Source organism: Bidens hawaiensis, unplaced genomic scaffold (genome assembly GCF_021521415.1).
Source record: "Bidens hawaiensis isolate Kalapana, Puna unplaced genomic scaffold, B.hawaiensis_p1.1 tig00040431_1, whole genome shotgun sequence".
Taxonomy (NCBI): domain Eukaryota; kingdom Viridiplantae; phylum Streptophyta; class Magnoliopsida; order Asterales; family Asteraceae; genus Bidens; species Bidens hawaiensis.
In genome coordinates this window covers 1-64,249 of record NW_027497128.1, presented here as the reverse complement: position 1 = coordinate 64,249, position 64,249 = coordinate 1, and the positions used below count along the sequence as shown (strand labels likewise).

The window sequence follows — 64,249 nt, the reverse complement described above, 5'->3', positions numbered from 1 at the left end:
TTTAAGTGTTTTGCATTACCAGATAGTGTTATGTCAAATTATATATCGATAGGTAGCTAATCTATACAACAAGTATCGCTAAGTGGTTCGCGACCGAAGCTGACTGTTTATCAAGTGCCCGTCACCAGGTCCTCCAGACCATGGTAAGTGTTAGCCAAAATTTACACCCACTCAACCTCCAGTTGAGCTTAGCGTCGGGTGGGGTTTGTCAAACCCAGTATTACTACCCAAAAGTGACTCGCTATTCCAAATATTAACCGGTCCGATGTGTGGGACTTCAAATGTTACGTATGCCGCTTAGCCTTTACAAGTGATATATAATTTATAACAAAATCTTTCATATGCGTTTATCTCAGAAAATATGTTTATCGGAGTATGTTATCTCCCCCAAGTGAAAAACGTTTGAAAACAGTTTAAGAGTGGGGTAAGTGAACTCACTGTTTGCGAAGAATATCCGATCTAGATCACCGAGTGATGCGCGTCGTAGAAAACTCTCTAGCGTTCTAAAATAACAAAGAGATTTTCTAAGTATCGGAATGTTTAACGAGTCTCTAGACTCGGCACATAATACCTATGCACGTAACATGTTTCGTGTTTCGTTTGTGAATCGTGTGTGACTTAAACAAGTAAAATTGTGATACGATACATGAGTGAGCAATTACTTTCGTGTCACGTATTAATAACATACTTATTAGCAATTATTCCCGTAGGGGCATTTTGGTCAACAAACAAAGACTGACTAACCATTATTCCCCATAAGGGCAATTTGGTCAATTCATGGCAATCAACTAGCAACTATTCCCCGCAAGGGTATTTTGGTCAAAATACAACAATTATATAAAAACTATCATATTTCATGCATTCCTATACAACTCAGCAGCTAGTTTCGTTATGACAGAATTTCTACTTGAAAGATTGCACTAGTTTACCGATTATAACGTCTCAATTAATTTACCAAAAATTACCACAGGAGCATACATATCTTAGGTTTCCAGAACATCTTTTATCTTATTTTTATTCCATATAGATTGTTCATAATGATCAAAACATTACAGCTAACTTATATCAGTCAGATTCATGCACATCAGAATGTTATTTGCAATTCCCGTTAAACGAAAAATCCAATAAATGCAAGACCACTTGGGTTTGGTTCCTAACTCAGTGAGTCAACTTCCAGAAGTGGAACCAACCCAATTGGTCTCGTAGTTCATGAGATATAACATTTACAACATAACCTAACAGCAGGTCTAACAGCTCAGCTTTGCATCACGTTTTTGTAAAATCATAAAAGTATACTTCCACTTATCCAAAAATTACGAATTTATACTTTATAGAAACTAGACTCAACCTAGTTTACTGCAGTACCCACAATCTCAATCAATTTTCACGTTTACACTTCGTTACAGTCAGTTAAACATCGTATATACATTCTGTCCAGAATCTGTTCACATCAAAACTCAACAAAATAACAATCTATGAACTATCATGCATCCATATAACCCTCTAGACACTATAACTACTATCCATGCATATCAATTACACCATACACACATGGTTAGGGTTTTATTTGAACTCACAATCAAGGACACAACAATTAACATGCAATACTATCAAACTAGTTGTCAATTCATTATTCAAATAACAACAATCATATTAATCATATGCATGAACAAAATCGGCCAGCTAGGGTTTGTTATTAACCCAACAAACATCAAATTCAATCAACAAGGATGTGAAGGATGATCAAATATACCTTCCTAGCACTTTGTTCTTCAATCAAAGGCTTGAATTGATGGTGTATGTGTGTGTGTTTGTGGACGGCAGCCAAGAGAGAGCAAGGGGGAGGCCAATCGGGTTGTAGGTTAATAAAATAGGTTAGGGTTTGTAGTTAAGGTTATATTTATAGATATACAAGTTACACTCTAGCCCCTAATCTTTCAAGTGTTACATCTCTAGCCTAAACTAGTTGGTTCTTGTTTCTTGTTTAACGTTCCACATAACAATCAAGTAACACACATATATCTAACACATAATAATCACATAATTAGTGTTTTGACGTTTGTCGTTTATTTATCAATCGTTCGCGTCAACTCGTTTGCGTTTCGGTGCAAATCCCGAAAGACTACACATGTAGTAAGTGTTAAGCGTCATTTAAACCCTAGTTTAAATGTAATGAAGTGTGCGTTATAGATTCAACGATCTTAAAGTTTGAATTGACGGAGTTTAGTTAACGGGGTTAACCTGAAATTGACGATTGTCACATCCGCACTCCTAGACCTCGTGCGGATCTCGTATCGATCGGCGACGTCCCCGGGGGGAACCTACAAGTGGTATCAGAGCCTTAGGCTCTTATGCTATGGTTCGAGATCTGCGTTTTGGTGTTTCTGGCACGTTTCTGTGCGTTTCTGGTCCGAACAGCGCCGTAGGCGAAGTTATTGTTCATCAGGCGAAGTTGCCGTCACTGTTCGTAGGGTTTCAGCGAAGATATAAGGTCTGGCGAAGTTATGAACAGGCGAAGTTGACTTTAGGCGAAGTTGACTTCTCGGCGAAGTTATAGCCAGGCGAAGTTATGGACAGACGAAGTTAACTTTAGGCGAAGTTAACGAAAAAAAAAAGAAAAAAAAAAGAGTATTTTGGTGTTTTCGTCTGTATGGCCAGGTGTACACGATTATTGTGAGACCGGAGATGTTGTTCCGTCAACGAGTGAAACTTGTTATCTCTGGGTCTTACGTGTGAACAAATACGTGTCAACTCTGGATATGGAGTTGAGTTTGTGAATGGGATATTGATTGAAACTGGATATTGACACATATTTGGGTGTTTGTGGGCAATGAAATTGTTGTTGTTCGAGGTGACCAATTGAAGAAAGTCAAATTGAACTGAAGGTTTTTGTCATTACTGGATTGCGGTCAGAGCATATTATTTATGTTACTTTCAAGGCGTTCGAGAATTGGATCCTGAAACGTGATGCTTATTTATTAGAGTGAAAATTCTGGAACAAGTTGGATTTAATCGGGAACTAAAGTGTTGATGTTCTTGATCGTTATTCCTGGTGATTGAAGATGTTTCGGATTAATTAATGGTCATGTGTTAGATTCTGTCAAGGTGGTTTTGTGATGAAATTGATCACTTGATGTTGAGTAGTTGAAGATTAAACCTTATCGTATGCTGACGAGTTGGTGAAGTTGTGGAGGAAGCCCAACTTCACGTGTTGGTGAAGTCAGATGGACTCACGTGATTGGTTGAGATGATCTATTGGCACGAGGATGCTTGCATTTCAAAGACCTCAATCGTTATAGTCGGAGAAGCTTACACTGAAGGGGAGATCTGATATGGAAGACGCTGGGTGACTGGTAGATTTGTGAAGCTATAGGACAGTTTCAGACACGGCTGGTTGATGAGCAAACAGAAGATCATCAGTTAAGAGGGAGTCTGTTGGTGCATGTTTTGTAACAGATGATCTTTTGTGTTTGTTAGAATTGAGAGCAACGGTCAAAGGGGAGACTGTTGGTGCATTTTGTGACCGTCGCTATGCAATTCAGACCAGCGGAACGCCACAGGCGAAGTTAGCACAACTTCGCCTTAGGCGAAGTTAGAACAACTTCGCCATAGGCGAAGTTGTAACAACTTCTGCCTTAGGCGAAGTTATCACAACTTCGCCATAGGCGAAGTTATGAACAACTTCGCCTACTGGCCCAAGCCCAAGCCCGAGAAGATGTTTTGTCTATATATATGTGTGTCTTATTTAGGTTTTGTATCCAGAAATTAGAGTATTGTGTGTTACAGTTTATTTGTCTAAAGAGAGACCGAGAGTGAGAGTCGTGTGGGACGACCCGAGGTAGAGCTCACCTCGGGTCGGCCGTCATTTGTTTACGAGTTTGGTATGTAATTCGTTTTGATTATTATATAAGAATCTGCAGATTTGTTTATCCCGTTCTTGTATTTGTTCGTGTATTTGTTCGTGTACGTGTTTGTGTTCTTTATCTTTACACCAATAAACGAGTCTAGGAGGATTCCGCACTCCTAGACCTCGTGCGGATCTCGTATCGATCGGCGACGTCCCCGGGGGGAACCTACAGTAATCACGCACGATAAGAACATCTTTCATTTCTTTCGTCTCGGTCGTAGCGTTGACAACATACGCCAGGTAGGCACCGCATCCACGTCGTAATAAACCTTCGGCTTTTATCATTGAAATGACATTAAGCCCATAACTTTCCTTATCACCATAAACCATCACCTCACTACCATCCAATGACTTTAACCTTATTATCCTACTCTTACACACTATCTAAGCCTCATACTCAGACAACCAATCCATCCCCAAAACCACATCGAACCCTCCTAAGGTCATAACATACAAAGTAATAGGGAACTCGTGACCCTCTAACTCTATCTTACAGTCCTTAACCATTCTCGTTATTTTAACCGAGGTGTCACTAGCGGTTTCTACTATAAAAGTTTCAGACACTCGGCAACATTTCATTTTAGCTATTTTACTAAATGGTGTGGCTACGAAACTCTTGTTCGCACCCGAATCAAATAATACTGAAGCTGAAACACCGTTTACTAGAAACGTACCTGTCACGACATCTGGGATCTGTTTGGCTTGCTCTTGGGTCAGCATATAGGCTCTGGTCTTTGGCCTTGATGGTTCAGCATCTTTCTTTCCGTTCCCTCCAGCTTCGGTACACTCTCTGGCCGTGTGGCCTGTCTTACCACATCGGAAACATGTCGGTTTTTCACTGCACTCATGAGCATAGTGCCCCACCTTCCCGCACTTATAGCAAGTGTTTGACCCTACTCTGCACTCTCCCCCATGCGCCTTCCCACATTTATAACAAACATTAGATCCCTTACCCCACTTGCACTCACCACCGTGCATTTTACCACACGTCTTACACGACCTCTTCTCCCATACTTTCTGCTTCTTATCCTTGGAGTTCCATAACTGAGTACCGGGTCGTTTGACATTGACCCACTTCTTATCTTTCTTCTCTTCTTCCACCACAATATCATCCGCAGCCAGGTCTGCATAAACCATCTCTGCAAGCTCGACATCAGAGTCAAAGGTAGCAGGTTTACTCGTCCTGACTAGCGTGCGGACTTTCTGTGGCAATCCCCTCACATAGCACTTAATTCTCTTAGCTTCAGTATTAACCATATCGGGTACCAACCTAGACATTCGGTTGAACTCGGTGGTGTACTCACGGTGTGCCATCACTCCCGCTTTCAAGTTCAGAAACTTCATCTCTGCCCTCTCAACTTCGGCGTCAGCGCAAAACCTCTTCATCACCAACTCTTTCAGATCCTCCCACCTCAAAGCCTTGATCTCCTCTTGACTCTTCCTCTGCTCAACCGATTCCCATCAATACATCGCCTCTTCACCAAACGATTGAGTGGCATAACCGACAGCTTGGTCGGGACGGCACTCGCTAATGCGGATAATTTTATCCATGGCGATTATCCATTGAAGAGTAGCAATTGCGTCTCCTAAAACAGTCAGCTTCGGCGGGTCACACCCTTTGAAGGACTTATAGTTGCACCCACCTTGGCCTCTTTTCCTGTCACCGGCTTTCACATACTTAACCCTACTCGAGGCCTCCCTCTATTCTTCCGCATCTCTCCTACCATCACCCCTGCCCCTTCAGCAGTTCTTTCACGGCTTCCAGCAGACCCTCTAGGAGTCATATTCTTCACAGCAGTGGCTACAGCTTGAACAATAGCTGCTTGGATTGCGGGATCCAGTTGAACCCCTTCGTTGTTGTCCGGGTCTCTTCTAGCTGCACTTCCTTCATCTCCGATGTTGGAAGTTGTCTCAACAGAAGGTTGTTGGGCACGACGAGACCTGTCGCGACGTCCAATGCGACCTTCAGTTCTCACAATTCCTCCAGCTCCTACATTTCCTCCCGTTCCAGCCATCGTATTCTAAAAGGGAAGACACAAACGTCATCACTCAAGGAAATATTTAGTACAAGGATAGTAAGGCTAACAGGTAATAACATTGGCCAGCTGTTATTAGCTGATCATGTTACTTTCTGTGTCCTATACACTTCCCTTTATGAGTCTATTTGTGCTGCTCCTACTTTAAACAGTTAATCAATCAACGAATTCAATTAATCCTATATCTAATATTAACATATATTATTCAATCATACACTTTAACTTTACTGTGCTTGCTTGAGTGACACATAGCATTCTTGATCTGGCATCATCTTTCTTTTCTTACTTAAATCTCATTCTATGTTTGAGTCTAAGCATGTAGAATGCTTAAATCTCTCAAACTTTGCTCTGATACCAACATGTAAGGCCCCGATACCGGTGCCCTACTTGGGACGTTGGATTTACTCATAAACACAGTTCTAAATATCATAGTTAATTAAAACATTCGAGGAATAACATAAAACATCAACAATCATTACAAACATTCATAACTCGACTTTAAAACATAACTTAAAACATGTCTTTAGTTCAAACATTAACAATTAAATCTTCAGATGCCAGCTTCTTTATTCATCTGCCACGTGTCCCCGCTCAAGCCAGCTGTCTCATTCTACTCACCTGCGTGCATACTAAAAGTCAGCTACGCTGAGTGAGTTCTAGTTAATCGTACCACATACAACACATTCATAACTACATACTTTCGTACATACTTCATACTTTCATACTTGCATAACCATACCTTACATTTTAAAAAGCATTACGCCCTATAAAATTCGCATATATTATTAGGGTATGCAACCCTTTAACATTCGCATATATTATTAGGGTGTGCAACCCCTTAACCTTCGCATATATTATTAGGGTATGCAACCCCTTAACCTTCGCATATACTATTAGGGTATGCAACCCCTTAATCTTCGCATAAATTATTAGGGTATGCAACCCTTTAACCTTACCTTACCTTTCATTGTCATCTCCATTATCACATCCATACATTTAATATCATACATATCATAGTCATACATACTTCCTTATTCACATACACATATCATACATACTACACTATACTTGCCTTAACAATAAGTGCAGTACCCGAAGGTCGTTCACGTACTGTCAAGCATACATTCATAACTATCACATTCGTCATTAAGACATACACTTACCATTTAAGGTAAGTGTATTAACATTCACATCGAGTATGCACACAGCCTCAAAAACGTAACAAGGAAATGGGGCTAGAAACTCACCTGGACTTTGTTCCTTTCTCCGTTTAACGTAATTTCTTTCTTAAGATAGTGCACTATTAACTGTATATAGGGTACGTGTATCAATACTCGTCTGATCTAATCTAGTGATCTAGTACTAGCTTGCTTTTACTTAATATTTTTTAGGGCTTTAATGTAAGCGAACTTACTGATAAGCGAACTTAGATATATAAGCGAACTTATTGATAAGCGAACTTAGTTATGCAGGAGAACTTACCAATGAGCGAACTTATATATAAACGAACTTATACGTAAGCGATCTTGCTCGGCAAACTTATCAATGGCGAAGTTAAAAGTTAGCGAACTTATCCGCAAACGAATATATTAGGCGAACTTGCCTGCCGAACCTGCTTGCAAGCGAACTTGCTTGCAGGCGAAGTTGTTCAGTGACGGCCACGGGTTTGGTTTTAGCTCATAAACATCTCCATTTTAATGTGAAATCTCTAGATACGATGTTAATAATTCTCGTAAACGCTCCCATGGCCATTTTTGGATAAAACGCGACCCGGAAATTTATAAAGTTTGGACCTTTAACCTTAAACGTTCAAAACTAGATCTTAGGGTTCCATTTTAATCGAGCCGTTTATGTTCACGGGTTCATTAGGTTCGTTTTAACATTAAGTTTACAACTTTACGTTTCATTTACACCCGATCTATTATTGTTTCACGTTTCAAGACTAAACGCTTATAAAAACGTAAGCTTTAAGATCCAAAAACATACATTTATGTGTTCTTTGGTCTTGGTTAGCTTGTTTAGGGACTCTAAATCTTGTATAATAAAGATCTAATCACCAACTAGCGTTCGTTTGCTCTCGTTCCTCTCCCCTTGCTCGCGGCCGTGTAAGGTGGTATGTGTGTGTGTTTGGAGTGTGTAGAGATTAGGATGGAAAGAAATGAGGATTTAGGGTTTTAGGGTGGTTTAAGAGGATATTTATATCCCCCAAGGCCCATGGACCCTAAGCCCATTACCCTTTAATCCATCTTAATTAATCCAAGTCCATGATCTTTTCTTTATTTAATATTACTCAATCATTAACTCATGATAACTAAACGCGACTTTCTTTATTTACAACTAGAATATTTTAGGATGTTACATGAGGCTACAATGCATCATAAGAGACCAAGTCGAAAGCAACATCCAAACTGAAGCTCGCATAATCGAGATAATCAACAAAGTCGAACTGCTTCGTTTCGAGAACTTCCATGTTGTGGATAGCCACAACAAGGATGTAGCCTTCAAGCTCAACTATCTTAACCGAGAGATCGCAAAGCTCGACAAAAAGCTTTCCGAGCTCTTGGAAGCTAAACGAGCCCCGCCACAAATTCAAGACCTGTTCGGGAATGGTGGTCGTTGAAGTTCCGACTTTGTCTTGCTTTGAAATTGCTTTTGCTAGGGTTATGTTTCGTGATTCGAGATTGTTGTTGTACTTTTCGTTCTACTATGTTTTATGTTTTAATGAAATTTAGGACTTTAATCACTGTCTTGATTCTTTCTATCAAAGAAAAATAGTAAAAATGAACCAGCTTGACAAATAAACAGAATAAACAATTAAAATAAACTTTATGCCTCATGCAGCACGGGCCGTGCCTCTAAAATCACGGTGCCGTGATTTTGAGTCCACAGCAGTTACGATTTTAAAACCAAATAAAATAACGTTATCAACCACTTAACCCTAAAAACAACTCCTTTCATCACCATAAACCACCGAGAATTCATCAATTTCACTAATCTTTGCATCAACTCTTTGAATTCCAACCGAATGTATGTTAATTTAACAAAACTATTTGTCGATTTCATCTTTCTAGGTCTAGATTAACCAGAAAATCTCACCAATTGATTGAATCGGGTTTAAACCTGAAAATTAGATAGGATATTCGGTTAGATCTAGGATAATGATTTGTTAGATAGGTTTTGTAATAATCTTTGTTGGAAGAAATCATTCGGGTTCGGATATTGGGTAAAATATATAACAATTGAAAAACCAATTGAAACAACCGGGTAAAAAACGCAGGTTCGAGTCTTGATAAATTGGAAACTAGAATTAAAAACACGAACCGTGCTTTAAACACCACGAATCGTGGTCACCTTTTGGTCAACATAAAGTCAAAATTGGAAGAATCTGAAGAACAGTAGCAGCACGGGCCGTGCTTCTAAAAGCACGACACCGTGGTTTGCTCTCTGTTCCACCATATAAATAATTTTCGATAAATTTTGACTAATTTGAATACAGATTGCAGATGGCGAGTATGGAGATGGCATTCATGCATTTTTAGTCTTTCCCAGGCGTGATTCAAGGAATAGGAAAGCCCAAGCGAGATTAACCTACCTAAACAGACGATTTCCAGAAGCAAACTTCTACGCCTGCAGGGACACACTAAGACAAGTCAATCAATGGAACCGGTACAAACCCTGGTTAGAGGACCGTGGAAGCGAGTTTTTGGTCAAACAAGAGAGGCTGTAACGGAACTAACAAATAAATTCTTGGCTTCTTTCTCTGTAAAGGCCAAGAATCTGGATATGTGGGACGAAGAAGCCATTGAATTTAGGTGTGGGGGTGAATGGCACACAACTTCTTTCACCCAATTTAGGATTGATCTGGGAATATACACGGCTGAGGAGACAGACAATGAAATCTGGTACAGGGTAGGAACAACATTTGCAGACGAAGACGGTGATAATGATGCTGATGCTGGAAACACAAGGATGGAAGCATGGGAGCAGCTGAGCTACGGGACCGAAGACTACAATGCAAGTGTCTTAAAGAGCACGACACTTCGTGACCCACTTATGAGATACATTCATCGCCTGCTCAGCCGCACTGCCACTGCTAGAGGTCGAAGTGAGGGGGTTGTTAATTTGAGGGATCTCTGGGCACTGTATTACCTCCGTCCTTCCAACTGAAATTCGGGTGGTTTCTCCATCCTGGATTATAGTTGTTGCTGAAAGCGTTGTTTTGACGGGCGATGAAGTCAACTTCTTCCATAGCCATAACTACTTGTTTGCAGTCACTTGTCTTATGAATTCGTTCATAGGTGTCACAGGTGATCTTGGTTTTTGATAGTTCGGCTTGAAGCTGTTCGAATTTCTTAGAAAGGGCTTCAAGCTGTGCAGTGACAAGAGTGTTGGAATCGACGTGGTGTATTTCTTTATGGGTTCGTGTAGATCTTGGTGGGTTGTAGAAACTCTTCTTTGCTGCCTTTTCCAGGACTTCAAATGCTTTATTAGGTGATTTGGATCCCAGGTCTCCACCGGCGATTTGGTCGTGGCAGTTTGTTTTGGCTGGATTGTGCGTCATAGAAAGTCTGTACTTGTAACCATACACTCAGTCCATGATGTGGGCATGTTCTTAGAAGACTTTTGTATCTCTCCCATGCTGCGTGTAACGACTCATCATCATCGGTCCGGAATCCAGTAATGTTGGCTCAGTATTTGGTAGTTTTATCAGGCGGAAAGTATTTGAGGAGAAACTATTCAACCATCTGGTCTCAGGTAGTGATGGAGCCAGAGGTAAGAGATTCTATCCATTCTAAGGCTTGACCTCTTAGAGAGAAAGGAAAGAGTTTAAGTTTGATCTGATCTTCTGAAGAGTTTTGGATTTTAAAGGTTCCGCAGATTCGTAAGAATCAGGATATATGAGAAAGAGGGTCTTCGTCGAGGAGACCATGAAATTGAACTGAATTTTCCACCATATGAATGGTGCTTGATTTGATTTCGAAATGTTCGGTAATATCGGGTGGAGCCACTCCATTGCCTTAGCCTTCGAGAGTTGGCTTGGCATACTGGCTCATGTTCGGCTCATTGTTTTGGGCTACCATCATTTCTTCGGTTTGATATACACGGCTGAGGAGACAGACAATGAAATCTGGTACAGGGTAGGAACAACATTTGCAGACGAAGACGGTGAAAATGATGCTGATGCTGGAAACACAAGGATGGAAGCATGGGAGCAGCTGAGCTACGGGACCGAAGATTACAATGCAAGTGTCTTAAAGAGCACGACACTTCGTGACCCACTTATGAGATACATTCATCGCCTGCTCAGCCGCACTGCCACTGCTAGAGGTCGAAGTGAGGGGGTTGTTAATTTGAGGGATCTCTGGGCACTGTATTGCATGAAGACTGGCATCACATTCAACATCACTTATTTATTCTGCAAGCTGTTCACGAAAAACGCAAATGCAAAAGGGAGCAAACCGATTTTTGGTGGAGAATGGATCTATAACCTATATGGAGCCTATGGTGTAGACAGAGAAGGGACCCGAAGCCCGGATCCGATCGCTCTTAGTCTATATTTTTGTAACAGCATGCATATGATTCAGCGGATTGGTCAAAACATGGATGTGTGGAGATTTTGTGATGCTTATAACCAGGTTTGGGACCCTGAAGACCCGACAGAGATGTTACTCCAGGACGTGCCTGAGAGGAGAGGAGGATCACCGCCCAGACAGAGTCCTCGCCGCACCTACCATCAGAGAGGAGGCCCATCTTCATTAGGGGCCGGCCCCAGCTCGTCACATGATAGCAGATATTCTTTAGAGGGCCTATACGGCCTAATTGATCAGTTCTCAGCAATAATCAACGCCTCATTTGACAGGATCACAAAGTAGATGGTTGCCTCCGATACACAGCGGGCAGTTGAATATGCAGAAACAAAGCGAGAGATTGATCGTTTGGGCTATCGCATGGACAGACAGTGGGGACCATTTGACCCGGACACGGGTAACTGATGGGCAGCAGCACTGGTAGGTCAGGGTGTGGGCATGCACGGGTTGGTAGTACTTTCATGGCATTATTACTATTATGTTTGTTTGAACAATTTACTTTGCGTCTTTTGTTTTTTGGTTTGGTTGGATACTTTTATGGCCGTGGGTGCCAAGACACTATTAGGAGGTACTTAATTAGCCCGTGTGGGCAAGGGATGGATGATTCCATACCCAATTTTCAACGAATTATGCTTGGTTATTTGTGGTTGTGTGCAGTTTTATTTTATACAAGTACAAAACAAGAAAACAGACGATAAACAGGGGACGCTCTGTCAAAATTAGGTTAACCCATAGGGAAGTACCTCTCAATTATAACCCACCTACTTGATTAGAATTTTTATCTATTAATGAATCTTTTCACATTGAGGACAATGTGATATTCAAGTGTGGGAAGGGGAATTACTTGACCAATTACTTGCTCAACCAATTATAAAATTCTCTAACAACAAAACTTTTGTAGCAAATAAAGACTATTTTTATAACAAAACCAAAAGAAAATCCAAGAAATTTTTTTGCAAATAACCAACTACTAATCTATTATAACCAAAAGTGAAGAAGTAAAAAGAAGTTTTGTAACACTGAGAAGAAATTTATGCAAAGTATGGCGTTTATACCCAATTCCTCCGTTACTGTGAGATAAACCTCATGCCATATAAATATTTTTCGGAAGATTTGAGTGAGTCATATGTTTCGTGTGATTTAAAACTTGTCGCAGATTTTCATTTCAAGACCACACGAAGCGTTGTATAAAGAAGAAGGTAATATTGTCACCATTCCCCAAATTACAAAACCCAATAACCTTAACTAAAATCCTTACCACCTTATCCATCTCACCGGTAAAATACAACACTGGTCTTTTACCAGCAGACCCTAAAGAACTGGAAATGCATTCTTTCAATTTCAATTTTCTTTGCTGCATACATTTAGCGAAACCTAGGTTGCCTTCAGAACTTAGGGAGAAAATTTTCTCTTTAGCAATGAGGTGAGGAAAAGGTGGTGCAAAGACGAACAAAGGCTACCATTTTGTGTAGTTTCCAAAAGCGCAATGAAAAGGAGAGCAAAAAGATATGAACTGGTCCCACGAATGAAGATGCAGAAAAAGTCAAACTCAGTCTCAGCATGAATATACCGAACTAATGAGGGTGGGGGGCTATCAGGCTCAAAGATAAATGATCCATTAGAGTTGGAAGTTATGTTCAGAACAGGATTGTGGAAGAATTAATCCACATCCTCGACAAAACTAGTCTTGACAATCTGACCTTAAAAGAGTCACTAAGTTTCTAAACTCCAAAAAAAAAAAAATTAACAATCGGGTGAAAGACATCTTAAGGCTCCTGACAATAAGTAGAAGTTGTATTTACCATCCTCACCATCAGTAACCCAAACCCTTGAACCACCACAACATACCGAATCCCTACAAAACCAACCCATATTACCTTCTGATTTATGCGACTCTTCAAAAGGGTGGAGATTTGAACTTGTTACAAGCTTATTTGTCACAGGTTACATGTTAACTAAGAGTGATCACATACATACATCATAGGTATGATCAGATATATAAACCGAGTGTGAGTGAAAACTGTGAGAACTTGACGTTTCGCATAAACAGAAGCTCATAAAAACAAAATCACATTTTTACATATCATTACATATATTCCTATGATTTAAGGTTGGATATTTTGTTCCCATTCTCTTGGAACTTCTTGGAGATGTTTAAGCTATGGTCCTAACTTGCTATTTTTAGAGAATATTCATAAGCAGATTGCTTGAGGACAAACAATGTTCAAGTGTGGGGGTGTTTGATGTACATAAAATTATACATCATTTTAGCATCGAATAATCTCTAAAAACTGCAACTTCTATCAAATAACATAGCACAGAAGGCTACTTATCGTAATAAAATATAATTTCAGGTAAAACCAAGCCCCAAGCGAAGAAACGAGTGAAAAGATGAAGAACAAAGAAAGAAAACACAAGAAAAGCAAGAAACACGCCCCCATGCTTCTGAACACCAGAAAAGACAAAAATCTACAAGAAAAGATAAATACCGGGAACAAAAGCACGGGACCGTGCCTCTTGACCACAGGGCCGTGGTCACCCTCAACAAAAAGACATAATGAATTTAGCACATGTTAATAAAAGCACGGGGGCGTGCCTACCTAAGCACGGGGTCGTGCTTCATCCTCCAGACTGCCTATAAATAGTGGCTCATGTTGCATTGATCAAGTGTGCCTTGAAGAGAATTCTATACGGTTTTCACTTATAAAACACCCACTAGCACTCATATTGAAGATCTAGTGAAGGGTTTGAAGGCTTGGAGGTCATCATCATCAATCATCATCATCAACCATCATCATCATTAAGAAGGAAGTTTCACTCACATATGGTTAGATTGTTCTAGTTTAATCATGTGTTTGTTATCATCATCCAGTCTAATGTTCATAACCATGCTCATTTTGAGCTAAACTCCATTTACCATTTAAAATCTATGAAGAAGCTTTGTTTTACTTAATGTTAATATAAAACATGTGACTTGGTTTAATAAAGTATATCGAAACATGGATCCTTATATTGTATTTAGAAATGATGAGATATAAGTTATGATTTATTTCTCTAGTTTTGGTAATTCTGAAATAACATTGTTAACACGATTGCTTAGGTTATCATGCTAGTTAAAGAAATCATATGTTAACGGAATGTGCAATTATAACCTACTTAAATCAACCAAGGGGAGGTTGTGTGATGAACTATAACCACCCAAGGTTGTTAGAATTGGTATTTGAGAAATCGAAGTCAATCCTAATCTTTCTACTTTACTAAACCGCTTGCCAACTCAAATTGACATTTTCGTGGTAGTATGACATTAAGAAATGGTAGACTTTAAAATGCACATACTACTTCGTTTTATGTCATAGGATATTCTCACTTAGAAATGAGGGGCAATTCTATCATATATTATTACGGCAAGTTTATCACATGTTCATTTGCTAATCATTAAGGAACAATTGAGTGGATTCTTGATCTTAGATGGCAACCTTCATAAATTGAACTACTTTACTCATCTTGGCCACCTATATATTATATATAAGTATTTATATTTTATAAAAAGTTCAAAAATCAACCCCAATATGATTAAAACCTCCGATTAAAGTACAACGACGATTCATTGTTAGAAACATTTGTGTCCACGGATCGATACTTGGTTCTTACCAATACTATTCTACATATACAATAGGTACACTTACCTATTTTGTGTATGTTTAGTCTTAGTAGAAATCACTTTTATAATTTCAAAACAAGATCTTGTGTAAAAACTAAATATCCAATCCTCTTATATTTTAAGCACTCACGCGCACACACATCAAGTGACATATATTCATCACTGACTTTCTTTGTTATATAATACACTTTTGATTGCTACCCTTATTACCAAGCCCCCCCACCCCCAAAAAAAAATTACTCTTAGCTATGTGAATATGTATTCACATGACATGATTGTATGATATTTGTTCATCTTTAGGTTTATTAAGCATCACCAATTTTTTAGCAAGTTTAAGATTCAAATAACAAACTGTATTGATAGAAAGCAAACAAAAGTTTTAAAATTTATAGTTTAACTATAAAAAAGTAAAATTAGCCATGTTATCCATTCAAGCTAACGATACATACATATAACCATTTTCTAATAAAAATGTAAATCGATTCTATAGGGAGCCGTCGATAATTACCGTCACTCTCATCGTCTTTATTCTCCATGAGTGGTGAAAGCAGCGAAACCCTAGCCATGGTCGTCAGCAAAGTTAAATCCAAATGAAAAACATGATTGTTAGCTAATTAAGATGTGTATGTGATTACATGGAAGACGGGAACGATGGACGGGAGGAAGTGAATGAATGATTCTTCTTGGGTGAAGAAAAACAAAAGGATGTGATGAAACATTGAAAATGAGAGAGATTAACACAAACATACACAACATTGATGAATAGTAAAAATGTACGTGATAAGTTATTTAAAAAATAATATATATTATATATACTAGTTTGTTATTTAAGATTTAATGAATGTAATAAATTTTAAGCTCTTAAAATCTTTAAAAAAGAACGGCTCTAACATTTACCCAGAAAAAGGTCACCGTCGACTTGGACAGTCGTATCAGTTCTCAATCGGGGGGGGGGGGGGGGTTCAGATATTTCATTTACTTTGGGTGAAATCCTTCTCATGGTGGAAGGATATGTGGAATCCTTAAATTTAAAAAAAATGATAGCAATAAATTATAATTTTAATTCCTTTGCTAATCACGCATATTGAAAATATAGAATTGGAATACGAGCCAAACATACAAAGAGAAGAGATTTAAGTTTTAGTTTTATTAAAATCTTCTGAATCTCATGAACTAAGCACATTCTTAATTAAAGTTATAATATTTAGCCATGTTGGGATACCAACTAAAAAAGAAGCAACTGTAAATTTGTTAATCGACAGATTGAAAGGAAGATATACACTCAGACGAACAAACATTATGATATTTGGATAGATGAGAGGGAAACACACATTTAGTGAACCTAAGAGAGGTTTCCTCCATTACAGACAATTGGTTTAGGCTAGGCTGCTTTAAAAGTCGCTTCATGTAAAATGACTAAACTTAAGAATGGTTGTCTTGATAACCAACATATGTTTGTGCATTTTATACTTTTGTTTACTCATGCATGTTGCGGTGGAGCTACTTATTCGAGTTTACTAGTTCAGGCATAATAACGTCTTAACACCAAAATCTATCAATATAGTTTTTAAAAGGCCTAATTTTACAACTAGAAACGGTCTAGCGGCGTAATTTGCTTCCGGTTTTCGTATGTCTGCGATGACGTTTAAATTTTAATAAAAAAAGTAAATAATAATTTAGAATGGTGAGTATGTGAACAAGAGCCGGCCACGTTTGCGATACCTAATTCTGGAAGCATCCACCGAGTCTTCGTCAAACAGCCAACTCACACTAAAATCCAGCCGTCCATACAGGGAAACAAAGTTTCATCACAGCCGTTGGATCCTTTCATTTCGTCAATAAATATCTCCTTTATCAACCACACCTTCATTGCCGTGTTCTTCCATCTCTCTTTTTGAACAAGACTTTTGTTTTCTTTAGATCTCTGTTTCACTTCGTCTTTAGTGATGATTTCATTTACATATTCGTGTAGATCGTTCTCCGATCTACGTTTCGCTTATCGATTTGATACGTTTCGATGAGCTAATCGTCATGAATCGTTCCGATTACCGGAGATTAAGATCCAGACCCGTTGTTGTAATTATAAGGTTCGTAACATATCTCGTTTGATATTAATTGCTGTATAATCGAGTCTAATATGTTTAATTTGTGATTTGTTTCAAGGAATTGATGTGTAATTGAAATTTTGTTGTATGTTAATCAGATCTGCTGTTAACTGGTCTTCACGGTTGAAGATGAATGGATAGGCTTGAAGATTCTATGCACAAGCGGTCTACAACTGGCAATTATTATCGCTGATGTTTATTATCTTCAAATCTTCACCTGATTTAGACTCGCGGACACGATAATTGCACGAGATCGAGCTGGAAAGTAAGCGGCTGCAATTAATCTTAATTGATTGTTAATTGTCAATTTGGATGCTTACTGTACATGTTAAGTCTAAAGATGAGACGAAGCTTGTGCGGTGTATGCCCGCCGGGATAGGTGAGAGGTTGGTTAATTATGTAAGATAAGATATGTCTGCTGGTGATGTTGTGTGTGTTGAGTCCGGCCTTTGCCATGTCAGGTGCGCTTGCATGGCAGGTCAAAAAAAGTGTTAATGAAATGGTTGTTTTTGTTGTTATGGAAGGAGATGGTACGGGGGTTGCCCGGCTCTCCTTCCACCTGTGCACGTCTCTCCCTCTCTCATTACCTCTAATAGCTCGAAACGATAATATCATCTGAAAATCGTTAATTACGGCAGCACGTGTTATCAGCTCTTAAATCAAAATCACGGCCAACACTGGAGATCATACCGTCGATAAAGGTACAATTAAACGATATCCCAACTATTTGCGTATACTTCGTTAGTGGATTTTCCATTCATGATATAAAGTTATTATCTTATCTTTGAAAGTATCAAATCATCATCCAACTTAAAACCGTTTACTTATTGTTGTTTTTGCATGATTGTTGTTTCGAAGCACGCCATGTCATTTAATGCTACTCTTTTTAAATAATGTTTATATTATATTGATCTGCAATCTAGTTTTTATACAGTTATATTTTTGTGTTTTGTAATAATAAATTGAAAACGTATGGAAACGTTGGTATAGAATGTAGTATGGATGATAATTTAGCTTTGTAATGTTATCGATGTAATTTCAGGGCCTAGTGCTGAGGTTGATGAGTCATGTAAGCTTTGGTAATTCATACCGGTTTGTCTTCCTTTTTTTTTTAAGTACTTGCAGTTTGATTATTTCCCCCCATCAAAAGTGTGGTACTCGTAGTCGATATGTTTTCCATTGTTGCTATTTTAGTGATTTTCCATTGTTACTATTTTAGCCTATAGTTTCAATCAGTTGAATTTTATTCTTTTGGAGATTCATAATTAAATTTAGTTTTAGTGTGTGTAGTATTGAAGATAGTTTTGTCATGTAGTTTCTACTTTGTATTGGACATCAATCACTTTGCAGGCAGGTCTCACCAGCAACCAAAAATACTGGCGCTGAAGGTAATTGATGGTGCAATTCATTGCTACTTCAGTTTAAACATGTTGTGTGATTGTGCTGTATTGTGTATAAATGGATTGCGAGTAACTTTAGGCTGGCTCGGTGTATTCTTGTATTGAGCCGAACTTAATGAGCCTGCAGGCTTTTGTTATTTGCTCACTACAATAATATTCTAACAATTGAGCTCTAGCCTGATTGTCAAACCAGCGTTTTATTTACATGGTTTTAATTTGGTTATATGTACATAGTAACTGTTGGTAACTTTGTATAGAGAGATTTAAAAACAACTAAATAATTTTATTATATATAACTATATAAGAATAGAAGTATAAATAAAAAGTGACTTAAGCTATATAACAATTTCATGATTTTTAATACAACTGTTATTTGTATTGAGGCATACAAAAACAACAAAATAATTTTTACTTTATGGATGTAGCTATATTAAATGTATAAGTATGATTTAAGTTAAAAAATCTAGTTTAATTAAGCTTGAGTTATCTTTAAATAAGAGGAGTTAAAGGGAAGGTCGACCCTAAACTCTTAAATTGAAACAAGCTTTGCTTGTGTAAATGAGCTCCGGGTCATGCTATGACCTCAAGCCGAGGCCGAGCCAAAGCTCTAAAATTAATCAAAGTTGATTTGAGAGAGAGAGGGGGGGGGGGGTGGGTTAGTTTTAAAAGTAGTTTGTTTATTTGCTATTTAGTTGAAAAGAAAGGTGTTTGGTAAAGCTCCTTCCAAAGCTTTAGAGCGTAGCTTTCTTAAATGAGCAAAAGAGCAATTCTAAAAGTTCACCAAAACACCCATCGAGTTTGAGGGTAGATATAAGCTGAGCTCGCCTAAAATAGCCATTGTTCATGCTGTTAGAGCATTCTTATCCAACCCTTTATTTAATGTGAGGGGTGTTTTTATAATTTAGAGAGTGATTCAGGGTATTGTGAGTGAAGAGTTTCTATATTTTAAAAAAAGTCGTGATATTTCTGTATATTTGAAAAGTTACTGTTCATCCCCTATAATTTTTTAATATATTTTGAGAGTGGTTGTGAGTGAAGGAAAGAGAAAAGGTAATGATAAAAGGTATAAAAAGTATTATTTAATTGAAATAGAGAGAGAAAATGTAGTGAGTTTTAGTGTAATTTTTGATTTAGGAATAGAGGATGGGATGAGAATGCTCTTACTTGGCTCTTGTAATTATTTGTAATTGTAATCTGAAAATTGTGGGTAGGGTTCGGGTGCTGATAACAATTTTGTTTTGAAACAAATTTGATTTTGTGTTGTATTTATATTGTGATGTAGTACATCACAAGTTATACTTATAATTTAATGAAAAATCATAAAGAGGTAAAAAAAGGAAATCACTACACCTGCTAAGTCATACTTTCAAAAAGTTATACTTGACTTTTAAAAATTAAAGTTCCCACTTTAAAAATTGGTTGTTTTCACGGTTAGCCCTTAGGGTTGCAGTGCTTACTTTCAAAATGCTATGCCCCACTTCTACATTAAAGTTAAAGATCTGCTAAAGTTTATGTTTGCAAAGTTACCTTTCATGAGCTTGGAACTATGCGAAAATGCTCCTCAATTTTATCAGACGGACTTTGAGGTTTTTACCATATGCTTAATATGACACTAATGAAAGATGGAGATATTGCTATAAGGTTCTTGTTTTAGGTCACAAGATTAGTTGTGTGTCAAGGCGTGGAATGTTTGAAAAGCTTTCGTTTTTTTTTTTAAATTTCTTTTTGGTATTCTTTGATATAAAATTTGACTAGCTAATAGGTCGAGAAAGAGTAGCAAGGCAACGTTTGTTAAGATAGTTATTGAGGTAGAAGTAATATAGACAATATTTTCATGCCACTGATGGTGATTTGATTTCAATGATAGATCCATAAGCTCATTTGGTAAAGAGTGCCCATACGTTATACTAGACTATGGGAGGATGGTGGTTCGATTCCACGTGGATCTCTAATGTAATAATTTTGTTCAATTTATCCGATTATGGGGATTGATTTATGAATGTTAGTATATATCTTGAATTTAATGATTTTTTTTCATCTATGTTTATGCTATTAGGCGATACCATGGCGATAAATTTATTGGTTACTAGTTTTGCTTGTTAATTTTAAGGGCAACTCTAATTCTAATATAATTAAGTTTTAAAATTGTTCAAATCAGAAACTTATAGCTTTTATTTTTTTAATCAGGTTATTAAAGTTTTTTTATGTTAATTTTATATATTTTACCTAGATAGCATGTCATGTAGTTTATTTTTCTTTTAATTTGACATTGCAAAAAAGTGAGAAATCTTGGTTTTTTTTACAACTTTTTCATTATTACAAATTTTTTATTCTCAATAATTTTTACTAATTTTGTCAATTAAAAAATAATTTGCAATGTAAAAAAAATACTTTAGTGACCTGATTAGAAAAAAAGATTTTATAAGTGACCTGATTGGAACAACTTTAAATTTAGTTAATATTTTATAGAGTAATTAATCCCTTAATTTTTATACCTTATATGTTAGTAACCTATTTTAATTATACATAATAAATTATATTATTAGTTGTTTTATCAATTGGTAATTTCTCCATTATTTTAGTGGATTAAGAAGTAGTTGGTAGTTTGAGTCTTGTTTCTATTTAATAATCATGTATTTTGTGAGGATTATGAATGTTAATTTGATCTAAGTTTCTCTCTAAATTTCCAGTTTGGCTTCCTGTCTAATTTCTTTGGCCAACGATTAATTGTTGGAACCACATCAGTGGTATCAAAGCGTCTTGATCCCCTTAATGGACGTTAAAAAATGGAACGAGTAGTTGGCTTGAATCGAGTCAACACTTGCGGAGTTGCTTAATCTTCTAATAAACTGACCTCGGTTCCCAACACCTATCGCTTCTGCAACCCCAATGCCAACACTGGCCACTGCCGCCTCACTACCATCCCTCGCTGTCATCAAATCACCTCCATCAACCTTTGCACTGCCACTAAAACATGCTACAACATTAGTCACACCGAAACCCATAGGAAAATGGGTGTTGTCTGACACAAAGCCAGCCTCGGAATGAGTTTGTTTACCTACGCCATCTACACCGAAATCAGCCCCGTAACAAGCATCATTACCTGCATTAATAACCCGGCCAACACTTACAACCGTATCAATGCCTAAAACCACACCATCACCTGTTCAAAAAGTGTCGAAGCAGGCCACAGATCCAACGAAGGAAATAAAACAAATGACACCAACCAAATGGGCGCTTGTAAAGCGCGAGTGGCGCCCACCATGGCATCTCGATATTACTTCTCCAAATGCCGTAGAAAGGACCGATGGGTGGCCACCGTGGCCTATTACCGAGCCTTTTCCGATCTCATCCTTAGGACAAGGATTGCTTAACGAGGATGGATTGTTACGTGCTCTATTTAATTATGTATAATAATTTATATTATTAGTTGTTTTCTCATTTATTTAAAATCAGTGTGTTAAGTAATGGGTTAAGCATAGAGTGGGTAAGAAGTAGTTGGTAATTTGAGTCTTGTTAATAGAGCCATGTTTGCACTTTGTGAGGATTATGAATGAAGAATGTTAATTTGATCTAAGTTTCTCTCTAAATTTCTAGTGTGGCTTCCCGTCTAATATCTTTGGCCAACGATTAATTATCGGAACCACATCATAACCATAATCAACATCCTAAATATCAAACAAAGATTAAAGCTTAAACTTGTAAAAGATATTTTTATGTGTCAAAAAACTAATAAGGAGATTTGTATAAAGCACCAACCTTTTCTAAAACGTATGGGCCGCTCAAAATTAGGAATGAGGTTAGCGGGGGTGAAGTGTAGAGTTGTAAAAAAATTCTGGTCTAGAACCGGTTAACTAGAAACCGGACCAGTTCGTTTCTAAAACCGGTTTGTCAAACATAAACTGTTTCAAATTGTTGGTTCATATAGCGATTTGGTTATTTAACAATCAAACCAGTTTAAAATTGAACCAAATCGGTTCGGATTAGTTTGGTTATTTCTATGCTTAAACCGGTTTCTAAATCGAATTGGTTCAGGTCAAAACGACTTTGACTATGCAAAATCCAAACCGGTTCGGTTTGAAAAAAGACCGGTTTTGTACACCTCTAATATAGTGTTCACAGAGTGGCCTAAGCTAGAGTTAGTATGCTATCTTACACTTAGTGCTTCTCCCTTTCTACTTAGCAGGAAAAAATAAAACTCATTTACTTAAATAAAAAAATATATGGTGAAAATTAATGTATAAAGGGCGTTTAATGTTGAATGAATACAAATCCACTCAGAGGTTAAATAATAATTACATAAAAGGTTGAAGTATGTTATTAATTACGCAAGTATTTAGATTTTGAATGTTAACGGTCCTTTGTATTTGTATATTTTCTATATATAATGTAATATGTTAAGCAAAGTTTTTGTTTCGCGCATGTAATTTTCCTAAACTTAGAAAATAAAAGCGTAATCCCAACATAAAAGAAAAGGATTAACATATACAACGAAAGTTAAAGATGAAATTACATCAATTTTTCTAAAAAATGCTTTTAACGTAGAATGATTTTTATTCGAAGATTTCATCTATAATGAATTTCCTTATGAGTTTGGTCTCTGGGTTATGACCAATGGGACATAATGTTTGAATTATCCTTCGGTGACATGCCAACATAGTACCCCTATGGGTGGTTACTCTGAAATCTAAGATGATTAGGTAGTTAAAATAAAATGATAGTTGAAAATGATAATTTATAAAAAAGTTGCATGTGAGGGTTGAACAACAAAAGGCCACGTTTTCAAGCTTATCATCTTTTACCTAATACGAGAACCATCCAACGAGTCTACATCAAACAAGCAGCTCACCTAAAATCCAACCGTCCATATCACCGAACTTAGTTTCATCACAGCCGTTGGATCATTTCATTTTCATCAACAAATAAATAGTTATCTTGTCTTTAACCACCACACATTCTTCGTTCCATCTGGCAAGACTTTCTTCATATCTACGGTTTAATTTGTGACTATTTCATTTTCATATTCATTCCTGTAAATCGTTCTCCGATTAGATTCGTCACATATCTCGTTTGTTATATATATATATATGTAACCAAGTCTGTTGGAGATTACAGTGAGAAATGAAGCTGAGGTGAATAATCGAAACTCATTGTTAATAATATTCAACAACTAATCATGTAAGATATGCTGGTGCTGGTGGTGTTGTGTGTGTTATGTAATGGCAGGTCAAAAAAGTCTTAATAATGAAATGGTTGTTTTTGGTGGTTTGATGGAAGGAGATGGCACGTCCGGCTCTCCTTTTTATTCCGTCTGTGCACGTGTCTCCATCTAAATATCACACTAACTATTACTATCACAAATATACGTTAAATCATATAATCAAATAGCAAACACCGGATATCGTACAAGTGAACCAACTTCTCAACTATTTGCATACACAGACAATCGTTACAGCTTCATTTTATTTAACGAATACTTAGTACTAACCGTTGTTGCATAATTATGAATTATTCAAGTTTAGAAATACAGCTATGTTTAGTCGCCAAACAAACTTGATATTATTATTGATATTGAATATTGCTATCAATCAATTTCATATGAAGATAACGGTATTACTGGTGGTTAATTATTGTTAGGCTTCCGTGTAATGTTATGGATACAATTTCAGGTCTGGTGTTCCCATCGGTTTGTTGCACAAAATTTACATCTTGAAGTATGGTTTTCCTTTGAACTAAAAAGATTGTTTTTGTTATGTTTTAAACATAAATGTTTGTGGCTGTGTGGTTGAACTTCACCAAACATCGACCAAGTCCTACATAAGTTGGGAACATGGGCGGCCCTTTAGGATTTACCATAATAAAACAGGGCGCCCTATTTTATCTAATATTGGATTGGATCATAATAAATTGGAAGCAAGAAAACTGCAGTTTCTGGCTCTTAATGTGTAAGGCTGAAGGCTAGGTTTCATAAATAGCAAGACGGGGAATTAAAAAGCGGAATCAGTAGTTCAGTACCAAATCTTGTTAATCTAAAGCCTTCGTTGCCATGAAACCTTGTGTGGTTGTTGCCATCTATATAGAAGCTTCGCGTCCGTGGGCTGAATTAGTCAACGTTTTGTCCACATTTTTTTGTTCTCATTGCTACTATTCAGAATAAGTGGTGAAGGTAACATCTTGGATTTTACCTGTATTGTGATCTTTCGTGCATAACTACATTTGAACTTGTGATACGATTGTATGATCCAAGGATGGAGGTTAGATTTCCTCTGAATTCTTGAAGCCTCTTTTGTATTGTTTCCATGAGTTTCGTCTTCTGGCGTTGGAATGTCAAAAATACTTTTGAATGTCTAGAGACACCTATTATGGAATATGGGTGAGATTGAAAAGTGGCCCGGTTGTGAAGCTTAATGTTGTATTGATTAGGTTTGTTCGGTTTTGGTATGACAACCGACCATTGAAAGTGCTGAACATACCGGACCGAAGCTACTGCGACTAAATTTGTTGTGAACTGTGGTCAAATGTATTTATTTTCCAACATTTTCAGTTTCGGTATGCTTTGGGATTGTATTCTCTGTATCTTCAATGGCTGTTTCACGCCGAAATCGAACTTTTCAGGTCGGTATACCATTTCTATTTTTGGTCATACTGTCATAGCATTCATTTTTGGTATCCCAAGTTCATTAGTAATATGTTGAGAAATATGTTGGTTGTATACGTTTGTGGTTTTGATGACAATTTTTAGGCTTGAATAGCTTGAAAGCATGTTTTCTTATAGGGTCTAATTTTATTTATTTTCTATGTTAGACTCTCAAAAAAGATCTCTGCTGAAAAATACATGGTATATTTTTTTTCGTTATATTTTCAAGACTTTAATTGACGAAGCTGATGCCTTTTGAATTCCTTATCTTAATGCTTCCGCTCCAAGATAGAGGTATACGAAGATTGCTATGGGTTCATTTTCAAGCGTGCATGTGTTGTAGCAGTCTTAATAAAGAACATAGAAGAACATAGTACTTAAAAATGCTAAAACATTAAACCGTTAATTATAGATCCATAAGCTCATTTGGTAAAGAGTGCCCATAAGATTGATGGGAGAATGGTGGTTCGATTCCACCCGGGTCTCTAGTTTGTGATTAATATTTCTCTTGAATTAAAACTCTAGTTTCCTTTTCATTCTCGTATTGTTGATCTTTCATATCAAAATTACTCTTCATTCATATCATTAAGGCGATGTGGAGAAATGAGGACATGACTTTTAATTTATAATTTTTGTTTATTTAGTTTATTAACAAGTTATACAAGTTAAGTTGGTCTAAAAGACTTGAACTATTTCTAGTTCTTAATTTACGATAGGAAAATTGGTTTTTATTGGTTCCAACTATTTCATTTTTGTTAGCGCTGGTCCCAAATTTTATTTTGGCTGGCAACGGTCCCAACTTTCACATACGTTTCTTCCACCAGTCCGCGACTAACGGAGTACTAACTCCGTTATGTAAATGCTGATGTGTCCGTCATAGTTGTCAAAATCATGTGACATGACAGCCTACATGGACCTTATGTCAAAACAAATTTTCCTTTACGATATTATCCTTTTCTTTATTATTTTATCTAAATGATTTTTATATATCTTTCTATGATTATACTTTAATTTAATCTTCTATGATTATACTATTTACATTATAAACTTAGTCTATTCTCATAAATTTAATTTTAATTGTAATACAAGTATACAACCTTCCTGTATTTCAGAAATGTAAGTAAATTTAGTCATTCACGAGCTAATAATATCTATCTACTTTTCGGACAATTATATTAATTATATCACAACCATATGAAAGGCAACAGACTATTTTCTAGTCTTAAAGACATTTTTCAATGCCGAGAACACTAGAAAAAACAATTGGACAAATTATTTTTCTCGAACCTAATTTCCTCGTTGGATCTTTAGTCGGACCTAGAGTCTTTAAGACATTTTTATTTGGAAGTCGTTTTTATTTTACTCCCTTCGAGTCGCTCCTCTTCAAAAGTGTTGGGTTTTACTGTGAAATAAACTTAAAATCATAGATAGTGTTTGATGACTTTATAATCAAAGTTGGGCTACATGATTACTTGAAGTTCAAGAAACGTCACAATCAAGAGTTCTTGTACCTAAAGATCATGAAGCTGTGCACGGACATCTCATACACAATTATTTCGCTGAGAATCCACCATACAGTGATAGGATGTTTAATTAGAAGAAGGTTTTACATGTCTATAGTACTATTCCTACAAATAATTAGAAGAAGGATGTTCATGGAGATGAACTTTGTACATTTTTTAACAGGATATTATGCTAGATGTAAACAAGTTTCACATCATTGTAGAAGTGCACATATACGAAACATCAATTACTAGCATTCAAGAATGCTTTGGACGTCTTATGATGAACACTTGAGTATGTCTGAAAGAGTTTCACGTAAAAGTGTACAATACTTTTGTGAAGGTGGTACTCAGTTGTATGAAAAAAGAATGTTTGCATAGGCCAACCTCAGCGGACATTTAACTTTTGTACGACACACATGAAAGTACAAATGGGTGTCTTGGACTAGTTGGTAGTACTAACTATTCACGTTGAGCTCGAAACAATTGCCTATAGAGGTGACCACGAGTACCCTATGATTATGCTCGAAGTGGTAGTTTCCCAAGATTTATAGTTTGGCATGCCTAGCTTTTTGGCTTCTTGGACGTCAACGGTCCCAACAATGACCTTAATGTCCTTAATCAATCACCATTATTCAACAATGTTGTACATGGATATGCACTCAAGCGTCCATTTGTGATACATGGGGTAAATTTAAGCATGAGTATTATCGTGATAATGGGATATACTAGGTGAAGTTAACAACTTTTTAAACAATCAAATGGTGATGCAAATAAGTTTTGTCACTGTTTGCATTCGAAGCGGTGAATCTGCCCCTGCAACCCAGCTACCTTATCAAAAGACAACTTTATTTACAACATTTATGTTCTAGAACTTTCGGATGCAAATGTTGGAAGTCTTAAAAAATCTTCTATGATGATATAAGCAATTACTAGTTGGAACCAGCCAAAGGCGGCAGTAACGATTGGTACTATGGTCTTTCTCATTTGGAGAATGAAGGAATGAGTGTTGACCGTGACTTGGACTCCATACCGAGCCATACTATCGCTCACACGGTTACAAGATTCTCTTACAACAGTGGTCCAACGGTTTTTAACCGAGCTTTTATCTTGTATGTTTTTAAACGAATTTTAAGAAAGTTTCTATACCACAACAAGTGATCAGTTCTTTAATATGGGTTTTTTTGGTTCATGCACTCTTAACTTTGCATAAACTGGCTGGATCTAAAGGGTCCGGTTAATATTCTTTTAACTTGGCCTAATGAAATTGCAAATAAAGTTGGTGCAAGTAAACGTGCAAATGAAGCCGGTGTGGGTGAACTATCAAGAGTCATATGGATATATATGTTCCTCTTATCCTTTATGAGAATATGCTGGTGTTTCTATTTAGCATTTTTCCAGTTCAATTTTGAGTTCAACAAGTTGCATTTAATGGTAATTAAAATTAAAAAAATGGTTCAAATGATAATTTAATGATGGAAAGCTTTTATAAAGAAATTTATGAAATATTGTTACTGCTACAATATGACATGCAGAATGTGATGCTGAAGTATGAAGTTTACAATCTCCATTTACATGATTTAATTTCTGAGGTTAAAAATTTTAATGGAGGTATGTTTTGTTACGTGACAAATAGACAAGGGGATAAATTCTGATTTTTGAATACTATGATGGTTACAGATAGTTGAATGTTAGTAGAGTTCACTTAAATAGATGGATGAACGTAATGGAAGGTATCAATGAATTTGAGATTACTTTTTCTCTTTATCGATTTTGTGCTTGATTATCAATTGTATCTATAGAGGTAAGGTAGTAAAAAGACCCAAATACCCATAAAGATTACCCGCGGGTGAGGACTCTCAAAAGTCACCCTCGAAACATTTTAATCACCCGTATAACTTAAGTCAGAGGAATAATAAGAATAAAATCCAGAGACTATTTGCGGAGTAACCCAGACGTCCTCAGAAGTCATCCGCAGGGTAGTATTCCCACCCGCGAAGGTGATTAGAGGCTGACGTCAGAGGGACAGCTGTAATTAACTAACTTCCTTCTAGAAGTTTTACAAAGATCTTTCTTTGGGGAAGCACGTGATGCAACAACCAATCAGAAAAGGACAGGTGATGAGTTTGTTATAACCGTGCACATGGCAATTGAACCCGTCCTATCGTATGCGGACACATGTCCAGGTTGTTACAAGAGCATCTTCTGGAATAGACAACTGGACCAATAATATTCCCCAAACCCTTCGGCTATAAATATCTTCATCTCTCCATGAGGTATTCATTCACTCCCCACTATTACTAAATATACTTCAAGTACATTTCTATATCTTAGAATAGTACGTATTCTAACTCCGGAGGGTGGTTACGAGAATACCCCACTCGTGTCCTCCCCGTAGCGAGCTCACGGTGGCTGTTTGCAGGTTTCTGTCATTGGACTTGAATGATTGGGCTTGTATCGTTATGTTTGGTAATTACTTGACCCGAATCCTGTGGACTCATTGATCTAACTCCTTAGGGATTAGATATGTGCTTCTTCATTGTCTCCATTCGTGCTTGTGCTAGAATTGTAAACGTTTTTGTTGTTCCGAACTATATGAGTCAATCTCTTCAAGGGCCGACGGAAACCCCAGCGGTAATAGACGTTCGGCTGGTTTCGTCACACCTGGAGGTCCAACTCTAGGTGATTTAGGGCACGTAACAATGGAAACTCGTCGGAATCTCTCGGAACCAGATCTGGAAGATGGATCTGGTAATTCTGCTCCAGCGAGACTTCATCGTCATAACCTCATATCTGAAGGAGTTCAGTCTCCTAAAAAATGGTTGCGCCTGCAACAAGAGAACGCTCTAGCTGAATACGAACGCATGATTTATGAAGAACGAATTCGTGCTCGTACCTTAATTTATGATGAGATTCCTCTAAGATCTCCATCTCCCCCTCCAACATTACGGAGGAGCCAGATGCGTGAGAGTCTCCGGACTGAGAGATTTTCAAGAGGAATAAATCGGAAGGAGAGGTCGTGATAGAGATCACCCAGTTGTGCGGGAGTCCTCTCGCAAAACTGAATACGACCAGAGCCATGATTCCAAGAGTCAGAGAGATCCGACATATCACTGTGACGAGGTTAGTTACTTTAGCGGTGACAGTCAGGTCATCGGAAGAGAGGGAACTAGTCGCCCACGCGTGATAGTTCGTCATAGGGAATATTATAGTGATGCGGAAGAAGACTTCATAAAACCATACCGGCCCGAAGTATTCGCAGAGAAATCAAAGTTTATCCCGAGCATCGCCATGGCTCCGTTCCCAGTTAATGTGAAAATTCCTACTACCTTAGGGAAATACAACAGAATATCTGATCCAAGCGATCACTTACTTAATTTTGTGGCAGTAGGTGGAGTCAGTGGGTGGACCCTTCTTTATTGGTGCCATATGTTTGCGTTGACGTTGACTGAGGTGGCTCGGGAATGGTTCGAAAAATTACCCGATGTACAGATTAAAAGTTGAGACGATCTGGTGGCTAAGTTCTCCCAACATTCTAGTCAGCAAAAGAAGCACACTCGAGATCCATCTGAAATATTAGATGTCGTTAGGCGAGACAATGAGTCTATCGAAGACTTCATTTATCGGTTTAATGATGAAAGTTTAAACATTAGAGGAATCATCGAGGATATGCTGAGAGGAGCCTTCCGCAAGAATATGCGAAGTAATGCCTCCCGTTGCTTAACCGGCAAAGATGGAATTCCTAAAGCATGGGATGAGATAACGTCTGCCGTGAAACTTTTCGCGAGTAAAGAAAAGACTTTGGGGTCTGAAAGTCCTAAACAAGCATCGAAGGTGGAATTTCAAAATTCACGGACGAACAGGTCAGCCAAAGGATCAATTTGGTCAAGACTTCAACCTCCTGCGGAAGCTTCGAAGCAACCAGGCGCAAGAACACTAATTGGCAACAAAAATAAAGCAAGTACTTTCCCGCAGAAACAGTTGGACTCAGTTGACAAAGACTCCCTCAATAATCTTAACCACAGAGAACGTGATCTTCATGAAACCTCAACCGCTCGTGAAGAGAACATTTCTCAATCCCAAGAAGCATTGTACGTTTCATGATGATATCGGTCACAACACAGATGATTGTGTTACCTTGAAAAATGAGATCGAAGCCGCAGTTAAATATGGAAAGTTGGAATATTTAGTAAAAAATGTAAGGCAAGGGAATAACAAACCTTCCGCACAAGTCAATCTTGGCCCTCCTAAAAAGCAGGTGAAAGATTTGAACGTTCATATGATTCAAGGAGGACGAGTCAGTGAAAACAAAGGGCAAGAGTTTGATGAGGAAGAATGGAAAAGTGAACCTGTAATATTCCCGCAGGTTAAAGGAGGTCCGTGCAACAAGAATCCACTAATAATTACAGCACTGATCGGTCACTATCGATCATAATATGTTTTCTTTGACACGAGAAGTACGTAAGACATAATGTATGAACAATGTTTTGAATAATTAGATAAGGAAGACAAGGCGAGGTTGAAGCCAATTCATGCGCCAGTGTCCGGTTTCGATTATGAGGTGATGCATCCGCGAGGGGTGATTTATTTCCCCGTTACACTCAGTGATAGAATTCACTCACGAGCTGAGGATGTCGAACTCCTGGTTTTACCAGCCAAGTCAAAAAACGATGTTATCCTGGGACGCGAAGCAATAGGCGATTTTAATGCTCATCCGTCCATGGCTCATGGTGCGGTAGGAGTTCCAACACGCACCGGAGTAGCAATCATCCGCGTAAACAGACATTGTTTCACGACGGAAAGTTCAAAGCCAAGTAAAGTACCGAAGCAAGCAGGAAGAATTGAATCAAAAAAGTGGGTGTTGAATAAGAAAATTTCAGAGCAAACAGTCACAATTGGACCTACTATCTCTGAGATAGTAAGGCCAATTTTGAAACAATTGTTAACAAGAAACATGGACGTATTCGCTTGGCAACCTGCTGACATGACAGGTGTTTCGAGAAGAATTGCGGAACACAAATTGCGAGTGAATCCAGCATTTACCCCAGTGGTCCAGAAAAAAATGAAATATGGGTCCCGAGCAAACGAAGGCTATGAATGAGCAGGTTCAAGATTTATTGAACGCTGGGATCATTCGTGAAATTCAGTATCAAACATGGGTGGCAAATCCGGTCATTGTTTCCAAAAGTAATGGAACATGGCGGATGTGCATTGATTTCAAGGACCTCAACAAGGCTTGCCCGAAAGATTGTTATCTGTTGCCAGAGATTGACTTAAAAGTTCACGTGGTGGCTCCTTTCAAGTTCAAATGCTTCCTTGACGCTTCTAAAGGTTACAATCAGATCCGTATGGCAGCAGGCGATGAGGATAAAACTGCATTCCGCACTGATCAAGGCACGTTTTGTTACAAAATGATGCCTTTTGGGTTAAAAAACGCGGGTGCCACTTATCAACGTTTGATGGATGAAGCCTTCAAAGATCAAATTGGAAATAACTTGAAAGTGTGCATAGACGATTTGGTAATAAAAAATATAGAGGAAGACCAAATGTTGTGGGATATAGAAGAAACATTTAACACCATGAGAAAGATCAACATGAAATTTAATCCCAACAAACGTTCTTTTAGGATGGAGGAAGAAAAATTCTTAGGCGTGATTGTTACAAGCGCGGGTTTCAAGGCGAACCCATACAAGGTCCAAGCAGTCGCCCGCATGCCTTCACCGTCTTCCCTCAAGGAGGTGCAAACACTGAATGGTAGATTGGTGGCCTTGAGCAGATGTTTAGCCAATCATGCGGCCAAATCTTTCCCTTTTGTGTCAACATTGAGAAACTGTTTACAGAAAGCACATTTAAATGGACCGCGGAAGCGGATCATGCATTTTTGGAAGTTAAGAAGTGCTTGATGGATTTTCCTACTCTGATCGCGCCGCAGGCGGGAGAACCGTTGACTTTGTATCTGTCAGCATCCGACGTCGCCATTGGGGCTGTACTGTTTACAGACAGAAAGAATATCCAAACGCCTATCTATTATGTAAGCAGAACATTGACGGATGCGGAAACCAGATATTCAATGCTTGAAAAATTAGTGTTGGCACTAGTCTATGCGGCCAGACGCCTCCGCAGGTACTTCCAAGGATATCCAAACAACATACTTACTAAATACAAATTAAGAAGCGTATTGAGCAAGCCCAAATTCTACGCGGAGATTTTGTCTTCCGCAATAACGAAGCGTCAAGTCAAGAACCTTTGGGCAAGTTAGGCCCAACTTGGGAGAGGCCATACCGTATAAAAGAAGTGTTATCAAAAGGCGCCAACAAGCTGGAAAAATTAGACAGAACAGAGATCCCGAGAACTTGGAATGTCGCACAGTTGAAAAGTGCTACATTTAAAGAAGGTTTTTTTGTTTTTATTTTTATTTTCGACCTGCGTGCCACCAGTAGACAACAACAAAATGTGCGTAGCACTTTATTACTTTTGTGTAAATTGGCTTGGGTGCCGTTTTTATTCAAGTAAACATTTAGCCGCAATATAATCCTATGCTAAACATTATCTTTACTTCTGACCTGCGTGTCAAATAAAATTATCCCTGGCCTGCATGCCAAAAATGACCCGCGTGTCAGAAGAAATTATTCCTTGCTTACGTGTCAGAAGTAAAATATTCTTGGACTGCGTGCTAGAAATGACCCACGTGTCAGAAGAAATTGTTCCTGGCCTGCGTGCCAGAAATACAATTATTCCGGGCCTGCGTGCCAAAAGTGACCCGCGAATCAGTAAACTTAAAGAATCCTTTATTGATATACAAAAAGATCCTAAATCTAACACTTATATTATTTATAAGACAAAAGTGTGAAGGATGAAAACTTCTTGTATTAAGTCAAAATGGGATTATTACAGAGCATGATTACAAAATATAATTACAATATAACTATGCTAGAGGATCTTGAATGCTTGCTCCTCCCCGATCTTGAGTTTCGGATGGTGGGGTATCCAACTTGGGAGAAGTTGGAGAAGTTGATGGCGTATCATCTGAGGGCGCGCACAAGTATTCTTTCAAGCGTTGGAAGTCATCCTCTACGGATGAAAATTTGGGAAGCATAGTTTGAAGGGGGGATGACAATTTGTCATATTCCTTCATTCGTTTGTTGTAATCCCTCCCAACATTAAGCCCATGCAGCGTGTGCTCCTCAACAGAACGTTGAGCCTTCGTATACTCCACACCTTCCTCAAATCCAACTTTGCGGCTGGCTAGAGACCATGTGTTGAGCAAGATAGCAAGACTATCTACCAACTCAGGACCATCCTTGATATGATCAATAACCTATCAGACATAGGGAAAGTTCAGTTGTTAACAAAAGGAAAGAATACGGAGAAAGAGTTGAAGGAACGGAAATAAAAGGTACCAGTGCAGGGCCCTCAGACATCAGCCATTGTCTCTCCTCCTCAGCCTTTTTGGCTCGCTTCTCCACCTCCCTATACCCATCTGCAAGCTGCAAGTTATCTTCATGCAGCTTATCGGCGTGTTGCTCCAGCTGCTCGTGAGCTTTTAGGAGGGCAGCATGGGCGAGTTTAAGATCCTTCGCCCTTTTGTCCATTTGTTCAGCCTGTTCCTTCCACAGCCGAGCCTCATCTTCAAAAGATTGAATCAGGTTACCTTGTTTGGTAACCCGAATCTCCAGTGCAGCGTTGGCGTCAAGGGCTTTGGCCAAGTCTGCCTCCTTGCGCTTTGTCTCGTCACGGGCGGCGGAAATAAGAGCATTTTGTATTTTTTGAAAGCCTCCTACCATGAACGAGCAGCGGCAGCCTGGCAATATTTCTCTGCCTAGAGGGCAATTTCTGCATCTTTTAGCTTCCATTGAGCAGTGTTAGCTTCGCTGCTCCTCAGCCATATTTTTGGCTTCCTCAGTCGCCCGGGACATTTCGTCCCACTTCTTGCCCATGGATTGCCACTCTCGCATAATTTCTTGCCCATTGGCTACGGTATTAGCCAAGACAAAGTTAAAGCTATGGGCAAGATCTTGGCGGGGCGGCCGCGTTGGATAGCACACTCAGCAGGAGGGATTCCGCAGCTTATATATTCACCACAGACTTCTTGATCTGTGAACTGGGATCCCTGCGTTAAAGTCCAGTGCGGGATGTATAGGTGGTCATCCTCCCTGGGATTCGCCACTCTGTAATAGTCAGCACTGGAGAATTGGGAGTGGGAAGTTTCCCCACCACCCGCTTGATGCGGAGGCGAAGAAATTGAAAAATGAGGATGAGACGGCGGAGGAGGAGACGGTGAGCGGTGCGGAGTCTCTTGTGATTTCGAACCCTCAGTGTCTTTAGCCGGTTCCTTCCCTTTTGAACCAGATACGTCATAGGGTATGACGATCATTGACGGAGGGGATGGTGGCTTCTCTATTGATACACCTGAATCAGATGTATCAGCAACTCTTGCAAGGTAAGGAATGATAATGTTAGCCAAAAACACAAAGTACAAAGACAGTTATTCTATAGTTTCAACAACTTATGAGCAGAAGCCTGCATCAATTCCTTCATATGATCCGCAAGGCGGACCTTTTGCTTCTTCGGGCCAGCCACCATCTTCTTCTTTTGGGCTGGTTCTTCCTGCGCATCAGCACGACTGGTCTCCGCGTCACTTGCCTTGGAAGTCTGATGTTTCCTCTTTTTCTCTAGGTCTTCTAAATCACACATAACAGCCATAGTTTCAGGCGTATCATCAGAATTTCATCGCGGGGTGATGATTCCTCACTGAAGGACATAAGTACAATCACCCCGTCCGAAGTTAAAGCATTTAACGGGCACTGGTACAATGAAAACGCATCTAGCTGGAATATCGCCTCAGAAACCACAGGCTCTGCACGCACCATCTTGGGAAAAAGAAAATGATCCCGCATCTTATCCAGAATAGGCAGAGTCTGCACATCACGAATGCGCTTCTGAACGCATCCCACGGTTTTTTCCAACAGGGCATCAAGCATTGATCTCTCACCTAAATAATACAAAAAAATGTAAATCGAAACACGCGACAAAATATATGAAAGATGCAAAAGATTAATCTCATCCTCATTTTCAAAGAACTGCTCTAGATCTGGATATGGCTATAAACGGCTCATCCCGGCCCACACAAGGGCTTCCTTAGGGATGGTTTGCATTGGCGTCGGCTTTTGAATCAGCACGCTAAACCACTCTTGACCCTCAAAGGGAGCAATGTTTAAGTCTGGAAGCCTCTCGTTAGCAGGACGACGGACCATCGTGATCGGGATCACATCCTCCCGCATCCAGAAAATTTTTTTCCTCCAATCATAAGAATTGCGAAGAGATTCAGTGCCTATAATCCTCTTGGACATAGTGGCACAGTTAAACCACCCGTCGCGGCCATGCATCTTGTAAAAAACTGAAAATTTATTAACTTTGGGCACAATGTTGTTCGCCCTACAAACGAATTCAAAATGGTGAATTCGCATTAAGCCGAAGGGATGGACATGTGACAGGTGTATCCCGTGGTTGGTCAAAATATTAGCTAGGAACTTGGTTATCGGAAACCGTAGATTCCCGGACGAGAAGCATTCAGCGTAAACAACCATCTTGTCGGCCGGAGGCTTGTCAGCAGTTGAACCGGTAACCGGAAATTCCAGTTCCCATTCAGGCGCTATACCATACGTCGTTAAGAGCTTTTCTAAATCGGATTGCTTCTAGTTTATCTCAACCATCTCTATAGACGGTGAGGAAGAAGCCTTCTTGTCACCAGCCATTATATTAGAAGGAAATGGAAAACAACGAGCTATGGTGAAGATGGAAAAAACTAATTTGCTTTAAGAAAAAAAGGGAAGAAGATGAACAAATTAAGACGATTAAAGACTCAAAGGGGTGTAAATGCCCTATTTACACCCATCGCAACTAATGCGATGGGAGTTTCGACAGTGGATAGATAAAAAGAGGGTCCAAAGGGATTATGCCGCGTCACGCGGGAAAACAAAAAAAGCAAAAATTGCGTACAGTAACATACAGTTGACAGCCGACATAAACGTCACGTCAACTGTGTGGGTCATGCAAGCTGTTTCATCGTCCTTTTTCATTGTTATCCTCACAAACACAAAAATATCTCCACCAAACACAAAAATTCAAAAACTTCCCACAAAAAACCTTAAGTTCAAAATTTCACCCGCATAAAACTTCACGCGGAAGAAACAATGGACTGGGGGGACTTATAGAGGTAGTGTAGCAAAAAGACACAAATACCCATAAAGATTACCCACGGGCGGAAGAGGACTCCCTAAAAAGTCACCCGCAGAACATTTTAATCACCCGCATAACTTAAGTCATAGGAAGAATAAGAATAAAATCCATATACTATTTGCTGAGTAACCCAAACATCCTCAGAAGTCATCCGCAGGGTACTATTCCCACCCGTGAAGGTGACTAGAGTGTGACATCAGAGGGACATCTGTAATTAAATAACTTCCTTTTAGAAGATTTAGAAAGATCTTTCCTTGGGGAAGCACGTGATGCAACAACCAATCAGAAAAGGATAGGTGGCGAGTTTGTTATAACCGTGCACATGGCAATTGAACCCGTCCTATCGTATGTGGACACGTGTCTAGATTGTTACAAGAGCATCTTCTGGAAAGGGACGGCTGGACCAATAATATTCCCCAAACCCTTCGGCTATAAATACCTTCATCATCTACATAAGGTATTCATTCACTCCCTACTATTACTAAAAATACTTCAAGTACATTTCGATATCTCTCAACAGTACTTATTCTCACGTCGGAGGGTGGTTACGGTATTGTCCTTCCTGTAGCGAGCTCATGGTGGCTGTTTGCGGGTTTCTGTCATTGGACTTGAATGATTGGGCTTGTATCGTTAAGTTTGGTAATTATTTGACCTGAATCCTGTGGACTCATTGATCTAACTCCTTAGGGATTAGACCCATCTTTCTTTAGTATCGTAACATATGGGCAGTATCTTCCACGTCATGCTCACGATTAAACTTACATCCTTTAATTATCTCGCGTGGAAAAACCTAATGGTTCCACTATTAACCTTCCAGAATCTGATACCATGTAGATGGCTCATCCACTTCACCGGTGACAGAAATTACCCAAGGGAAGAAAACCAATCCTCTATATATTTTCTACTTGGTCTGCCAATGATCAGAAAGTTTCCATAATCCTAAATGCCTAATTATCTTAATAAGCCATGGCTGAGGTTATTGGGACTCCACGGATCGACAATTCTGGGTAGCCCTTGACTCCACAATCCACATACAGTAATACAGTAATACATCCATTAGACGAATTCAAACCTTTCATGATCAACTTCGCCATACCGTGAAAGGTATCCAGCTCAACTGTGATTGATGTGCTAAAAACAGTCAATTAAATATTAACTAAATTAAACAAGTAATAAAAACTAGGCCTAAGACTCAACTACACAAAACACCGGCAGGTGAACCGATCAATTGTACTAAAATTAAGTAAGTCCGGAATATCTAACCCACATGACTCTATAAATTACGTTAATTAACCTAATTAAACTCAATTACAAATTACGGCTATTTATTAAATAAGATTCACGGGGGGTTTTTATTAAACGACTATTAAACTAAGAAAGTAAATAAACAAGTAAACTAGAAAACAAGCAATCAAACACAAGATCGAAACCAATAAGAGAAGGAATCTACCTATGTAAGAATCCCATGCATCAACAATCATCAAGCAATGGACAAGTAACATGATATGGAAACTGATTTCTAAACATATTCATCTAACAAACCCTAGAGGACCCTCGATTTAATCAAGTAAAATCCTAAAGAATAACTATTAGTTTATTAAGCAATCAGTTGGATTAATTTCCTCACAGTCATCAATTAGGGTTAATTAATAGTATCTAAAGCAAGCAATCTCACGAAACACTAAACCCTAGATGGCTTGATAAACTAACTATGACATCATGAACAAGGATCAACACAATAACCAAGCAAGAATATTGTCACGAAAAACCTAACCGAGTATGCGATTGACCAAGACACATGAACAACTCCTCACCTCACAGCTATTGGAATCAGCAGAACATTATAACCCTAATAAACTATAAACAAGCTTTTATGATCTAATAGGCCTATTCAATCACAATAATCAAAACACCAAGTAATGATTAAACATAAACCCAAAATCAAAAGAACAAAATCAAGAGATAAAATATCTATGTGAAGCAATAGTTAACAATCAATCAAGATAATAAACACTCATATGCGTCATGAAAGCAATAACAAGTCTTTACTATTAATATAACGAAACCATAATTAAAACAATCGTCCAAAGCAAGAATCAAGTCGATACATGTTCATCAAACCTAGGTAGACATGAAGTCTAGCCTAGAATCATTATTAAAAACAAATCCAAACAAAGAAAACAAAAGAGAGTAATGATAAATAACAAGAATGAAGAAAGTAGAGCGATAAAACACTTATAACTTCTTATTTGATTGAATGAATGAAAGCTTCTTGATCTCTAATGTAATCAACCTCCAAAAAACCTTCAATCTCTTGGCTTCTCTCTCTAAAAACGGCTAAAACAAGCCATGAAATTGGCTAGTGTTGCACCAACAAGTTTATATAGTGCATGGCTGGGCCTTTTTGTGAAGATTGCTGGAAATAGGGCTGGAGGCGCCGCGCGACCAGGCTATCCCTCCATGGCACCGCGGCGCGGCGTGCATGGGGAGGGGGCTACGAATTGTTTCTTCAATAACAAGCTAGAACTTGTGAAATCTTGTGTAATCCTTTCCTTGAACTCCAAGCAATGATAGGAACCTTCTAGAACTTGTGAAATAATCTATAAGGAAAAACGAACTTAAACCATGTAACCATTGATGAGCAAAAAAGAACTTAAACCTCACATGAAATGATAGAAAGAATTAGGGTTTAACACGCGAGACACCAAAAGATTTGAAACATGATAAATATATAATAAACTTGACTCAAAACCTAAATTAATAAATGATCAACAAAACACGAACTAAACCGAACTCAAAACCTTAAATATACATAACTTTACAAGAGATTTGAGATGTATAAAGAGATGTATATCAGTGATCATACATGCTTTGCTTGCCCTTTATTGAATTTTGGTTGAACTCTATCACGTTAATGTTCGGCATTTTGACCCGTTAACATAAATGCGTGCAATAACAAATTTTTACTAGTAACCCGTTAATATTACCAAATTCTAACCAAAACAGATTAATATAGGTCAATTATTGAAAAACACAATTTCAGAAACCTGCTAATAGAAAAAATATATATTGACAAGTGTAACTGTAACATTATCTTACAGGTTGCACAAAGTTGAGACCGGTTACCATCTAGCAAAGCCGGATCGTTTACCTCAATCTCCCGTAAAGGCACATGTTCTGTAAGAAACAAGAATATTGACTGTAAGCTGTAAGAAAAGTCGGCATGTAGTTTAAGTAGCTATAAAAAGAAGATGTAACTGACCAGTGACCATCACAAGATGACTTAGTGATAACGCACCTAAATCAGTGAATTTTTTCCAAAGGGTTTCGAGTAAACATCATGACGACTATTTGAGTAAACATCATGACGACTACTCACGACCATCGTCGTTCAGGACAAAAAAAATCAAAAATAAAACATGTAACTTTAGTAGAATATTCTATTTGAAATGGAGGGCAACTTTAATAAAATTAACATGGGAGTTTATAATTTGTCTAATATTAAGATATAAACAAAGAAAAGAAAAGAAAACGTGTGAGAAAAATATGTGAAATTGGACTATAATTAACATTTGCAATAGATGGTAGCTGGACTTGGAATCTTATCCATTATAACTGTGACCTTGTGATAAAGACTGGCAGTTTACTTAGTTCCAACCATTTCTTATCTGAAATCAAAACGACAAATATCTACAAAGAAACAAACAATATTTACATTACAAATTCCAATGGCTATTGGTGAAGTATTAATAGGAGAATTCCTCATTATGCTGTTTGAGAAGTTAGCATCTGGTGAATTGATCAGGCTGGCTAGATATGCATGAATCTATTCGGAGCTCAAGAAATTGAGAAACAACTTGACCCTGATCCGAGCTGTACTTATGGATGCGGGTCAAAGCATGTAACAGGCACATCAGTTCAATTATGGTTGAACAAGCTCCATCATTTGGCTTATGAAATAGACGATGTACTCGATGATTTGGCTAGTGAGGCTATAAGGAACCAGCTGAATGAAGAATCTTATGCTACCACCAGCAACAACACGAGTAAGGTAGTAAAGTTCATTCCATCCAAATTTCATGCTCTTAAGTATGGTCGTAAGATGAGTTCTAAGCTAGATGGGATAACAACCAAATTGCGCCATCTCGTCGAGGAGAAAAATATTTTGGGCTTGATTGATAATGTTGAAAGGTCAAATAGAGCTAGTAGACAGTTGGAGGAAACTTCACTTGTTGATGAATCCGGAATTATAGGCCGAGAAGATGATAAAGAAGCATTGTTAGGGAAGTTGTTGGGCAAAGAATCATGTGTTGGTATGGGTGGCATTGGCAAAACCACTCTTGCCCAGCTTTTATACAACCATAAGGATGTGAAGGATCACTTTGAATTCATGTCATGGGTTTGTGTTTCGGATGAGTTCTATATATTTACAATTAGCAATGCTATTTTTAAGGATGTTGGTGGGGATGATAGAAAATTTGAAACTCTAAATAAGCTTCAAGTGACCCTTACGAAAAACTTTTTAAAAAAAAAGGTTCCAACTTATTCTAGACGATGTCTGAAAAATGAAGACTAGAGTGAGTTGGAACTTCTTCAACGGCCTTTTAGCGTAGTGGCTCCTGGAAGTAAAAATATGGTGACAACACGGAAGACCATGGTTGCATCGGTGATGGACTCTGTTACAATTTATCCTCTAGAATTTTTGTCAAATGAAGAAGCTTTTTCTTTGTTTGCTCAGCATTTATTAATTGTTGACTCACAACCAACAATTAAACAACATGGTGAAGGTATTGTCAAGAATTGTGGTGGAGTACCTTTGGCTTTGAGAACACTAGGGAGGGTATTAAGAACAAAATCAAATGATGAAGAATGGGAGATATTGTTAAATAGTGAGTTATGGAATTCAGATGATGAAAGTAAGATTTTTCCGGATTTAAGGCTGAGTTACTATGATATCTTACCGCATTTGAAACAAATGTTTGCATATTGTTCATTATTTCCCAAGAATTACATGTTTATACAGATGAACCGATCCTCTTATGGATGGCTGAAAGGCTTTTGTATCAAGTAAGTGACTAAAAGTCAATGGAAATTTTTGGTCGCGAGTGTTTTGAAGGGCTAGTGTTGAGGTATTTTTTTCAGCATTCAACCAAAGATAAATCACGATATATAATGCACGACCTAAAAAACGACCTCGAGATGAGTGTTGCAGGAGAGTTCTTTCCTAAGTTGGGTGACAAAATGGATATTCATTGTAGGAATGATGCTTTAGAGAAGCTCCACCACCTTTCATTTATTTGAGAACAATATGAAGCATATAGAAGCTTCAAGGCATTAAATAAGCTTAGACACTTACAAACTTTCATAGATATGCCTGTTGCACGGTTAGATGCTTGGCAAAATTTCTTCTTATCAAACAAGGTGTTCATAAAACTACTTCCCCAACTGCAATTATTAAGGCTGTTAAGCTTAGCTAATTATAATATCACTGAGGAGCCACAATCCATTAGTAGTCTTAAGCATATGCGGTACCTCAATTTTTCAAACACCAAGATCACGTATTTACCCGAACAAGTTGGAGAACTTCATAATTTACAGAGCCTATTGTTGTCCGGTTGTCTTATGTTATATAACTTGCCAAGTAGTACTTTAAAGTTAATAAACCTATGACATCTTGACATCACTGATACTCCAAAATTGAATAAGATGCCGATAGGAATGAGTAGATTAACGGGTCTACAAAATCTATCAAGAGTCATTATTGGAGGAGCTGGTAAATTCATAATATCTGATCTCAAGAGCCTTTTAAATTTACAAGGTCAACTTTCCATTGAGGGGTTGCATAACGTGAAATATGTAGTACACGCAAAGGAGGCAAACTTACAGAAAAATAAGGGAGTTTGTGATTTGCGGATGGAATGGAGTGATGCCTTTGATGGTTCACGGAATGAAATAACTTAATATGAAGTACTTGAAGGCTTAAGGCATTTTGAAAAGTTAACAAGCCTCAAGATTGTGGATTACATTGGAACAAAGTTTCCAAGATGGGTTGGGGTCCCTCATTTGTTAGTTTAACCCAACTTATGTTATGTGGTTGTTGAAGATGTGGGTGTTTACCAACACTTGGACATTTTTCATCACTTCGAAAGTTGTTTGTTGAAAGCATGAGTGAGTTAAAAAGAGTAGGCTTAGAGTTTCTTGTAGCTAATAACTCTTGTAGTGGTATTGCATTTCCATTACTTGAAGTTTTGGGACTTAGAAATATGCAAGGCTGGGAGGAATGGTCAACAAGTTGTGCTAATAAAATTAGCGCATTTCCTTGTCTCCGTGATATATCTATAATAAATTGTCCCAAGCTAGATGTTATGATAATTGACCTAATACCATTCCTCCAGGTTTTACATTTAGAACAATGTTCAGTAGCGGTGTTAAGATGCACGGTCTATGCGTCTAATGTATATAAATTATACATCTTTTAAGCATCAAATAATCTCTAAAAACTGCAACTTCTATCAAATAACATAACACAAAAGGCTACTTATCTTAATAAAGTGTAATTTCGGGTAAACCCAAGCCTCAAACGAAGAAACAATCGAAAAGACGAGGAAAATGGAAGAAAACACAATAAAACAAGAAACACACCCCCATGCTTCAAGAAACACACCCCATGCTTCTGGAAATAAGAAAAGAAAAAATTCTACAAGAATTTAATCACATGTTGATAAAATCACAGGACCGTGCCTCTTTGGCCACGGGTCCGTGGTCACCTCCAGAAAAATACAAAAACATTTGAAGCACATGTCAATAAAATCACGGGGGCGTGCCTCTGAAAGCACACCCCCATGGTGAGTCATCATGTACGATCTTCCAACATGCAACTGGGACACGTAGACATGGGGCCGTGCTTACTACGAACGGGGCCGTGCTTCTACCTCCAGACAGCCTATAAATAGAGGCTCTTGTGTCATTTGAGAGTTGTGCCTTGAAGAGAGTTCTAAACGGTTTTCACTTATAAAAACACCCACTAATACTCATATTGAAGATCTTGTGAGGAGTTTGAAGGCTTGGAGGTTACCATTATCATCCATCATCATTAAGAAGGGAGATTCATCCACATTTGGTTAGATTGTTCTAGTTTAATCATGTGTTTGTTATCATCATCTCTTTTAATTTTCATAACAATGCTCATTATGAGCTAAACTCCATTTACCATCTAAAATCTATGAAGAAGCTTTGTTTTACTTGATGATTATATTAAACATGTGATTTAGTTTAGTAAAGTACATGGTTATCCTGCAATTATCTTTTGATGAGAAATGTTTCACCATCTTAATTCAACAATTCAAAGTTGGTGATTGACAATCATATTGACAATCATTCATGATCGATTCATGTTCTTGAAAGATAGAAATACTTTAATAATTTATCGAAACATGGATCCTTATATTGTACATAGAAATGATGAGATATAAGTTATGATCTATTTCTCTAGTTTTGTTAATTCTGAAATAACATAGTTAACACGATTTCTTAGGTTACCATGCTAGTTAAAGAAATCATATGTTAAAAGAATGTGTAATTATAACCTACTTAAATCAACCAAGGGGAGGTTATGTGACTAAACTATAACCACCCAAAGTTTTTAGAGATGGTATTTGAGAAATCAAAGTTAATCCTAATCTTTCTACTTTACTAAACTACTTGCCAACTCAAATTGACATTCTCGTGGTAGCATGACATTAGGAAATGGTTGACTTTAAAATGATCATGCTACTTTCTTTTATGTCATAGGATATGCTCACTTAAAAAAATGAGGGGCTATTCTATCATATATTAATACGGCAAGTTTATCACGTGTATATTTAATAATTATCAAGGAACAATGGAGTGGATTCTTGATCTTAGATGGTAACCTTCATATAATTGAACTACATGTTTAGAATTTCTCGTCTTGGTCACCTATATATTATATATAAGTATTTATATTTTATAAAAAGTTCAAAAATCAACCCAATATGAATAAGACCTCCGATTAAAGTAAAACGACGATTCATTATTAGAAACATTTGTGTCCACGGATCGATACTTGGTTCTTACCATTACTATCCTACATATACGATAGGCACACTTGCCTATTTTGTGTGTGTTTAGTTTTAGTAGAAATCACTTTTATAAATTTAAAACACGATCTTGTGCAAAAGCTTAAATCTCCAACTCATTATAATATTTCCACCCACTAGCACATACAAATCAAGTTTTTGGCGCCGTTGCCGGGGACACGGTACGTTTCTAAGAACGATCCAAGTTTAATTTAATCATTGTTTATAATTGTACAAATTTTTAACTTTTATTTTATTTTCTTTCACTTATTACTATATTAGATTTAATTATTCTAAGGCTAGCTTAACCTTTACCTTTACTCTAGTTTAATTAGCTTATACCTTAGTTTAGTTTTAGAATAGCTTAGACTAACTTTTAGCTTAACTTTAGCCTAACCTTTAGTTAATTTAAATTGTTTAAATTTTGATTTAATCCCATGTATGTCCTCTACATTGGGACTTGAGCTTGTTTCTCCAATTTCTGAACCGGAATGACTCCTTCGTCGATGAACGCGTAAACGGACTGCAGATACCGCCGAGACAATCAAAGACGAGTCAGTAGACGCCACCACATCAGGAGAAAATCAATCCAAAGAAATGATGGTGGCCCAAAACAATGAGCTGAACATGAGCCAATATGCCAAGCCAACTCTCGAAGGCTACGGAAATGGAGAGGCTCCACTCGATATCACCGAACATTTCGAAATCAAATCAAGCACATTTCGAAATCAAATCAAGCATCAAATCTCGATTCTTACGAATCTGCGGAACCTTTAAAATCCATAACTGTTCAGAAGATCAAATCAAACTCAAACTCTTTCCTTTCTCTCTAAGTGGTCAAGCCTTAGAATGGATAGAATATCTTACCTCTGGCTCCATCACCACTTGGGACCACATGGTTGAACAGTTTCTCCTCAAATAATTTCTGCCTGATAAAACTGCCAAATACCGAGCCAGCATTACCGGATTCCGGACCGATGATGATGAGTCGTTACACGCAGTATGGGAGAGATACAAAAGTCTTCTGAGAAGATGCCCTCATCATGGACTGAGTGTATGGCTACAAGTACAAATTTTCTTTGACGCACAATCCAGTCAAAACAAACAGGCCATCGACCAAATCGCCGGTGGAGACGTGGGATCCAAATCACCTAACGAAGCATTTGAAGTTCTGGAAAAAGTAGCAAAGAAAAGTTTCGCCTATAACCCACCATGATCTACACCAACCCATAAAGGAATACACCACGTTGATTCCAACACTCTTGTCATGGCACAGCTTGAAGCCCTTTCTAAAAAATTCAAACAACTTCAAGCCGAACTATCAAAAACCAAGATCACCCATGACACCTGTGGAAGAAATCACAAGACACGTGATTGCAAACAAGTCATTATGGACATGGAGGAAGTCGATTTCATCGTCCTTCAGAACAATGCATTCAACAACAACTACAATTCAGGATGGAGAAACCACCCGAATTTCAGTTGGAAGGACGGAGGTAACACTCAACCCCTACCCGGATTCGAAAAAAGACCGATGAATCAACCCTTCCAGCCTAAACCACAATTTCAGGACCAAAGTTCCAGTAGACATCAAAATCCAAGCTACTCAAAAATTGAAGAAATGCTAATCCAAATCATGACCAAGACAAATGAAGCAGAAAAGAAGGCCGACCTAAGAGCTGTTGATATCAGTGGAGTACTGTTAAAACATGAAGTTGACCTAAAAAGTCAACAAGCATCACTACAGAATCTAGAAACTCAGATCAGACAGATTGCCCGAAAATTATCCAATCGACCACCCGGCACTCTTCCAAGCAACACAATCACCAACCCGGATGTGACAGCTAACGCTGTTATACTCAGAAGTGGTACAACCATTGTTGCCTCACCAACTTCAGAACCAGTTACGGAAAAGGAATCCCATGATAAAACGCAGGAAATACTGATTCCAACAGGCACCGTACAACCCAAGGAGCCAGTCCGAACTTATATTCCACCTATTCCATATCCTGGATGACTGAAGCAGGAAAGATTGGAAGCTCAGTACGGGAAGTTTTTAGAACTCTTCAAACAACTCCATAGCTCAAATGCCAATATGCCAAGTTTCTCAAAAAAAATACTGACAAACAAGAGGGAGCTGGAGGAGCTATCACATGTCACCCTGAGTGAAGAATGTTCAGCAGTCCTCCAAAACAAGCTGCCAACAAAAATGACTGATCCAGGGAGCTTTACTATCCATTGTCTCATAGGAAATTAATCTGTTAGCAATGCCCTAACCGGCATAGGATCTAGTATTAACCTAATGCCTTATGCGTTTTGAAAAACTAGGGATAGGAGAACCAAAACCCACTCGCATGAGCATTCAGTTAGCTGACCGATCCATTAAATATCCTCGGGGTATTTTTGAAAACATGCTTGTCAAAATTGACAAATTTATTTTCCCAGTAGATTTTGTAATTCTAGACATGGAGGAAGATAAAAGTATACCTCTGATTTTAGGAAGACCCTTCTTAGCCACTGCAAAGGCTATTATTGATGTTTGCACCGGCAAACTCACTCTCAGGGTCAATGACGAGACAATCACTTTTGATATAGGAAGATCTATGCAATATCCGCAACATCACGATGACACATTATATTGTGTCGACATCATTTATTCTATCATGAGTTGATATATGCGAGATTCCTCCCTCAATAACCCACTAGATACACAAATCTTAACCGGCATAGACACCATACTCGTTTTAGAAAACGAAAATCTCAATACTAATGACAACAATCAAGAAACATCAGAAGTAGTATATGAGATAACTGAAATTAATGAAAAGTCAAAAACATCAATTGAAGAACCACCAGCCTTAGAATTAAAAGAACTCCCAAACCGTCTCGAATATGCCTTCCTCAAAAAAGACTCTCAGCTTCCAGTAATTATTTCATCTCACCTTTCTAAATAAGAGAAAGACAAACTTTTTAAGGTTCTCAAAAACCATAAGAAGGCCATCTCATGGAAGATCATGTATATCAAAGCATCAGTCCTTCCTTTTGTACTCACAAAATTCTAATGGAGGAAGAATACAAGCCTGTGGTCCAACATCAAAGCATCTCAATCCCAACATGCAAGATGTGGTGAAGAAAGAAGTAATCAAACTCTTTGATGCCGGATTAATCTACCCTATCTCAGATTCACCGTGGGTTAGTCCAGTTCAAGTCGTACCCAAGAAGGGATTAATGACAGTTGTAATGAACGAGAAGGACGAGCTAATACCAATGATGACCATAACAGGCTGGCGAGTTTGCATTGACTATCGGAAGCTTAATGAAGCCAAAAGAAAAGATCATTTTCCACTCCCTTTTATCGATCAAATGCTTGAACGTCTATCTGGGAAAATGTTCTACTGTTTTCTTGATGGATTCTCCGGATACTTTCAAATTCCCATAGCTCCTGAAGATCAGTAGAAGACCACTTTTACATGCACGTATGGAACCTTCGCCTACCGAAGAATGCCATTTGGACTATGTAATGCTCCAGCCACCTTCCAATGTTGCATGGTGGCCATCTTTCATGAAATTATTGAACACTCTATGGAAGTTTTCATATACGACTTCTCAGTCTTTGGAAACTCCTTCGATCATTTTTTAAAAAACCTAGACAAGATGTTGACTAGGTGTGAATAAGTGAATTTAGTACTTAACCAGGAAAAATGTCATTTTATGGTTAAAGAGGGCATTGTTCTCGGTCATAAGATATCCCAAGAAGGACTAGAAGTTGATAGGGCAAAAATAGAAACCATCTCTAAACTTCCACCACCAACTTCAGTCAAAGCCATTAGAAGTTTTCTAGGTCACGCAGGATTCTACCGTCATTTCATAAAAGACTTTTCCAAAATTGCTAGACATATGACCAAACTTTGGGAAAAAGACGCACCGTTCATCTTCTCTGAAGAATGTGTTGAATCATTCAATACATTAAAAGACAAGCTCGTGGACGCATCAATCATGACTACACCTGATTGGACCCTTCCATTCGAAATCATGTGCGATGCAAGCGACTTTGCAGTTGGAGCCGTATTCGGACAACGCAAAGAAAAGAATTTCCACCCAATTACTACGCTAGTAAAATCTTAATGATGCACAGGAGAATTACACTACGACAGAAAAAGAGTTACTAGCAGTAGTTTTCGCCTTTGAAAATTTAGATCCTACCTCGTTCTTTCCAAAACCATAGTTTACACCAATCATGCAGCCATTCGATACCTCTTCAATAAACAAGATTCTAAACCAAGACTCATCCGATGGATTCTACTACTACAATAATTTGATATAGAAGTCAAGGATAAGAAAGGAGCAGAAAATGTAGCCGCTGACCATCTCTCTCGCTTAGAATGCCCAGCTTCAGAAGAACAACATGAGGAAATTATCAATGACAATTTTCCACATGAGGTTCTCATGCATATCCAACCATTCTTGCAAGAGGAAGATGAAAGTCCTGGTTTGCCAATTTCGCAAACTATTTAGCTTGTAGAATCTTAAGAAAAGGGCTTACTCATCAACAGCAGAAGAAATTCTTTTCAGACCTTAAGTTCTATTTCTGGGAATACCCATACTTGTTTAGGATAGGTGCCGGTCAGGTTATTCGTAGGTGTGTTTCGGGAAAAGAAGCCTTAGGCATTCTCAAACACTGCCATGAATGACCAACTAGCGGACACCACAGTAACGCCACCAAGGTCAGGAAAGTGTTTGATGCAGGATTCTTCTGGCCCACTATATATAAAGACACACATGCTTTGATCCAAGCATGCGATGCTTGTCAAAGAGCCGGAAACATCTCAGCCAAAAATGAGATGGCTCAAAAAGGCATTCAAATTTGTGAAGTCTTTGATGTATGGGGAATAGATTTCATGGGCCCATTTCCTAACTCATTCGGAAACAAGTACATTCTTGTAGAAGTCAACTACGTATCTAAATGGGTAGAAGCACAAGCTCTTCCCACTAATGATGCTCGAGTAGTTGTATGGTTTCTAAAAAAGTTGTTTTTACGATTCGGTACCCCAAAAGCCTTAATCAACGACAGAGGAACTCACTTCTATAACACTTTAATTGGCAAGGTCTTAGCACGATATGGAGTTCATCACCGTTTGGTGACACTATATCACCCTCAGACCAGTGGGCAAGTATAAGTCTCGAATCGAGGAATTAAAAGGATTTTAGAAAGAACCATAGGAATAAATCGCAAAAATTGGGCGGAAAAGTTAGATGACGCTTTGTGGGCCCTTAGGATAGCCTACAAGACCCCCATAGGAACAACACCCTTCAAACTTGTTTATGGGAAAGCATGTCATCTACTCGTAGAACTTAAACATAAAGCCTATTGGGCTCTTAGAGTAGTATACTTTGATCTAAAATCCGCTGGCAAAAACCGGGTTGATCAAATTCACGAACTCAAAGATCTAAGAACATTAGCCTATGAAAACTCCTGGTCTTACAAAGAAAAGACTATACTTTTACAATACGTCCACTTAAAAGGAAACAAGAAATTTCAAATTAGAAATCTTGTACTGTTATATAACACACGTTTACGAATTTTCCCAGGTAAGCTAAAATCTCGTTGGACAGGCCCTTACGTAGTTGAATCAGTTTTTGACTATTGGACAGTCGAGATTTCAAATTCTAATGGCCACAAGTTCAAGGTCAATGGGCATCGATTAAAACCAAATATCGATGGGCCATTTGAATATGTCTTGGAGGTAATAATCCTCCAACCAACTAAATAAACAAACCGGGAACAAGGTCTGGCCAAGACCTTCTTAAACTAGGCTTTGTAAATAGTGTTTTACTTAATATATATATATATATATTAAAAACACTGGGGCGTACTTTCAAAAGCACGGACCCGTGCCACGAAGTGCGGGCCAGAATCTTCGCTGTAAAAATCTCAGTCGGACTGGTTTGTAACAGAATTTTCAGACCAAAACACAGGGGCGTGCTTCCAAAAGCACGGGGTCATGTTCGACTTCTGGTTGGCTATAAAAGGCACCTTATGCCAATGCATTCCTTGCACCAACCCAAACCAAAAACACTATCATGCCTACTAAAATGAGTGAAGCGATTCCTATTCCTCGAAAACCGAGAAACGAAACCCGTCACGTATCCAAAACCGAGCTTCTTTTGAAACTTCAAGAACTCGTCAAAAAACTCACCGAGATGAATCTCCTCGCAGAAATGTGTCTCGTTCAACTCACCGAATCGGTGGAAAACATGAAAATGGAACTTCGGGACATTAACGAACAACTCAAGTTCCAAGTTCTCGGTTTCACGTACTTTCCACCACCAGGACCCTTCGGCGGAGGAGAACCCTTCGGAGAGATCTAGGAACCTTAATTTTCTGTTTTATTGTGTAAACAAGTACACTAGGCACATCGTGCTAGGATCTTCGGGCTTAACCCAAGTAATTTAAAGTTTCTAGGAAAGCTTATCCCGTATTTGTTTTAAGACTTTTGATTTTAATGGAAAGTAATTTTAGGATGATCAAACTCTTGAAATAACATACTAAACATCATTCTAAATATTCCGGCTCTCGCGTTTGGCTGAAAAATCAAAGAAACTTTCAGTGACAAAAAGCATGGGGCCGTGCTTCTTAAAACACGGGGTCGTGGTCACCTTAGAATCTTCAGCATGATACGCGCTGACTCCATACAATTCTCTGAATTAGAAACATTTATTCCCCTAGAAGCACGGGGTCGTGCTTCAAGGAGCACGGGGCCGTGCTCGACTTTCCAGTCTCTATATAATGCATGCCAAAACTCACTATTCCATTCATACCAAACACAAAATTACTGAAATAGAAAGCAAGAAAGTTGAATGAAGGCCAGTGAGGAAAGGCAAGCAACATGATTCTTCCTCAAACCTTGAGGAAGAGGTCATGAGGCTACAATGCATCATGAGGGACCAAGTCGAAAGTAACATCCAAATCGAAGCCCGATTAATCAAGCTGGATCAACAAAGTCGAACTACTACGGTTCGAGAACTTCCATGTTGTGGATAGCCACAACAAGGATGTGGCCTTCAAGCTCAACTATCTTAACCGGGAGATCGCAAAGCTCGATAAAAAGCTTTCCGAGCTCTTGGAAACTAAACAAACTCCATCACACATCCAAGACCTGTTCAGAAATGGTGGTCGTTGAAGTTCCGACTTTGTCTTGTTAAGAAGTTACTTTTACTAGTGTTATGTTTCGTGATTCAGGATTGTTGTTGTACTTTTCTTTCTCCTATGTTTAACTATGTTTTATGTTTTAATGAAATCTAGGACTTTTAATTACTATCTTGATTCTAACCCTCAAAGAAAAGCAGTTAGAAACGAACCAGCCCGACAAATTAACAATAAAACAAAAGAGACTGACTGCTACATGCAGCACGGGGCCGTGCTTCAGAAAGCACGGTACCGTGCTTTTGTGTCCAGTACAGTTACGAGTTTTTTCTAATAAAATAAAATTTTCCAAAATATTAACCCTAACACCAACTCGTTCTACATCGAAAACCGCCGACCTTTCACCAATTGCACAAATCTTTCCATCAATTCTTCGATTTCTAACCAAAGATGGCCGAATATGGGGATGACGTACATGCATTCCTAGTCACTCCAGGACGCGACACAAGGGACCAAAGAGCGCGAGCTAGAATGACTTACCTTAACCGACGCCTGCCAGAACCAAACTTTTACGCTTGCAGAGATACGCTGAGGCAAGTTAATCAGTGGAATAGATACAAGTCCATTGTGAAAGGACCATTGAAACGAGTTTTTAATCAGAGAGGGAGACTATCACAGAATTAACAAAGGGATCCTAGCCTCTTACTCTTTTAAGTCAAAGAATTTGGACGTGTGGGATGAAGAAGCAGTCGAGTTTAGATGTGGGGGTGAATGGTATACAACATCGATCACCCGACTGGGGGTAGATCTGGGGATTTACACGAGTGAGGAAAATAGAAAATGAAGTCTGGTAAGCAGCCGCAACAACATTCGCGGATGAAGATGGTGATGATGACGCAGAGGATGGAAATGCACGGTTACAAGCATGGGAACTACTAAGCTACGGGGATGAAAACTACATTGAAAGCAGCTCGAAGAGCACGGCTCTACGTGACCCGCTTATGAGATACACCGCTTGCTCAGCCACACTGTCACTGCTCATGGTCAAAGTGAAAGGGTTGTGAAATTGAAGGATTTATGGGCCCTGTATTGCATGAAGACCGACACACCATGCAACATCACTTATATGTTCTGCAAACTGTTAACCACAAATGAAAATGCAAAGAGCCGAAACACCCCAATCTTTTGCGGCCCATGGATATATAATATTTATGGAGCTTATGTTACAGACAGAGAAGGAACCCGTAGCCCAGACCCAGTTGCTCTTAACCTTGGTTTTTGTATTAGTATGCAGACGGTCCAGCAGATCGGCAGAGACCTGGACGTTTGGAGATTTCATGATGCACTAAACCAGGTTTGGGATCCTGAGGAACCGGTAGAGATGATGATCCAGGACGTGCCCGAGAGGGGAGAAGGATAACCGCCCACACGGTACCTCCGCCGCACCTACCATCAGCAAGGAGGCCTATATTCATCAAGGGTCGGCCCCAGCTCGTCACATGATAGCCGATATTCATTCGAGGGCCTATACGGCCTCATTGACCAGTTCTCAGTGACCACTACCGCCTCGTTTGACAGGATCACTTGGACAGATTGCTGCCTCTGACGCACAACGGGCAACTGAATATGCAGAAACGAGGTGAGAGATTGAACGTCTAGGATACTGCATGGACAGGCAGTGGGGACCGCAAGAACACGGGTAACTGATGAGCTGCGGAAACGGTAGTTCGGGTATGGGCATGGATGGGCTGGTAGTATTTTCATGAATTTATCATTATGTTTGTTTAAACAATTTACATTCCGTCGTTTACTTGTTTGTTTGATTGTTGGCTTGGTTGGATACTTTTATGGTCGGTGGTGCCAAGACACTCTATTAGGTACTTATATAGCCCATAGGGGCAGGGAATAGATGTTTCCATACCCAATTTTCAGCAAATTATGCTTGGTTGTTTGTGGTTGTTTGAAGTTTTACATTATATATGTACAAAACAGGAAAATGGACGAAAAACAGGGGACGCTCTGTCAAAATTTCGTTAAACCATAGGGAAGTACCTCTCCATTTTAACCCACCTTACTTAACTAGAATTTTAATATATTTATGAATCTTTTCACATTAAGGACAATGTGAGATTCAAGTGTGGGGAGGGGAATTACTTGACCAATTTCTGCTCAACTAATTATAAAATTCTCTAAATAACAAACTTTTTGTAGTAAATAAAGACTATTTCTATAACAAAACCAAGAGAAAAATCCAAGAAATTTTTTTGCAAATAACCAACTACAAATCTACTATAACCAAAAAGTTAAAAAAAAATAAAAAGAAATTTTTTAATATTGAGAATAAATTTATGCAAAATATGGCGTTTATACCCAATTCCTCCGTTACTGTGAGATAAACCTCATGCCATATAAATATTTTTTTCGAAAGATTTGAGTGATTCATATGTTTCTTGTGATTTAGAACTTGTCGCAATTATTCAATTCAAGACCACAAGAAGCGTTGTATAAGGAAGAAGGTAATATCACTACAAACCATTCTCCAAATCACAAAACCCTAAACCAAAACCTTACAACCTCACAAACCGGTAAAATACAACACTGGTCTTTTACCGGAAGACCCTAAAGAACTGGAAATGCATTCTTTTGATTTAAATCTCCTTTGCTGCATACATTTCGCAAAACCTAGGTTGCCTTCAGAACTTAGGGAGAGAATCTTTCTCTTTAGCAATGAGGTAAGAAAAAAGTGGCGCCAAGACGAACAAAGGCCATCATTTTTTGGAGTTTCCAAAAGGGCAATAAAAAGAAGAGCAAAAATATACGAACAATGCTTAGGTTGCGGAAACTGGTCTCTCGAAGGAAGGTGTAGAAAAAGTCAAACTCAGTCTCAACATGAATATACCGAACTAATAAGCGTGGGGGCTATTAGGCTCAAATTCGAACGATCCATTAGAGTTGGGAGTTATGTTCAGAACAAGATTGAGGAAGAACTTATCCACATCCTAGATAAAACGGTCTTGACGATCTGACCTTAAAAGAGTCACTAGGTTTGTTTTAAACTCCAAAAACAAATGGAAACAAGGAGCCAAACATCAAAGACATATCAAGACTCCCAATAACCAACAGAAGTTGTATTTACCATTCCTATCCTCATTAACCTAAACCCTTGAACCAAAAAGACCAAATTCCTACTCAACCCATATTACCTTTTTATCTATGCAACCCTTCACATAGGTGGAGATTTAAAATTGTTACAAGCTTATTTTTCACAGGTCGCATTTTGACTAAGAGTGTTCACATACATACATCACAAGTATGATCAGATATAAAACCGAGTGTGAGTGAACATTGTAAGAACGTGACGTTTTGCATAAATGGAAGCTAATAAAAACAAATCATCCTTTTTATATCACTACATATATTCTTATGATTTAAGGTTGGTTATTTTGTTCCCATTTTCTAGGAATTCTTTTGGGGATGATTAAAGCTTGGTCCTAACTTGATATTTTTAGAGAATATTTATAAGTGCTTGCTTGAGGACAAGCAAGGTTCAAGTGTGGGGATGTTTGATGTATATAAAATTATACATCTTTTAAGCATCAAATAATTTTAAAAACTGCAACTTCTATCAAATAACATAGCACAGAAGGTACTTATCTTAATAAAATGTAATTTCAGGTAAACCCAAGCCTCAAACGAAGAAACAAGCAAAAAGACGAGGACAAACGGAGAAAACACAATAAACACAAGAAACACGCCCCCATGCTTCTGGAAATAAAAAAAGACAAAATTCTACAAGAATTTAAGCACATGTTGATAAAAGAACGGGGTTGTGCCTCTTTGGCCACGGGGCCGTGGTCACCTCCAGAAAAAGATAAAAACATTTGAAGCACATGTCAATAAAAGCACGGGGCGTGCCTCTGAAAGCACACCCCCGTGGTGAGTCATCATGTACAATCTGACAACATGCAACTGGGACACGTAGACACGGGGCCGTGCTTCTACCTCCAGACAGCCTATAAATAGAGGCTCTTGTGTCATTTGAGAGGTGTGCCTTGAAGAGAGTTCTATACGGTTTTCACTTATAAAAACACCCACTAATACTCATATTGAAGATCTTTTGAGGAGTTTGAAGGCTTAGAGGTTACCATTATCATCCATCATTATTAAGAAGGGAGATTCATCCACATTTGGTTAGATTGTTCTAGTTTAATCATGTGTTTGTTATCATCATCTCTTTTAATGTTCATAACAATGCTCATTATGAGCTAAACTCCATTTACCATCTAAAATCTATGAAGAAGCTTTATTTTACTTGATGATTATATTAAACATGTGATTTAGTTTAGTAAAGTACATGGTTATCTTGCTATTATCTTTTGATGAGAAATGTTTCACCATCTTAATTCAACAATTCAAAGTTGGTGATTGACAATCATTCATGATCGATTCATGTTCTTGAAAGATAGAAATACTTTGATAACTTATCGAAACATGGATCCTTATATTGTACATAGAAATGATGAGATATAAGTTATAATCTATTTCTCTAGTTTTGGTAATTCTGAAATAACATAGTTAACACGATTGCTTAGGTTATCATGCTAGTTAAAGAAATCATATGTTAAAGGAATGTGTAATTATAACCTACTTAAATCAACCAAGGGGAGGTTATGTGACTAAACTACAACCACCCAAAGTTGTTAGAAATGGTATTTGAGAAATCGAAGTTAATCCTAATCTTTCTACTTTACTAAACTACTTGCCAACTCAAATTGATATTCTCGTGGTAGCATGACATTAGGAAATGGTTGACTTTAAAATGCGCATGCTACTTTCTTTTATGTCATAGATATGCTCACTTAGAAATGATGGGCTATTCTATCATATATTATTACGGCAAGTTTATCACGTGTTTATTTAATAATCTGGAGTGGATTCTTGATCTTAGATGGTAACCTTCATATAATTGAACTACATGTTTAGAATTTCTCGTCTTGGTCACCTATATATTATATATAAGTATTTATATTTTATAAAAAGTTCAAAAATCAACCCCAATATGAATAAAACCTCCGATTAAAGTAAAACGACGATTCATTATTAGAAACATTTGTGTCCACGGATCGATACTTGGTTCTTACCATTACTATCCTACATATACGATAGGCACACTTGCCTATTTTGTGTGTGTTTAGTTTTAGTAGAAATCACTTTTATAAATTTAAAATACGATCTTGTGCAAAAGCTTAAATCTCCAACTCATTATAATAATTCCACCCACTAGCACATACACATCAGCGTCTTCATCGATACTTAGGTTGACAATGGAGAATATTAAAGGAATTACTATGCTACATGGAGAATTTTTGAAGTATCTTGGGGCCGTTGTACAACTAGGCATTTTAGAATGTGACGAACTCATGTATTTGTGGGAATCTGGAATTGAGGCGTGCAACATTCTTGTGAATTTACAGAAGTTGGTAATAAGAGGGTGTGAAAATTTGGTATCATTGGAAGAGAAAGAGGTGCATTTGAAAGATAACATGAAATATATTAGAGAAGTGGAATTGAGGGTTGTCCAAGACTAGAGAGCTATAACTGTCCAAATAGCATTGAGAAGTTGGAATGTACAAGCCTTCGGTTACGTCTTTGTCTTTCCCAACAATATGCAACCTCCCGTCCACTTTGATCAAGCTTTACATATTGGCTTGTGATAATCTGCAGATCAGTTGGCTTTTTAAAAACCACTTGTCATCACTTGAATCTCTCGGCATTGCTAGAATGTCGGATTTGAGGTGGTTTCCAGAAGGTTGATTAGTTCACCTCACCACATTGAAAATTTATGGGTGTGATAACATAGAATCCATTCCCGATCAAGTTTATGGTTTTCTTCCATTACTTTGCTTGAGAAATATTGAGATCAGCAACTGCAAGAATATGAAGTCATTTCCTCATGAGCATTTAGGAAGTCTCACATCTTTGGAAGAATTGTGTTTATATGACTGTCCAAGTATGAATTGTGGTTTTCCTTGTGGTTTGTTGCCTCCTAATTTATGCCGGCTAAGACTTGGAGGCTTAAAGAAGCCTGTATCAGAGTGGGGGCTGCAAAATTCTCCAACCTCGCTTCTTCAACTCTCCTTACAAAATTCAGGAGCGGTTTCATTTGCGAAGGTTGAGGGTACGAGGGGCAGCTGCAACGATACTATGTCAGCATCTGTTCTTCTGCCACCATCTCTGACTTACCTAAGTATCATTGGTTTTATGGAGTTGGAGTCACTTTCAGAAGGCCTGCAACACCTCAGTTGCCTTGAACACCTTTTTATTTCGTTATGCCTGAAGCTTAGAGATCTTCCGGAAACGCTATTCCCTTCACTTTCAAGTTTGTGGGTGTCTTCTTCCCCAGAACTGAGAAAAAAGTGTAGTAGTAAAAACGGCAAGTACTGGCCTATCATCTCCAAAATCCCTGACCTTCAATTAGATTGATCCCAAATTATGTCTTCTCCAACAAGTCCATATGTTTATCTGCTTACTCTTGGAAGTGTTAACCACCAATTACCAGCTGAATGTGTTATTGGCTAATTCTTGTGTAGTTATTTTGGATATCATAAAGTAGGATATAGTTGGGAGATTATACAGTTTATAATAATAGTCTGTTGCAGTTAGTTTCTTGTTTTTTCATTTTGTTTTATTTTTTTTACTTTGGTAGATGAATGATGGATGTCGAGGGGTTAATATCATGTAGGAGTAGAAACTAGAAAATGATTGTTGATGTTTAATTGCTCATAGAGGAAAGGCAAATGAAGTAGTGACAATTATGTTGCTGAAGAAAAAACAAAGATGATGAAACATAGGAGTTTGGTAGTAAGAGATCATTTGAGTGGGTCATATTACTATATACCACTATGGTAACATATGATTTTTTCTGTTACTACAAAGAATGGTATGATCATCATTACGTATGGTTAGAAACATACATGTAAGATGTCAGTACCCTTTTGCAAATCCAACATGATAAGGATTTAGGAGGTTTAAAGAAGCCCATGATCACCAGTTATATGCCTAGCTTCTCCTTGCACCCCAATTTTATATGAAGATATATCTCTGTTGTTCACGCGTACAAAAGTAATCTGCTGTTTATCTTTCTGCGTAAATCAGTCACAAAATTTACGCTTACTCTTAGAAATTTAGTTTTAACTATAATATATTTGGTTATTAGTACAAGGAATTAAGTCATATTTCTATAATGAGATTGATAGTTAAACTTGATTCTTTCAATTGTAAAGAGTTGGCATGGCTTTTTAAGACTAACCAGGTAAACAAAGTTGGTCGTGTGGCGACGCAGTGACACAAATTTTGATTGGTATCGGTTAAGTTCGCTACGGATATTGAGTAACATATATAGTTATACTATAGAGGAAATATAACTCAAAAATCCTCTATTACACGTAGCTCGGTATCTTGATAAACCCTAACTCGTTGCTTAATGCATAAACCATATAACTCGATTTATATAGACTAATCTTAACTTGCTAGCGAAGACATACTGAATTTGCGAAACATAACATAATCAATTATGACTTGTTAATATTGATTTTTCAAGTTTTGTGACTTGTAACTAGTGACTTTAAGTCTGAAATTACCAACCGTACGTTTTATGACATTGCTTGAGAGAGAAACTTGCAACCATCCATTAGAGGTTTTTCGGATTCGTGATGTTCATTAGTTATCAACGTGTTTAATGAACTTAAAGGGCATGAATTGAATTCATAGTGGTTAGAGGTCACATGCTTATATGAATAAAGATTGAGGACTAGTAGTTGAATTATATACAAAAAGAAGAAATAAAAAAATAAGTGGCAAAAGAAATAAAACAAAGTGAAGCCAAGACAAAGGATTAATAACAGCAGTAGTAGTCTTCTCATTATCCCCACTTTATCAACACACTATCTTTCAACCTCATTTCCTCCTCATCCTACTACTGTCTTTTCTTTCTGGTAGAATAATATATACTCAACGCTTGCATGCTTTTCTTTTCTTTTTTTAATATAGATTTCATTGATAATTTCTTAAACCTTTTTGTTATTTTTGTTAATGGGTATTGATTATTTTACATAAAGATTGGTTAAAGATTTGAGTTAAGAAAAGAAAAAAGATAAAATCTTTTTGGTGGACTTGTGTTGGATGGTCAAAAAGATTTAAGGGGTTGTTGGTGGATGGGAAAGAAGAGGTTACAAATGAAAACAAAGGAGTTATCACTAGCTATAGCAGAATCCTCATCAGTGATTGGAGTGGTACAAGTGGAACAGCAGCAGGTACAACAAGTTACTCCAAGAAAGAGAGGGAGGCCAAGAAAGATTGTGGAGAAAAGTGAAGATGAAGATGAAACAAATCAAGGTTTGCAAGAGGAGATAGAGTCAAAGAAAGAAAAGTCAAATGAAGAATTGGTCAAAGAAGAAGCACAATCTCCTCCTAAGGATCAACCAAGAAGAAGCAGGAGAAAAAGTATGCCAAGAAAGAGCTGCTAGAATAGAAGAACTCTGTAATGATACTAAAATCCATCAAAAATAAAAAATAAAAACTACCCTTAAGATTTTATTGTCAAAGGGAGGTTTAGGAATTGTAATTTAGTTATAATGTTTGATCTAGGTGGATGTCTTAAGGCTTCTTGATTTATGTATTCAAGTAATTTTTTCTTTCTGTTTCATTTTGCTGAAAATATAGATAGTATAGTAGGTTGATATTGGCATCCAAAGATACTGAGAACATCTAATGAAAAAAACTTCTATACTAATGTATACTTTAGATACACAACAAACTAATACTTAATAATATGCCTACGTTGATTTTTTTTCAAAATTTCACGTGATCAATGTATTTTTATTGGGCGAACATTTTAAAATTGTGTAACCAATGTATTTATAATGATAAAATAAGATAAAGTTGTAATAAATAAATGTTATATAGTATTTATTATTATTTTTTTATTTAGGAAAAACTAAAAACAGATCCATAAACATTTATTTTAAAACGGATAAAACATCATGTCCTATTACTTTACTTATTTCCAATGGAACAATTTTATAAGCATAATTCATTAATTTGTATGTTTTTGGGAACAAATGAAATAAAAACAGTATTGTTAGAATGCTAGGTAGGTTATGAATCATGATAACTAGGGTCCAATCTGCATATATTTTGAAGATAACTTTTAGAGCAAATTACTAAAATAGCCTAATTTAGGAGAGAGAAAATGGAAAATAGCACGTAAGATTTGCATTTCTTAAAATAGCCCTTCAAATCTCACGTACACGTGATTTTGCGAGATTCCCCGTGATTTTTCGTGGTCCAATCATATTCTGCCAAGTGTCCTCCACTCCCACCTACCACGCTAATTTTCATCCCAAATCTGTCGGAAAAGTTACTTTTGAAACCAAATATAACCTCAAAAAAACCAACTGTAACGTGATGTTTCAAGATGTTTTTATCGTCAACGTGAGTTTTCAAATAAGATGGATTTGAAAGGTTTTTTTTGAAATTCATCTCCTTCGATGAATTTCAAATGAATTTTAACTTCGGAGACGATTTTCAATTAATGTTTATTATCTTCTTGTATTTTAAACCACTTTCAAAACTTTAGTATGTTTTTCATATCATCACCACCATGTTCTTCTTCTCCCACTCCCGTATGATGTTGTTCCGATTGGGTTGTTCATCTACTTGTTGGTCGTGAATTCGGTGGCCTTCTCAACCTTGCGTAAATCCCAACCTTGATAATTAAGGTGGTAGAGGTGTGGTGATAGTGGCGGTTGTGGTGGTGCCGGCGAAGACGGCTGTGGTGGTGCCAGCGACGGTGGCTGTGGTGGTGCCGGCGGCGGCTGTGGTGGTGGCATGGATTTCCGGTGGCGGTGGTTGTGGTGGTTAACCGGTGGTGGTTATTTCGCGGCGTGGTTGTTAGCCGGCGGTGGTAGATGTATAGCAATGATGGTTGACCTTCGGGTCAAACCCTAGATACGAGTAAACCGGTTTATCTCATGAAATCAAAATTATTGCGGTGATTGTTTGCAATGGTTATGGTGGTGGTTAGAGATAGATGAAGAAGATGGGTCTATTATTGTGTGTGAGATTGTGATTGTGGTGTCTTGAATACATAGGGATAGAAAGAAGGAGATGAATTTCAAAAAAACCTTTCAAATCCATCTTATTTGAAAACTCACGTTGACGATAAAAACAACTTGAAACATCACGTTACAGTTGGTTTTTTTTGAGGTTATATTTGATTTCAAAAGTAACGTTTCCGACAGATTTGGGATGAAAATTAGCGTGGTAGGTGGGAGTGGAGGACACTTGGCAGAATATGATTGGACCACGAAAAGTCACGGAGAATCTCGCAAAATCACGTGTACGTGAGATTTGAAGGGCTATTTTGGGAAATGCAAATCTCACGTGCTATTTTCCATTTTCTCTCTCCTAAATTGGGCTATTTTGGTAATTTGCTCTAACTTTTAATTGTTTTAAGCCTCAAAATCATTATCGTCGTACTCAGTAAATCCTAACAATAGCAAAGCTATGATAGGGTAAGATGTAGACCGTTTTACCTCTACCCAATAGGAATATAGAGAGGCTGCTTACGGTGAGACCTCCGGCTTGATAGTAGTTTTGCATCAAGCTTTGAACATATGACACATAACACTCAATCATCAAGACACTCGTCGATTGATACATACACCCTGTCTTTCAAAAAAACCTTCAAAATTTCAAGAAGAGACAAAGATATGAGTGATAAGACCAATCATCAAACAAAATATTTGTTGTCACATGAAAATATAGAGTTTGGTTGGATTTATTTTCTCGATCCAGGCAAAATATCATTACATAGAAAACAGTCAAATGTCATGGGTAATAAAAATCTTTATAAGAATTAGTATTTTAATCCAGTTGAACGTCCCGATATATTCCCGTTCAACCAATTATATCATTTCTAAACTAAATTCGATATGAGTAAAATACTGGTTTTAAAACATTGACTTATCTTATTTAATATTGGAAAGCTTGAATTTCACTCCCGAGCAGTGGGATATGGAATATTGAAAGTGTTTTAGCCAGGTATGAATGAATAGACGAATGGTCTCGGTTTTGGAATGATAAATAGTCTTCTCACCATACTTTCAAGTATGGGGTAGACCGCAGAAGTACTAAGTCAAAATGTAGTGGGCGGCAAATAGGGGCGATTTAGGGCGAAATTAGGTGAGAACGCCGCTCCCAGGCTACAAATGGGCAATAAGTTGGGGGGGGGGGGGGTGACATGAACTTGTCGCCGGCTTTGTATGATGAAGATGCTGATGTGGCGATCAACTATAGATTGGGGGTGACATGAACTTGTCGCCGGCTTTGTGTGATGAAGATGCTGATGTGGCGATCATCTATAGATTGGGAGGGCGGCTATAACACCACCTGCAGGCTATATATCACTCATCTTAGTCACGTGTATAATAAGAACTGATATAAGAACTGATTTTTAAGTTTAGGCATCGCATCCTTACCTATATTTTCTTTTCTCTCTATTTGTAATATCAATCATGTGTATTAGTGAGTAATCTCCTTGCTAAAGGAGAGTATTATGTAAGTACCAAGAAGTTCTTCCCCAGGAAAGAACAGTTGTGAAATAAATATATCAGTTCTTATTATCCATCAAGTTCATCTTTAAGAATTTTGCAAAACCTGGAGCCTTGGAGCCATAAGAGTACCGTTGAGGCAGGAGGCCGTAGGGAACAAATTGGTTGGGTTGGTCACTTGAAAAATTCAACTTAAAAGGTTCACTTAGCTGGATAAAAAGAAGAGGTATGGTTTATTTTATGAGTGTTAAATTACTTCAAAAGTATTTATTATAATCTCTCCTTAAGCATTTTTACAAAAATTTGATTTCTCAAACAA

At 37.9% G+C, this 64,249-nt stretch overlaps 1 pseudogene; it reads left to right on the top strand.

The window, feature by feature from the left end:
• Positions 1-40,803: 40,803 nt before the first annotated feature.
• Positions 40,804-59,176, top strand: LOC143592055 (putative disease resistance RPP13-like protein 1; annotated as a pseudogene).
• Positions 59,177-64,249: the final 5,073 nt, after the last annotated feature.